The sequence below is a fragment of the Nicotiana sylvestris genome, chromosome 7 (assembly GCF_000393655.2).
Source record: "Nicotiana sylvestris chromosome 7, ASM39365v2, whole genome shotgun sequence".
Taxonomy (NCBI): Eukaryota; Viridiplantae; Streptophyta; class Magnoliopsida; order Solanales; family Solanaceae; genus Nicotiana; species Nicotiana sylvestris.
This window is the reverse complement of record NC_091063.1, coordinates 86,741,855-86,813,943: the sequence shown is the minus strand read 5'-3', so window position 1 is coordinate 86,813,943 and position 72,089 is coordinate 86,741,855. Positions and strand designations below refer to the sequence as shown.

Below are 72,089 nucleotides of genomic sequence, written 5' to 3'. Positions count from 1 at the left end.
GTAGCATTATAGGTTTGGGAATTAGGATTTTGAATTTAATTACTTGTTACCTTGTAATAGTTTTCACAATTCTAAGGTTCAAGGAAAATTTTAATACATTATTGTTTTTAAACTTAATATATTAATATATTTTTTACATGTAAATTTATTCGGTACGGTTCAGTATTTTTGATAAAATAAAAACTACCCTGGTTATCGGTACGATTATAGATTTATATAAAAATTTACGGTTTTATTAAAAAAACTTAAAAGTCAATTTAGTACGGTACGGTTCGGTCGGACTAGTCGACTTTTAAGTCCGTTGACACCCTTATTTAAATGAAACAAACTTAAAATAGAATGCCTAAGTGAAAAGTATGGTTGTCCAACAGAACGGGACAATATTTAGCAGGGACGGTGGCGGGACGGGTTAAACGGTACGGGATAAACGGGACGAAACTGTAGGCCCATCCCATCCCGCTAACAAACGGGATGGGATGGGATGGGACGGGACGGAACAGGACGGTTTTGCAGACCTTAAGTGGGTCGTTTTAAAAAAAATAATTATTTGAGCATTAAGTTTGGCAATGGCTAGTTTTATGATAATGACTAAGTTTTTAAAGTTTGCAACGACTAGTTTTTGACTTATTTAATAAACTTAAAAGTTAAAACTTAATAAATTATAAGGAAATTAGGAAACTAAGTAAAGAATTATAAAATATTAAAACAAAAAACTTATAAAAAAATGTTCTAGTAATTATAATAGAGCTATAATTTATTTAATATAATTTTAAGCCATTAAGTAACTAAGTAAGAGTGTAAGACAATTGATAAAAAAAATCAACGCTTAGAGCCTTTTACTTTATTAATAGAACTTTAAAATCTCACATACAAATATAATTCTTTTGAAAAACATCTAATCTACGCAGCCACCTTATAGGAAGGGTTCTGTTTGAACTAGGCCTCTTAGTAGCCAATTACAAATTATCATACTAATATTTATAAGCTCATATATAACTTCATTGTAACTTATCTATAATTTCTCTCGGACATTGTTCTGGAATTGGCAATGTTGATTGATATTCCATGTCACGACCCTAAAACTGACCCAGTCGTGATGACGCCTAACGTGAAACTAGGTCAGCCGACACAAACCCCAACACCAACCATAAATTTATAATAAGTCATTTTTAAGCCATTAATTAACTAAAATCCCATAATATAAGTTAAATAAGCAATGCGAAAATATAATACAAGCCCGACATCGAGGTGTCACCAGTCATGAGCAACTACAAACTCGTCTAGGAACAAGAAAGGACGACATAGTCCAAAAATAAACTACTCAGACAATCTAAATGAGATAGGAAGGAGAAGCACCAGGCTGCGAACACCAAGAAGCTACCTAGTCAACTCCGGAGACCTGCTGGAAGACTGATCAACACTCGCTATCGCGTCCTGAGACTCCCAGATCTGCACATAAGAAGCATGGAGTAATGTGAGTATGCCACCTCAGTAAGTAATAAAAGTAAAAGCAGTTGAGTAGTAAGAAAACGGGTAATTTCATGTCATAGCACTACAACAACACAGTATATGTCCAGAACAATCCAGTAAAGCAATAAAACTCGTAAAAACAACTTAGTTCAGTAAAACCTTTTTAAAACATCTTTCAATAGTTTCAAACGGGGTGATGAAAATAATGAGTAAAAGGATAGAAACGTAAATAGCCCCTCGGGCAAAAGATGTACCACAACCGCCCCCAGACAAAATATCAACAGAACTGGCCCATCGGGCTACCTCACAATCACTCCTAATCAGCCCCTCGGGCAATAACATGAAACAACAACAACCCATCGGGCAATATCACATCTCTCACATTGGGTACTCGCGCTCACTAGGGTATTCAGACTCCGGAGGGGTCCTACAGCCCAAGTGCTATCACAAGCCATCTCTTGGCATAACAAATCAGGTCCTCGGCCTCTCATATATCACAATCAGTACACATGTTGTGGCGTGCAGCTTGATCCCATGATATCCTCACGATACAGGCCCTCGGCCTCACTCAGTCAGAAATATCTCAAGCCCCTCGGGTAATAGTAAAACATGATGCTCAACCCAAAATATCATTTAAAATATCAAAACGGAGTAAATACGGCTGAGTTATGAAAACAGTAGAATACAGCATGACTGAGTACAAATATGAAGTTAAAACAGTGAGGAATAGTAGTAAAAAGGCCCCTAAGAGTCCAAAATAGTTGGCGCGAGTCCCCAATATGGCATTCAGCCCAAAACATGGTAATACTTTCCAAAACACAATGATATCAAACAGTTTTCAATCAAATACGCAACTGAACTACCATACGGGACGGACTAAGTCACAATCCCCAACGGTGCATGACCCCACGCTCGTCATCTAGCATGTGTGTCACCTCAAAGTAGCATAACGATGTGAAATCTCGGGTTTCATACCCTCAGGACAATATTTACAATCATTACTTACCTCAATCCGGTCCAAACTCTAGCCCGCGATGCCTTTGCCTCTCGACTCGCCCTCTGAATGCTCCAAATCTAACCAAAATCAGTACCATACCATTAATACGTGCTAAAGGAACAAAGCCCAAGCAAAAATAACCAATTTACATCAAAAATTCCGAAACTATCCAAACCCGACCCCCGGGCCCACGTCTCGGATTCTGATAAAAATCGCAAAACTAGAATCCCTACACTCTCACGAGTTCACACATACCAAATACATTAAAATCCAACCACAAACGATCCCTAAAATCCCTAAATCAAACTCTCCAATTTCAAACCCTAAACCCCCAATTTTTAACCACTAATTTCCATAAACTCCATGTCTAATAAGTAAAATATCACCATAAAAACGAGTTTTAGTTCCCAGAATCTTACATCCATGAAATTCCCTTGAATTCCCTCTTCAAATTGCTCCAACAAGCTCCAACCTGAATGAGAAATGGATGAAATAAGCCAAGAATTCGCGAAGTCATCTATTTATATGTTCTGCCCAGCGATACCGCACCTGCGGCTTTTTTACCGCATTAGCGGTTCTTCATTAAATCCCCCAGGGGCGCATCTGCGTCCAGAAACCGCACATGCGGTCCCGCAGATGCGCCCAACGCACCGCATCTACGGCCAAGATCCAACTTACCCAAATCTGCTTCTGCGACCTCTTCTACGCATTTGCGGCGTTGCACCTGTGGTCCGAATCCTCAGGTGCGGAAATGACAGAAGCAGAAAATTTGCAGCACAACTCCAAAAACCCAAACTCTCTGTCAATCATCCAAATCCGTCTCGAGGCCCTCAGGACCTCAACCAAAATTACGAATAAGTCACATACCACTATTCAAACTTGTACCAACCCTCAGAACACTCAAAACAACGCCGAAACACCAAATCACTCTCGGATTCAAGCCTAAGGATACCGAAACTTCCGAATCCTGCAAACAATCAAAAAGTCTATCAAACCTCGTCCGAATGACCTAAAATTTTGCAAACACATCCCAAATGACACAACGGACCTATTCCAATTTTCGTAACTCTATTACGACCCTTATATCAAAATTTTCACTACCAACCAGAAAACACCAAAATTCTAATTTCGCCAATTCAATCCTAAATCTACTCTGAACCTCCTAAATACATTCCGATCATGCTCCTAAGTCCCAAATCACCATCCAAACCTTAGGAATTCACATCCGGGACCTTTTTCACATAAGTCAACATCCGTTTGACTTTTCCAACTTAAGCTTACTCAAAAGAGACTAAGTGTCTCATTCCTTTCCAAAACCACTCCGAACCTGAACCAACCAACCCGATACCACATAATACAACTGAACAAGACATAAAAAAGCAGAAATGGGGAAATGGAGTGGTAACTCATGAAACGACCGGCCGGGTCGTTACATCCTCCCCTTCTTAAATAAATGTTCGTCCTCAAACGAGTCAAGAAACATACCTGAAGCCTCAAATAAGTGAGGATATCTACTCCGCATCTCCCGCTCGGTCTCCCAGGTAACCTCTTCCACGGGCCGACCTCTCCACTGCACTTTCACTGAAGTTATATCCTTTGATCTCAAATTTCGAACCTGACGCCCCAAAATAGCCACTAGCTCCACATCATAAGTCAAATCACTGTCTAATTGAACCATGCTGAAATCCAAAATATGAGACGGATCGCCAATACACTCTGAAGCATAGAAACATGAAATACCGGATGCACACTCGATAAGCTAGGTGGCAAAGCAAGCTCATAAGCCACCTCCCCAATCCTCCGAAGCACCTCAAAAGGCCCAATGAACCAAGGACTCAATTTACCCTTCTTCCTAAATCTCATAACACCCTTCGTGGGTGAAACCTTCAGTAGAACCTTCTCCACAACCATGTAGGACACATCACGAACCTTCCTATCAGTATAACTCTTTTGTCTCGACTGCACTGTACAAAGCCGCTCCTGGATCACCTTCACCTTGTCCAAAGCATCCTGCACCAAGTCTGTACCCAAAAGCCTAGCCTCACCCGTCTTAAACCAACCAACTGGAGATCTACACCGTCTCCCATACAAAGCCTTATATGGATCCATCTGAATACTCGACTGATAACTATTGTTATAAGCAAACTCCGCGAGTGGTAGAAACTGATCCCATGAACCGCCGAAATCTATGACACAAGCACGCAACATGTCCTCCAATATCTGAATAGTGCGCTCGGACTGCCCTCCCTTTGAGGGTGAAAAGTTGTGCTCAACTCAACCTAAGTACCCAACTCTCTCTGCACGGATCTCCAAAACTGTGAAGTAAATTGAGTACCTCTATCTGAAATAATGGAAACTGGGACACCATGCAAGAGAACAATCTCTCGGATATAGATCTCTGCCAACCGCTCTGAAGAATATGTAGTACACATAGGAATGAAGTGCGCGGACTTGGTCAGCCGATCCACAATCACCCAAATAGCATCGAACTTCTTTAAAGTCCGTGGGAATCCAACTACAAAATCCATGGTGATACGCTCCCACTTCCACTCTAGAATATCCATCTGCTGAAGCAAGACACCCGGTCTCTGATGCTCATATTTCACATGCTGACAATTGAGACACCAAGCTACAAATCCCACAATATCCTTCTTCATTCTCCTCCACCAATAATGATGTCTTAGATCCTGATACATCTTCGCGGCACCCGGATGGATAGAATACCGCGAGCTATGGGCCTCCTCCAGAATAAACTCCCAAAGCCCGTCTACATTGGGCATGCATATCCGGCCCTGCATCTTCAACACCCCATTATCACCAATGGTCACATATCTGGCATCCCCGTGCTGAACTCTGTCCTTAAGGACAAGCAAATGAGAATAATCATACTGGTTCTCTCTGATGCGATCAAACAAGGAAGACCGAGAAACCACACAAGCTAAGACCGACTGGGCTCTGAAATATCCAACCTCACAAACCGATTGGCCAAGGACTGAACGTCAACTACAAGAGGTCTCTCCCCAACAGGAATAAATGCAAGAATGTCCATACTCACCGCCTTCTTACTCAAGGCATCAGCCACTACATTGGCCTTTCCCAGATGGTACAAGATAGTAATATCATAATCCTTTAGTAGCTCCAACCATCTCCACTGCCTCAAATTGTGATCCTTCTACTTGAACAAGTGCTGGAGGCTACAATGATCAGTAAACACCTCACAAGACACACCATAAAGATAATGCCTCCAAATCTTCAATGCGTGAACAGTGGCAGCCAACTCTAGATCGTGAACAGGGTAGTTCTTCTCATGGGGCTTCAACTGACAAGAAGCATAAGCAATCACTCTACCCTCCCTCATCCACATACACCCAATACCCACTCTCGAAGCATCATAATACACTGTATATGAACCGGAAGCTGATGGAAAGACTAACACTAGAGCTGTGGTCAAGACAATCTTGAGCTTCTGAAAGCTCGCCTCACACTCATCCGGCCACCTGAATGGAGCACCCTTTTGGGTCAATTTGGTCAAGGATGATGCTATAGATGAAAATCCCTGAACGAACAGATGGTAATAACCCGCCAATCCCAGAAAGCTGCGAATCTCTGTGGCTAAGGATGGTTTGGGCCAACTCTAAACCGCCTCTATCTTCTTCGGATCAACTTGAATACCCTCACTGGACACCACGTGCCCCAAGAAAGCCACTGAACTGAGCCAAAACTCACATTTGGAGAACTTTGCATAAAGCTTCTCCTCTCTCAATCTCTGCAACACCACTCTTAAATGCTCCGCGTACTCCTCCTGACTACGCGAGTACACCAAAATATCATCAATGAAAACAATCATAAATGAGTTGAGGTAAGGCAGAAACACGATGTTCATCAAATGCATGAACGTTGCTGGGGCATTGGTCAGCCCAAAAGACATCACAAGGAACTCTTAATGACCATATCGGGTCCTGAAAGCTGTCTTATGAATATCCGAGTCCCTGATCTTCAACTGGTGATAACCTAAACGAAGACCAATCTTGGAGAACACCCTCGCTCCCTAAAGCTGGTCAAATAAATCATCGATACGAGGCAAAGGATACTTCTTCTTGATTGTAACTTTGTTCAACTACCTATAATCAATGCACATCCTCATCGTGCCATCCTTCTTCTTCACGAATAGAACAAGCGCACCCCAAGGCGACACACGAGGCCGAATAAACCCCTTATCAAGGAGTTCTTGAAGCTGCTCCTTCAACTCCGCTGGTGCCATACGATACAGTGGAATAGAAATGGACTGAGTGTCCAACACCATATCAATACCAAAATCAATATCCTTGTCCAGTGGCATGCCCGACAGGTCTGCAGGAAACACATCTGGAAAGTCCCTCACTACTGGAACCGAATCAATGGTAGGAGCCTCTGTACTGAAAGAAAACCTTTCCCAACCATCTGCTGGGCCTTCAGAAATAAAATCAGCCTAATGGGAACAAAATTAGTCGAACCTCGCCACTCAATCCGTGGCACATCCGGCATAACCAACGTCACTATTTTAACATGACGGTTCAAAATAGCACGACACGGAGATAGCTAATCCATTCCTAATATCACGTCAAAGTCCACCATACAAAGCAACAAAAGGTCCACTCGGGTCTCCAAACCCCCAATAGTCACCATGATCGATATACACGGCCCACAACAATGGTATCGCCTACCGGAGTAGATACACGAATAGATGAAACAATAGACTCATGGGGCGTATCCAAATAACGAGCAAAATATGATGACACATATGAAAAAGTGGAACCAGGATCAAATAACATAGAGGAATCTCTGTGGAAGACTAAGACAATACCTGTAATCACAGCATCTAAAGCAATAGCATCGAGTCTAGATAGGAGTGCATAAAAATGGGCCTAACCACCACCTGATCGATCTCCCCCTCTAGGGCAACCCCTAACTGACTGTCCTTCACTCCTAGCTAGCTGGGTGGGTAGTGAAGTAACTGGTTCTGAAGTCGATGGTTGACTTCTCTAATGAGATAAACCCCCAAGATAACGAGGACATTGCCTCCACACGTGCCCCAACTCTCCACACTCATAACAACCCCCTGGTGCTGGAGACGGGGATTGAAGGGAACCCCTAGCACCAAGATGACTAGCAGAAGAACCTAAAATAGAAGAGCCCTAAACTAATGGAGCACGGGACGAACTCTGGACTGGAAAGGCACCGAGTGATGAATGGCCCTGATGAGAACTGTGAGAACCATGGCCCGATGATGCCCCACGGTAACCTAAGCAGGCTGACTAAGCATACCTGAATGGACGACCTCTGTCGTGATAAAACTAACCCCCATGTGAAGTACCATTAAATCCACCCTAACCACGAGGCCTCTTAGCCTCCCTCTACATCCTCTCCTGACCATGAACCGTCTCAATCTGTCGAGCTATGTCAACAACCTCATCAAAGGTAGCACCAGATACTCTCTCTAGTCATAAGCAACCGAAACTGAATACCAAGGCCATCTATAAACCTCCCGATCTTCTCTCGATCTGTGGGAACCAACCAGACCGCATGACGAGCCAACTCGGAGAACCACATCTCATACTGTGTAAAAGATCTATCTCCTTGACGAAGCTACTCGAACTACCTGCGCAACTCCTCTCGGCGAGACTCAGGTACAAATTTCTCTAGAAAGAGAATGGAGAACTGCTGCAAAGAAAGCGGCGTTGCGCCAACCGGCCTACGCATCTCGTAAGCCTCCCACCAACTAAGTGCAACCCCTAAGAACTAGAAAGTAGTGAATGAGACTCGACTGGTCTCCAAAATACCCGTAGTCCGAAGCATCCTCTAACACTTGTCCAAGAAACCCTGGGCATCCTCACCCTCTGCATCACTGAAAGTCAGAGGCTGAAGTCTACCAAACCTCTCCAATCTGCATTGCTTGTCCTCTAGCATAACAGAAGCTACATAGTCTTGAGCAGCTGAAACCGGCTGGGCTGGAGGTGCCCGGGTGTATGAAGTCCCTGCACGACCTACTCAGGTGTGCGAGCGACGGGAGTCTGAGTGCCTCCTCCGGCCTGAGAAGTAGCTGCATCTATAGTAACTGAGACCGCTTGAGCTAGGCCAGTGCACACTGATAGAATCTGGGTCAGGGCCTCCTCAAGGCCTGGAATCACAATAGGCACAGCCGGTGCCTGAGCTAGTGCTGCTGGAGCATCCACAACTGGAACCTGATTATGAGTTGGGTGGCTAGTGGATATGCAGGTGCTACCCAAGTTGCTGTGCGAGCTATACCCCTACCCCTATCACGGCCTCGATCGCGTCCTCGACCTCTAGTGGCCCCAGCTGGTGGTACTGGTGGCGTCCATCCTAACCAGTAGCACGTGTCCTCACCATCTGTGAGAGAATAGAATAATAGAATTTTAGTACCAGAATCAACAGATTCGCACGACAAGAATTCAAAAATATGAAGTTTATCCTAAAGGTTCTGCAGCTTCCCGAGGATAAGTATAAATGTCTCCGTAGCGATCCGCGAGACTCTACTAAACCTGCTCATGACTCATGAGACCTATGTAACCTAGGCTCTAATACCAACTTGTTACAACCCTAAAACTGACACGGTCGTGATGGCACCTAACGTGAAACTAAGCCAGCCGACACAAACCCCAACACCAACCAGAAATTTATAATAAGCCATTTTTAAGCCATTAATTAACTAAAATCCCATAATATAAGTTAAATAAGCAATGCGAAAATATAACACAAGCCCGACATCGGGGTGTCACCAGTCAAAAGCAAATACAAACTCGTCTAGGAATAAGAAAGGACGGCATAGTCCAAAAATAAACTACTAAGACAATCTAAATGAGATAGGAAGGAGAAGAACTGGGCTGCGAATGCCAACCAACTACCTAGTCAACTCCGGAGACCTATTGGAAGACTGATCAGTACTCGCTATCGCGTCCTAAGACTCCTGGATCTGCACACAAGGTGCAGGGAGTAATGTGAGTACGCCAACTCGGTAAGTAATAGAAGTAAAGGCAATTGAGCAGTAAGAAAACAGGTAATTTCACGTCATAGCACTACAACAACACAATATATGTCCAGAACAATCCCGTAAAACAATAAAACTCGTAAAAATAACTCGGTTTAGTAAAACCTTTTAAAGACATCTTTCAATAGTTTCAAACGGGTGATGAAAACAGTGAGTAAAAGGATAGAAACGTAAGTAGCCCCTCGGGCAAAAGATGTACCACAACCGCCCCTCGGGCTACCTCACAATCACTCGTAATCAGCCCCAGGGGCAATAACATGAAATAACAATAGCCCATCGAATATCACATCTCTCACACTAGGTACCCGCGCTCACTAGGGGTGCTCAGACTCCAGAGGGGCTCCTACAGCCCAAGCGCTATCACAAGCCATCTCGTGGCGTAACAAATCAAGCCCTAGGCCTCTCATATATCACAATCAGTACACATGCTGCGGCGACCAGTCCGATCCCATGATATCCTCACGATACAGGCCCTCGCCCTCACTTAGTCAGAAATCTCTCAAGCCCCTCGGGCAACAATAAAACATGATGCTCAGCCCAAAATATCATTTAAAATATCAAAACGGAATAAATACGGTTGAGTTATGAAAACAGTATAATACAACATGACTGAGTATAAATATGAAGTTAAAATAGTGAGGAATAGTAGTAAAAAAGCCCCTAAGGGCCCAAAACAGTTGGCACGAGGCCCAAATATGGCACTTAGCCCAAACACATGGTAATACTTTCCAAAACACAATGATATCAAATAGTTTTCAATCAAATACGCAACTTAACTGTCGTACGGGACGGACTAAGTCACAATCCCCAACGGTGCACGACCCAACTCTAGTCATCTAGCGTGTGCGTCACCTCAAAGTAGCACAAGGATGTGAAATTTAGGGTTTCATACCCTCATGATAACATTTACAATCATTACTTACCTCAATCCGGTCCAAACTCTATCCAGCTATGCCTTTGCCTCTCGACTCGGCCTCTAAATGCTCCAAACCTAACCAAAATCAGTACCATACCATTAATACGCGCTAAAGGAACAAAGCCCAAGCAAAAATAACCAATTTACATCAAAATCCTGAAATTAGCCAAACTCGACCCCCGGGCCCATATCTCGAATTTTGATAAAAATTACAAAACTAGAATCTTTACACTCTCACGAGTTCACACATACCAAATACATCAAAATCCGACTACAAACGACCCCTCAAATCCCTAAATCAAAGTCTCCAATTTCATACCCTAAATCCCCAATTTTTAACCACTAATTTCCATAAACTCCATGTCTAATCAGTAAAATATCACAATAGAAACGAGTTTTAGTTCCAAGAATCTTACCTTCACGAAATTCCCTCGTCAAATTGCTCTCACAAGCTCCAACCCGAATGAGCAATGGATGAAATAAGCCAAGAATTCACAAAGGCATCTATTTATATGTTCTGCCCAGCGATACCACACCTGCGGTCAAGGCAATCGATGCGGTTCTTCATTAAATCCCCCAAGGCCGCATCTGCATCCAAGAACCGCACCTGCGGTCCCGCAGATGCGCCCAACGCACCGCACCTGCGGCTAAGCTCCAACTGACCCAAATCCACTTCTGTGACCTCTTCTATGCATCTGCGGTCCCTAATCCGTTGGTACGGAATGACAGAAGCAGAAAATCTGCAGCATAACTCCAAAAACCCAAACTCTCCGTCAACTATCCAAATCTGTCCCGAGGCCCTCGGGACCTCAACCAAAATTACGAATAAGTCAAATACCACTATTCAAACTTATACCAACCCTCAGAACACTCAAAACAACGCCGAAACACCAAATCACTCTCGGATTCAAGCCTAAGGATTCCGAAACTTCCGAATCCTGCAAACGATCAAAAGTCTATCAAACCTCGTCTCAATGACCTAAAATTTTGCACACACATTCCAAATGACACAATGAACCTACTCCAATTTCCAGAATTCCATTCTGACCCTTGTATCAAAATTTCTACTACCAACCGGAAAATGCCAAAATTCCAATTTCGCCAATTCAAGCCTAAATCTACTCCGGACCTCCAAAATACATTCTGATCATGCTCCAAAGTAAATCACCTAACGAAGCTATCCGAACCTTCAGAATTCACATCCGAGACCTTTTTCACATAAGTCAACATCCGATTGACTTTTCCAACTTAAGCTTACTCAAAAGAGATTAAGTGTCTCATTCCTTTCCAAAACCACTCCAAACCTGAACCAACCAACCCAATACCATATAATACAGCTGAACAAGACATAAAGAAGCAGAAATGGGGGAAATGGAGCGGTAACTCATGAAACGACCGGTCAGATCATTACATTTCATGAGTTCTATGCTGTCATCGCTCCCAGTGCTAAGTATCTCATTGTATTCTTCTTCTTCCCTAGTGGTTAATTTTTCAAAACCAAGATTTCTTCTTTCTGAATTAATCAAATCTCTGAATAATATGGAAATCTCTTGGCTATCCTCCGCTAATAAATGTATATGATCTCCTGTAGACAATAAATTGCGTCAAGAAAATTAAATCAAGACCGAAAAATATTGCAACAATCGTAGTATTTTATTTCAAACAATATGAGTGTTACAATCTCTATGAATCCTCCGATTCTTCTTTCCAACAGTAAATAAAAGAGCTTTTGAGCTTAATCTTGATTTTTTTTACTGTAATCCAAGTGCTTGAGGTCTGATCTTGATCGTGACATCTTTTTAATCCAAGGGTTTGCGGCTTATTCTTGAATCTTCGTCTTGATATTTTTAATCCTTAGAACACTTGAATGCTTGCAGTTTTAAGAGAAATCTGCAGCGTTTGATCCACGAGCTCTCTCTTGCTTGTTGTTATAACTTTTAGTGTCTTTTTTGAGTTATGAAGACCTCTATTTATAGTTATGGGAGAGAAGAGTTATATAAGAACAAACTCTTTCCAACCAATCAAATTGAAGAGTGACAAGGCCGCAATTTAATGTGGCTTGGCATGCCTTGCATGGCATGATCCCATTGGCTCTTCTGTTTGACTTGGTGCGCCACATCATTTGACATGTGGCATCAAACTGGACCTCTAGAAAGATGACATCTTGGGCTTAATGAAGTGGTTTCATCACTTTTGCCCAACTAAATGGGCTAGCCCAATGGATTAAGACTTATTTATTTAATCCATATATGTTAGACTTATATAATTAATTCAATTATATTAGCTCATAATATTTATTTGGACCAAAATATATTTAATTTAAGATCAAATCCAAATTTCTTATGAATTTAAATCTAATAATATTTTCATTGCCTACATCTCCGATTTGAAATCTTGTCGGGCTAAAAGCACTATCTGATGATGGTTGAATAGCCAGGATATCTCGGGCCATTATTGAAAGTGTTGGAAAAGTCTTGCCACGCTCCCTCCACCATGCTAAAAGTTGTTCGTTGCCTTCTTTGTCTTTAATACTTTCCAATCCTTGATTAAGATAATAATCAAGTTCATCATCAATAGAGGAATCAAAACATGTTATATCATCCATATCTTCCCATAGAACTTCTACTCTAGACTTAGAAGTAGAAGGAGCAATTTCACCATTTGTTGTTTCCATAGATTTATATTTATCAAACGTTGATCTAGCATAAGAATATATGTTAGTTTGGCAGTCTTCGAGAGATGGTTGTTCATTTTATTGAATTGCTAAATTCTCATAAATTTTACGAACAAGTCCCCTTGCACCTCTTAATGTTAAAGATGGGTTAAGTAGAGTAAAAATTAAATATACTTGGGAAATAGGGAAAAAATACTTTTTAAATTTTGCAATCATTTCATTAATGGTCGGTGCATAAGTTGAATTTGTTTTATACTTATCAAATACAACAGAAATTTCACAAATATACTATAATATTTATGTAACAGCAAGATAATATATACCAGAAAATTATTTTGTAGCATAATTATTTTTTTCTAAAAATTTAGTAAGCTCTTTCACATATGGTACGTTGATTGACTTTATCATGTTTAAAAAATTTCCATACAAGTGATATTTTGGTTCGTTCACCCTTAGGCTTACCCCTTACAGGGGGTACGGGGATAAAGCTCCAGAGCGAGATTGACTCTAGGTTGGAGCTTGTGTTGCGGGACTAGTGGGTGTTTCATCTAATTCTTCTTCCTCATTTTATTCTTCCTCGTTTTCTTCTTTCTTATTTTCTTCTGTTTGGGTCATCACTTGTTTTAAAATAAAATTCTATGTTCTAAGGTCTTAAAAATCTCTTTTAGTATTACCTCGATTTGCGTAGCAGTCCGAGCACGTAGCCAGAAAGCCTAGATGTGAAAATCTGTGAAAAATGATAAATTTTGACTGTAAAATGAGCTAATTTGACTTCAGTCAATATTTTGGGTAAACGGACCCGGACCCGGACCCGTGATTTGACGATCTCGGAAGGTTTATAGAAAAATATGGGACTTGGGCGTATGCCCGGAATCAAATTCCGAGGTCCCAAGCCCGAGAAATGAATTTCTAAAGAAAATTATTTTATGAAATTATTTAAAGGAAATTGAGATGAATTTTCATTAGAACATGTTGGTATTGGGACCGTATTTTGGTTCCGGCAGCCGATACAAGTCTTATATATGATTTAAGATAATTGTGTGAAGTTTGGTAAGAAACGGTGTCCATTTGACGTGATTCGGACCATAATTGGAAATTTTGATGTTTAAGAAGTTTTGATATATTTTCATTGATATTGAGGTCGATGTTTTTGATGTTATTTTGGTGATATGAGTACACGAATAAGTCCGTGGGATATTTTTGAGGTTTTGTGTATATTTTATTTGGAGCCCCGAGGGCTCGGGTGAGTTTTGGATAGGCCACGGAGTGCATTTGGAACTTAGAGAAATTGCAGTATTTTAGCTGGTGTGCCCAGGCCTGCAGGCTTCGCATGGCTCGCAAATACGAAACCAGCCCATACCTGCCTTGGCTCGCAAATGCAAAATTCTCTTCGCAAATGCGAAGATTTGCCAATGGGTCAGTAATCGCAAATGCGTCCTATGTATCGCAGATGCGACACTATTTTCGCAAATGCGAAAGTTTAGCATTTCTGAAGGGTTCGCAAATGCGAACCCTGTTTCGTAATTCCCAAGTTAGCAGAGGAGCGAACCCCTGTTCGCATTTCCCATACCTGCGACCTGCAACTTTTATACTTAACCGAAATTAAACCCATTTTTCATATTCTCTCAAAACATAAACACTCTAGGACGATTTTTCAAAGGCTTCTTCTTCTCCAAATCAATTGTAAGTCATTTTTAACTAGTTTTCTTTGATCATTATCATCTTTTAACATGATTTCAACTCAAAATCAATGATTTTCATGGGGGAAATTGGGTATTTTGGGTAGAACCTAGGTTTTTCAAAAATTGGGGATTTGGACCTCGATTTGAGGTCTGATTTCAAAACAAATCATATATTTGGGTTCGTGGGAGAATGAGTAATCGGGTTTTGACCATGTGGGCCCGGGGACATTTTTTGACTTTTTGGGTAAAACTTTAGTTAACTCATTTTCATGCATTAGGGTTGATTCATTTAGCGTTTATTGATGTAATTAAGTAACTTGTGACTAGATACGAGCGAATTGGTGGTGGAATCAAGGGGTAAAACTATAATTAAACTTGAGTTGTGTTCGAGACATTGAGGTAAGTGACTTGTCTAACCTTGTGTGGGGGACCTTCCCCTTATGATTGATATATTTGGTAATTGAAATGCCTTGTACGTGAGGTAACGAGTGTATACTTGTACAAATTGTTGGAAATCCGGTTTTCTTTAAGTATTTATTAGTATGTTCCTTCTCCTGCTTTTATTACTTGTACTATTAAGCCGTTGTTAGCTTAGGAAAGCATGTCTAAGTGATTTAATTGCTTTAATTGTTCAATCTGTTTACCTGAACTCTGTGCAGCATGCTAGGCTAGAATTATTTGTTGCCTTAACATGAAATTTCTCTTCTCTGAATATTTTCTTGCTGCTACTGTGTATTTACATTGGGATTACGGATGTGGGATTCCGGTAGCTCCCCCTTGTCTGTTTACTTTGGGACTGCGGGTTAGATTCCCGATAGATCCCCCAGCACATTTACTTTGGGACTGCGGGTTAGATTCCCGATAGATCCCCCTGCACATTTACCTTGGGACTGCGGGTTAGATTCCCGATAGATCCCCCTGCACAGTTATATGGGACTGCGGGAATGCACCCAATAGATTCCCCCCAGTACTGGGTATTTACACTTGGGACTACGGATCGGGATTTTCGGTAGATCCCCGCGCATTGATAGTTAGACTACGGGACGGTATCCCGGGAGATCCTTCGGACATATATATGATGGACTACGGGACGGTATCCCGGGAGATCCACTGGACAGTTGTATGATGGACTACGAGACGGTATCCCGGGAGATCCACTGGACAGTTGTAATTGGGGCTACAGGACGGTATTCTGGAAGGTGCCCCGGTTGTTATCTCTGTGTTGAGCTGTATCTTTTACCTTGGCTTGTTTTGTCTCTGTTCTAGTTGTTGTTGTTCTGTCAATTCTATGCTAATTCTTACTGTTGCACTTATTTATACTATTTTATTCCACACTGTTAACCCTTATATTGTATTTAACCTCAGTAGGGCCCTGACCTTCCTCGTCACTACCCAACCGAGGTTAGGCTTGGCACTTACTGAGTACCGCTGTGGTGTACTCATGCCTCTTATGCGCATGTTTTTCATGTGTAGATCCAGGTACTTCTACTCAGGCCTACCATCCTTGAGGGAGACGACTACTTAGAGACTTCGAGGTACATCTGCCGTGTCTGCAGATCGAGGAGTCCCTTTCTATTCCTGCCGTTTAGTATTTAACCCTTCTGTACTTTCTGTTCTTATTAGACAAATTCCGGAGTTAGAGCTATGTAGTATTTCTTTTTTTTTCTTAGCTTGTGATTCGTGGGTTTCCGAGTCTTGGATTTGGATATTGGTTTGAGATTTATATATGGTGTATGTCGAGCGGCTCATTTCCACACTGTTATTGCTTTATTTCTGTTTTTAAAATTGTTTTACTTCCGCAAGTTGGTTATCTTCTGCGAATTTAGGCTTACCTAGTCATAGAGACTAGGTGCTGTCACGATGGTTCACGGAGGGCGAAACCGAGGTCGTGACATCTTCGTCCTCAATAAAAATATCATTGCCAAATTGTCTTTGTAAAGTTTCATGATTTAGTTGTTATCTGAAATTAATATTATAACATGGGGGGGGGGAGGTTGGAAAAATGAAGTTTCATCAACATGAGTCATTTCATCTATATGTTTTTTTAATTCTAGGAGAAGGATTAGGACTAGGACTAGGATTACTACTACTATCACCTTTACTACTTTTTTTACTACTTTTTTTAAATAGGCCAAATACATTTTTAGGTGCCATAATTTAAATACGATATTAAATTAAAAAAAGTTAACACAAAAAATTAAACACACAAATGAAATACGAAAATAGAAAACGTAAAGTAAACACAAAAATTAAGCATTAAAATGATACGCAAAAATTATATATTAAAATTAGGAGATGGAACGAGTGCACCGTGATTAAATATTTAATCTTGAAGAAATTACCCAAAAAATTGCTCCAAATACTTGACGAATTAATTTGAAGCTTGAAAGTTGCTCCAAAAATTTGCCCAAATACTTGAAACTTAGTTGATTACTTGATTGTGAGAAAACTGAGAGAATAATATAGATAGAATGTAAGAGATTTGAGAGAGAATGATTGATTTTTGTGGGAAAAAAATGAAGAAGGATGGGGTATTTAGAGTAAAAAATAGGGCCAAAGTGTAATTTAATAAACTTAGGGATTATATTAAAAAAAATTGGAGGTGGGTTAGGGGTTTTTTTGGGGGGGGGGGGGGGGCAAATATAGCCATTTTGGCCGTTGGGAATGGCTATATTCGCAATGGAGGCCGTTGCCCAACGTCTATATTTCAAAAAAAAAAAAAAACGCGGGACAGACGAGACAAGCGAGACGGGACAGAATGGGATGGGATAAACGGGACAAAATTGTCATCACGTCCCATTCCATGTACCGTTTAACATGAGCCCTTTCCGTTTAGAATTAAGTGGGCCGGGACGGGATACGGGACGGGACGAGACCACCCGTCCCATTGGACAGCCATAGTGAAAAGTATAGACAACTTTAAAGGGCTGCATATGTATCCTGTCCTGTTGGAAAGCCATAATGAAAAGTAGGGATGTACAAACCGAACCGGAAAACCGCACCAAACCGAAAAGTCAAACCAAACCGATTAAAAAACCCGACTAGGTTTGGTTTGATTTGGTTTGGTATTGAGTAAAAAATCCCGAACCAAACCGACATATAAATATGTAATTTTTATATATACTTTTAAGATTTTATATAGAATTTTCTTTAAAATTTGTCTAGAAATATTTGGGATTCTCTTGCGGGATATAATATTTAATAGTATACTAAGTGCTACATATTTATTAACTTTAAATAATGGGTTGTATGATCACTTTCTCATCAAGTATTACTGAAATGCGTCAATCTCTTTGTTCTTTCATATTCATATCATATGTTAACATCTATTAAATTGTTATATCTTTCGGATGTGAAGTGATCATTATTATTTAGGTATCATATTGATTTTTATGTTTAATTACTAAATTCGGTTAACCTTGAAAGTGTGCATCAACGAAACATTATTGTCTGAGACTAAAAAAATAACTATTATATGTTACTAAGAAAATTCTCTCGTAAGAATATTTTAATAGATAATATATTTGTCAAATTTTTTATATTTTTACTAAACATATATTTACTTATCAAAAGTTTTACAAAGTAAGATTGAAATAATATTTAAGTAACAAAAAAATCCGAAAAACCTGAAAAATCTGATAAAACCGAACCAATCCAAACCGATATAGTTGGTTTGATTTGGTTTTAATCCCTAATGAAAAATATAGACAACTTTAAGGAGTTGCATATGTATTTTGCCTTTTTTAAAAGAAGAAAATAGAGTTAAGAGAAAGGATTTGTTTGGCACAAAAGTTACTGTAGAAGAAAAAGCTCATGCGATAAAAATAAAAATAAAAATTGGGGCTCCTTGAAACGACTGTCAATGCCTAAAACTCTACGAACTTGAACATGGCAATTTCTTTCATAGTTAAAGCTTCAATCCAGCTTCATTGTCGAGCCATTTTCATCCCCTGGTCAGTAGTTCTCCTCACTTTGGGTTTTGTCCTGAAGAAATTTTATCATTCTTACCCTATTTAAGTTCTTTACTAGCAGCTGCAACCATGTTTTCTAGAGTTCTGACTATTGAATGTTCATACATATTACTGCATTTGTTGATGTATAGTAAGTATCTTGGTAAGCTGACAACTTTTTTTGAAGTGCTTCTGTGAATCTGCAACGTGGGTTGTTTAAGCAAAGGTTTGATTTTTAAGGCAAAAAATGACCATAGAAAAGATTACCCAGTTCATTTTCCAAATTACGGAAATGGGTTTTATTTTTAGGGAAAATATGACCAAAGAAAAGATAACAGCAGTTCATTGTCCCAAATTATTGAAATGGGTATTTGTGTTAAGTGGGGTTTTTAAGCAAAGCTTTGATCTTTAAGACAAACATGAACATAGAAAATGTACTTGTGTTAAGTGGATTGTTTAAGCAAAGGTTTGATTTTTAGTATAAATATGACCACAGAAAGAGATTACAGCAGTTCATTATTCAAATTCTTGAAATAGGTACTTGTGTAAGTGGATTTGTGAAGAAAAGGTTTGAGTTTTAGACCAAATGTGACCATCAAAATATTATGATAGTTCACTCTCCAAATTTTTTGAAATAGGTTCTTTGTGTTTGGTGGGTTAACCAAAGGTTTGATTTTTAGACCAAATATGACCACATAAAAGGATAGAGCCGTTTGTTGTCCCAATTCATTAAATGGGTACTTCTGTGACTTGAGTTTCTTAAGCAAACGTTTGATATTTCGGACGGACATGACTGTAGAAAAGATTAGTGCTGTTCATTCTTCTAATTCTCCAAATCGGTACTTATCTTACATGGCTCTGTTAAGCAAAGGTTAATTTTTAGGCAAACATAGCCATGGAAAAATTAAAGCAGTTTATACTCAAAATTCTCGAATATGGTAGTTGTGTCGCATGGTTTAGTCAAGCACACTTTTGATTTTTAGGGCAAATATGGGCATAGAAAATATTACAGCAGTTCATTCTCTAATTTATCAAAACGGGCATATAACTATGGTATGTAATATATGTATTTTTCCGTATATGTTACTCTCGAGAAACGGTTTGATTTAATATGATATGATTATTAGGGTGCATAAATACAGTGCCATAAGCTGCTCCAGAGGCAGAGATTATAGCACATTTCCAGTCCGGCACATTCCCAAGAAATCTAAAGAATGCCAAGAGTTGGAAGCTGCTTCACCAAGGAAGCGCTTTTTGGACATAGAAAAGCAGAGTAACGTGGATAGGAATGTTCAGGAAACTGGATTTTCTGTTGGTGGAAGGTTGAAGAATGGAGGCATATCTTTTGATTCCAAGTCTCAAAATCATAAACAAAGGCTTCTGACCAGCATAGACAATGAGGTTGAATGGGGTATGATTGGATTTATCCACAGCTCTGTTGTTCTTACCTGTAGTGAAACTCGTATTATAATGCAGCATTCAAACTATGGAAAATGAGAAAATAAGAAGTTATTATGGAATTTCAGGGAAGGAAGATGAAGTTAACGCAGATTTTAGGCTTGGGCGTGCCGAAACTGATAAAGCTAGAGTAGATGCAGAAAGGATAGCAGTTCAATTACTTGCTTCAAGGTTAGAATATTAAATGTCTTATATCTCTCTATCTGGTCGTTATTTATTTGCTATCAACTATTATTTGCTACTGCGCTGATCTGACTTCCAACCTGATATTTTCAACTGGTGTTGAAGACTCTAAGGTGCATATTAGATGGATAAACATTAATTTCCTTCATTATATGTGTGCATAGAGCTGTATGAGTGTGGCTTTCAGGGAGAGAATGATGTGCCAATGATGAAACTGTTAGTCCTTTGTTGATGCACATGAATTCTCTTTCCAGTCAGTGAAGCTAAGAAAAGAAGCCCTTAGATTGGTGCAAATGGAGCTTCTTCTGATGCATGCTTTTTTAAACTGTGCAGAGCACTCACGGCTGTGGAACTGAAGAAGAAACTCCTGGGAAGAAAGTTTACAATCAGTGTTGTTAATGCTGTAATAACAGATTTCCATACCAGGTAAATCGAACTGCCATCAAGATATTCTCCATCAAAGTAGTCAACCTGGTCTTTCGTAACACACAGATGTTATTTCAAATCACAGTCATATTTTGGCTATTGATGTACAGTTGTCACTTGTTCACCAACATTGTTCTATTTTTATCTAGACGTTAAGAGTTACACTTAGACTTGCTAAAAGGAAAATTAGTAGAAGAAGAAGATAGTGCGATAGGTTTTGTGTCACTTCTGAGTTGGTAATTCTTGGCTCAATTTCAATTTCGCCATAATGACCTCATTCTTATTTGTTCTGTGTGTTTCTCTAGGGGTTTAATCAATGATAGTCTGTATGCTGAAATGTTTTCTCGGTCCAGATGGTCTTCCTCAAGTTGGGGTCCAAGACGAATCAAGCAAGTAAATTTTCCTCTTTGTCAACTACTTCACTGAAGGAGATTTTGAGCTTACTTTTTTATGCTTCTGTATAGAGTGAATTGGTTGTACGGTTCCAAAATAATGGGTTTCTCACCTACCTTTTATTTTTTCATTTTGACTTGGTCTTATTTGGGCTAGCATTGGAGAGCAGTTAGTAAATATCTTCCTGAATTTTCCTTGGGTAATCTGGAATTTTTCTTTTTCCATCCACTTAGGAGGACACAGGAGCATATATGTTTCTTATTACATCCAAACTTGAGTACTTAACAAAAAGAAATGAATAATTTTAACATTGCAAGTATAGTGCTATGGAGGTACAGTCTGCTATTTAGTTATCATGTTCCAACCATGCGGTCCATTAGTTCTTTTGAGTAGTTACGCCCTTTTCTTCTCACCTCCATTTTATTATACAGAGGGGTTGCTTTGGTTTTGTTCTGCTTTTGTCATAACCCGATTGAACGTCCTTATCATTTTACGGATTAGGCCTTGATCAAGAAGGGTGTAAGCGAAACAGATGCAAACAAGGCCGTAAAATTGGTTTTCAAGAATGACGAAGCTGGTGAAGAGGAAGACTCAGGAGAATCAAGAGTTACTATGTCGAGACCTTCCCTGGATCAATTGTTTGTCCAGGCATCTAAGCAGTGGCTTAAAGGGCAGGGTGTGCCTAGAGAAAAACGTAAAGCAAGGATTGTTCGTTGGCTTCAGTACCGTGGCTTTGATTGGAGTGTGGTTAGTTTCATACTTAAGAAGTTAGAGTCCAGCTATCCTGAGTAGAACCCCATTACACAGCGAAAGGGATTATGATGGTTTTGTTTGCTGATGCCATTGCCGGATGTAGGCAAAAGCACTGCTTCCTACTGTAAAATGGCTCTTAGTGGAAGTACAACAAAATGGATCAGTTATTCACTCTATTGTTGCCATCTCAAAAATAGTTTGAAGTGTTAAGATCAACATAGAAGGCGGGTTGTGTGAGCGATATATTCATCTTGTTATGACAGGAATGAGCAGTTTCACTGGAAGTAATTGTACCTTGTGCCACATTAACCAGATTGTAAATAAGAATGCTTCAATTTTCAACTATATGTTTTCTGCTTATTCATGTTAATAGAAAATGTTTGGAACTGTAGACCTCCTTGGACCCAGGGAATGATGAGTCACTAATAGTTTCCTTTTTGTAGGCATCTCTTGATTTGAGTTATTCTACCCATTCTCGCCTGTTTGGTTGTGGTAGTCTTTGGTCATTATTTTTCTCTTACCACCAAGAGTTGGCGGTCGGATGGATAGATCCTTCCTGGCTACACCCTTAACTAGAAGCAGGTTCGAGTTCGGGAAATGAAAAAATCCTGGTAAGGAGTGCTTTTCCGTTTAATAGGTCTTATATGGCACGAATTTGGATTAATTGGGCTAGTGGGTTCTGGATAGAGACCTTTACACAAATAGTGGGTCGTATTTAATGATTATTTTTCTAGTCGGTATACATAGATTATATACTTATTATACATAATTATACATCCACATACTATTTTTAGTTCGCTGACTATCTAGGTTAATTCTTCTTTCGGGATATGGAATATTCTTACAGAAAAGAAACTATTTTTCTCCTGGATGAATATGTAATACTCGCCCATCTTGCTATGTATAAATTTTACTTATTAAACTGTTTTCAAAGAAATGGTATCATGGTACTACATAAACCCACATTATGGGGGTAAATTCCAACGTGAAATCGAAGTTAAGTGACATTGATCCCGTACGAGCAAGCATACTAATTGCTTAAAAGCTTCTCTCAGAAATCACATGAGCATGTGATGGGGCCAACTCATTGTTGGCAGCTGGACTATTTCTTGCGAGACACTTGGGAATCTTATTTCTGTTCAATAAATTCAACGTACATAAGTCCAAGAACCTCCCTCCAATGATTGCTTCACTTTCCATATGTCTATACAGTTTCTTAACCCTCACACAAGTTATAATTGAAGTATTTATGGTACTCATTCCCATAGAGAAAGAATATTAGGTGATTTTTTTTTTTCATCTGTTTTAGTTTTGATAGACAGAATTATACTTATGTTGGTGAGAGGTAACATGTAGGTCCCGATGGAATAGAAAAAGGAAAAGAAAAGAAAGATTGATAGACTATAGAGTACCAATGTAGGTCCCGATGGAATAGAAAAAGGAAAAGAAAAGAAAGATTGATAGACTATAGAGTACCAATTGGTATGTAAAAAACCAATTTCAGATAATGATGAGCACTGATATTTCACTCTATAATACTAATGCTAAACTGAAAACACCCTTACTAGGAGTACATGATTGAGGAATGGAAATGATTATAATTAAAATCTATAACCTGCTCTAAGTCATACTGCTATAAAACATGGCATATTCACAAGTTTGTTCACTATGCTGAAGCCTTATTTGGAGATAGAGTTATCAGAAAACACAAAAGAGCAGCTACAGGATAATTGGGAATCCGCATTCTTGGTTCCAGGTGATTTTGGAAGAGCTGTTACACTTGCATTTTTCTTCAACAGGTCAGATTCAGACACTACAGGATCAACGTTTCGAATTTCCTTGAGCATGGCTACAACATCTCTCATCATTGGACGATCATCAGCTTTCGTGCTCACGCACAGAAATGAAACAGCTAAAGTTTGCAGCATTTCATGCATCTCAGGGTCAGCCCTTCCCCTAAGCTTTGGATCAAGAATGTCATTTGGATCACGCTTGCTTTGTAAGTGCTCGCGCACCCATTGAACTAAGTGTGCACCCCCAGGCAATGTTGGGTCCAATGGATGCCTTCCTGTTAGTACCTCCAAGAGAACCACACCAAAACTATACACATCACTCTTTTCTGTGATCCGTTGCATCGAAGCATGTTCTGTGGGTACATAACAAGGCAATGTCTTTGTCAATTCAAGAAAAGTTGATCTGCAATCAATCAAGCTGAGATAATAAATATAGTATAAATAATTACCTGGAGCCATATAGCCATAAGAACCAGCAAGATGAGGCCTTTGGCTTTGCTTCAACAAGTCTGCATCGACATCAGTGTTGACAATCCTTGCCAACCCAAAGTCGGCTAAATAAGGCTCCATTCTAGGGCCTAACAATACATTCATTGCTTTGACATCTCCATGCATTATAGGAGGTACACAATCATGATGCAAGTATGCAAGTGCATGAGCTACTCCAATGACCACATCAAATCTGGTCTCCCATTCTGCTGCTCCTTTGCCAACACCGTGGAGCAATGAGCTCAAACTCCCATTAGGTAGGTAGTCATAGAATAGTAGTTTCATGTTCTGGTTTGAAGCCCAACCAAGGAGGCGTACTATATTCTTGTGACGGATTGAACCTAGAGTACGAATTTCTGAACTAAACGCTCCTGATTCCTCTGATGACCACATTTTCTTGACTGCCAGAGTAACCCCATTTTCGGTCATTACCCTGTACACAACTCCAGAGCTTCCAGTGCCAATGACATTAGCTGATGTTAGATTATGAAAAATGTCATCTATTGAAAAGTCCAACTTCTGGTAAAGAGTCATTTCCCAAGTATCAACATCTGGAGATCTGTACTTGGCCGCTCGTGTCCTGATCAAGGTGTAAATGGCTAGAAGCACTAGCACAGCACTAATACTGACAAGGATCGACATAGCAAGTTTCATGGTTGATTTGGCACGTCGAGCGGGTCCCAGTTGAGTCACGTCCCCACCAGAGATATAAAGAGCTTGGTTTCCAGTAAGATCACTCAAAGGAAGCTTATGAAAGAATTGGGTATTGGGCAGTTTTCCGGAGAAGTCATTGAATGATACATTGAGCGAGACAAGGTTTTGAAGGTTTGTAAGAACATCTAAATTCCCGATGAGTTTGTTGTGGGAGAGATCAAGGTTTCCTAGTCTAGTAAAACCTGAAAACTCACTTGGAATCACGCCTGTAAATTGGTTACAACTAAGGTTGAGAGAGATTTCCAGGGATGGTATTTTACCCAACTCTTTAGGTATATCACCTGAGAAACCATTGTACCCAAGATCTAGCAGCTGAAGCTTACTACAAGAAATTATCTCTGCTGGAATTCTGCCAGAAAGTTGATTTTTCCCAAGATTCAGTTTTGTTAATTCAGCTAAAGAACCAACACTTGGACTTAACGAACCCGTAAGCCTGTTGTCAGAAATGTCCACAAACTGTAGGCTTTTAGGCAGGGTTTCTGGCAAGGGACCAGTGAATGCATTTGAATGGAGATCAAGAAACTCAAGATTTTGACAACCAGATAATGATGCAGGAATTCCTCCCATAAAATGATTGTGACTCATGTCAAGGAAATTCAAACTTCTTAAGTTTCCTATCTCCAATGGAACAGTACCCCCTAGCCTATTGTTGTTCACCCTGAATCTATACAAGTTTGTGCATTTACCAACATCAGGTGGTATAAAGCCAGACAAATCATTGGAAAGAAGCAGCAGTTTTGTCAGATTATTCAAAGCAAAGATTTCTTTTGGTATGGGACCAAAAAGATTGTTGTAAGAAAGGTCTAGAGCCTGAAGATTCTCACATTGAGATAAGGAAACAGGAATATTGCCTGTTAAATTATTTTTCCATGCAAAGAATAAAGTCAAGCTCTTTAAGTTTCCTATTTCATTAGGAATCTGGCCTGAAATATCATTGTTGTCAACTTCCAAATGAGACAGAGAAGTACAATTAGATATTTCAGGAGGTATAATACCTGATAACTGATTGACACTCAACTGCAACTCCTCAAGACCTAAAATGCCACCAAAACTAGTAGGAATGCTACCTGTTAAAAGATTCTCAGATAAATCAATAACTGTAAGAGCTTTGCAATTTCCAAGCTCATTAGGAATCACACCAACTATGCTATTTTGCCATAGCAATAAGCTCTGGAGCTTTTTAAGCTCCCCTATACTCCGCGGGATCGAACCTGAGATTGAATTTTGATACAAGTACAAGTTCTGGAGTTCACTGCAATTACCAATCTCTTCTGGAATTGGTCCAGACAAAAGAGCTGTGTAAATTGCAATGGTCTGAATCCTTTTCAGGTTGCCAATTGAAGGTGGCAAATTCCCTGAAATGCCTGTTTCAGCTAGGCCTAGAAAAACCAAGTTGCTGCAGTTTCCAATTTCCAAAGGGAGTTCACCCTTAAGATTTTGATTTCCACCAGCTCTGAATTCCTCAAGATTGCTCAACTTTCCAATACCCTTTGGAATCTCACCACTCAGTTGATTGTCATAAATCAAGAGATTCTTGAGACTGGACAAGTTGCCAATTTCAGAAGGAATATCACCTTCAAGATAATTTGAACTGAGAGACAAAATTTGCAGCTTGTTAAGCCTACAAATTTCTTGTGGAATGGTACCAGTGATTGAATTGTCACTAATATCAATGAGACTAAGTTCAAGATAGTCTCCAAACTCTTTTGGGATTGGACCACTGAGATTAGCAGATGAAAGAACAAGGGTGTTCAAGAATTTGAGGGGCTGAAAATTTGAAGGCAATGGTCCTTGTAAATTTACTGATTTGAGACTTATGCTCACAACTTGACCATTAGAGTTACAGTGTATGCCAAACCAATTGCAGGGACTTTTGTCTAAAGCATTCCATGATTTCAAAACATCATCAGAACTGTTTAATGTTTGTTTCCATGCAACAAGTGCCTGACTTTGTACATCAATAGAATAACAAGAAGAGAAGAAAAGAGAGTTTAAGGAGAGAAATAAGAAGATATTGGAAAAAAGAAGAAGAAAAGGATTTGTTGAAGGAGCAGGCATTGCTGCTGAGAGGGGAAGAAGAGAGAAAGTTGAGAGGACTTTGGGATTGTAGAGGGGGGAACCCCATGTTTTGTTTATAGAGGAAAAACAATAGAAGATCTGGATCCAAGAGCACTTTCAATTTTTCTATTATTATTATTGCACTTGGGATAGTTGCTGATGCATATGGCTTCCTTTGGCTTTATTAATTCATTATTAAAGTTCATATCAATACCATCTTTTCCTTTCTTCCTTTGGCTGCTATTTGTTTCTTTTGTTAATAATTCTCCGATAGTAGTTTTTTGGATTTTGCTTGTCACAAAATACATATATCACTAGTGGCAAAATGGTTAAAAGAAAACAGTTAACCATACATATTATCCACTAAAAATGGGTTGAATAATGAATTTTTAAAATAAACGGGTCAAATATGGATAAGAACCATATTATCTATTTAGAAAATGGCTAACCAATGGGTTGGGTCGGATAATTTATCCGTGTTTTCATTACCTGTTTTCGACCCGAACCATATCCGCCCCGCTCCGCCCGTTTGGACTCCTATATATGACTATCTTTTATCAGTGCAGGTCCCAAGGGAAACAAATGCTGTTTTTAAATAAGTAATTATCACATCCTTCTTTTTGTTGCATAATTAATGTCTGAAATAACTCTTTAGTGAGGCCAAGTTGCTGCAATCTTGTTATGTGTTAATTACTAGGTAGTACAATTCATTAAAATGGAGCAATATATAATCAACTGCCTGCATATTTTTCTTTTGTTTGGTTTTTTTGGGTGGGGGTCAGGGTAATAGGGTATCTATAGGTATTAAGAGGCTATGTTTGATTAGTTGGGGGGGTTATTCTGGTAAATATTTGTTGGTACCAGAAGTTGGAAGGAAGAGCATGTTCTTACAAATGGTTTAAATAAGAGAAGGTGCAGAAATGGTCCATCATATCATATGCAGTAGTACAATAGTATGAGTCAGCCACATGTTAGTTATAAGACTTATGGCTACTAATTTTCAGTGACTTGGTAATGAAGCAGAGGAGGGCAAGAACTGAGGGCAGAGCCAAGTCTTCTCTTTTTCTTTTTTTCTTTTTATTTTGGGGTAGCTTTAAAGTGACAGGCTAAAGGCTGGGCTAAGTTGGATTTCAGAAAAGGGTTAATTTGCTTCAGAAAGTTTGAAAAATAACTGTTGGAGGTGGATAGAGGTTTCGACATTTAAAAATCGACTAAACCGATCGAATGGTATCGTACCGAACCGATTTTTAGATTTTTTTTAATATAACTGTAGGTTTTTATATAAATCTATAATCGTACAGATAATTAGGATAGATTTTTATTTTATGAAAATAACAAAAAAATACCGAATCGTACCAAATAAATTTACATGAAAAAAATATATTTATATATTAAGTTTAAAATAATAAAATATTAAATTTTTCTTGAGCCTTGGAATTACGAAGAAGGTTACAAGGCAATAATTAATTAAACTTAAAATCCTAATTTCCAAAGCTATTATACTACTCTTATTGAAACTAAACTAGTTCTATCATATTCACTAGCAAGACAGAAGGTATTCTAAGTGTTAGTAGTTGAAGCACATAATATAAAGTTAAAAATTAAGGTAATGGTAAGACAATCGACTTTCATTCATAAGTGAGCGAAACTATCCCTTTTAATAAAAAATATTTTCTATTAATCAAACACTAGAAAATAACTTCTTCATGAAAATATTCTCTCAGAAAATGACTTCAGTTGTACCACTCACTCTTAAAAATACATTTAAAGGGCAAACCCGAAAATGAAGAATAAGATAGAATAAGTTATGCCTATTTATTCTAAGAATAAGAATAAGTTAAAAGAATTAATGTATCAAAATCTACTTCATATTTATGAGTTATGACTATTTAAAATTCAAACAAACATTAATCAATGCCTTTTCACAAAATAATTAAGCACGAGGGATCATCAAAAACTTCCGTTGCCAACCTTCTCACCCGAAATTAAATAAACACATAGATAGAGAAAAACAAAGAGACAAAGGAGAGTGTTAATTTAAAGCATAGGGATCTGGATCTGTAATTCTTAGGAAGTAGTAGAAGAATAAGTGCATGAATTAAATTTATATTTCTAAGACAATGATTATGCTTATAATATTAGTAGTATTAAGATGGAGATCTCTTCTAATTAAATTAGAGAGAGTTGAATCTGAGCCTGAGCTAGGGTGGTGCAGTAGTGAGGAGAACTTGCAGTTTTTAAAAACATATTAAGATTAATTACTTTTATTAAACTGCAAAAGTTTCAAGTCATGTTGTCGGGTGGGCTTGCTGTAAAGGATATTAGTCTTGTCATAAAATAATACTTAACAGAAAATTATTTTTTTTGTACCACAAATCAACCAAAAAAAACAAAAAAGCAATTGTAGATTAGATCTCAACTCTCGTGCTTTTCCATTTAGCATAATTCGATCACGGGCTCTTCACTTTAAAAATCAAGAAAAAAAGGAAAAAATTGTCATTCATTATTTCTTCATCAATTACTTCTTCCAGTCCACTTTAAATGATTTTTTGTGATTCATAATATTTGATTTTTTCAAATATCAAAAAGTAATTAACTTATTTTTTCCAAAGTTGTCATTGGATTAAAGAGCCTAATAGCAATTTGTTATATTTTCAATGAGTAAATTAAAGTTAATATGGTTAACTTCATTATTAATTAATGTTAAAAAGTAAATTTCTTATTAATATATATAAAAAAGCCAAAAAAATTACTTAAAGTGGAATTTAAATTACTTAGTAAATGTGTCTTTTCCTTGTAAGAAATTTGTTTCATACATTACATTACATTTAGCAATATGGCGCAGTCTATAATGACAATTAGGCTATTTTAAGTGGTCAATCACAAACAGTGTAATCGATGGTGTAGAATTTACTCCTAAATGTCTGTCTGGTCAATTATTCTGCACGCTTCTCGAGGAGAACCAACTAGCTCTAAATTCAAGTAGGATTTCACCCATAACTACAACTTATCCTTTGATCTTCAATAAAAGTCTACTCAAACTTCCACTTAATTTCACCTAAATTTCATCCTAGTCATGGATAAATCATACTATAGGTTCCGGTTCATAAACAGTAACAATTTATTAGTATACACTACTAGAAACCGACCGAAATCGGTTTTTCATACAAAATAAATTAAAATTAATATTTAAAAAAAGCAATTGAAATCGGTCGATTATTTCAGTCAGTCATTTTAAAATACCGACCGACTTCGGTCGATAATTTTATATTTTTAATAAAAGGTTATTTTCGCGCGAAAATGAAAAGAAAGAGTATAAACAAATTAAAAGAAAGTCTTAAACTAAAATGTACCAATGGTCTAGTGGTAGAATAGCATTCTGCAGGCTGCCACAATGCAGACCTTAGTTTGATTCCCAGATGGTGCATTTTTTAATTGCATAATTAAAAATACCAACCGTATTCGGTCGGTTTTTCGGCAATTTTTTCTTTTGGATCGTTTGTGAAAATTAATTGACCGATCAAATCGGTCGGTATTTTTTACCGACTAGCCTAATTTCGATGGATTAAAGTCGGTCGAAAATTGGTCGGTTTTTCAGTTTTTCGGCCGATTTCGATCGATTTTTGGCAGTTTTGTAGTAGTGATATGAAAGCTAGTTTTCGCTACGCTATCATTTCCTTAATCAATTAAACCACTGCCTATGAGTTACCGGTTTATCCCCATTGTCTCAATGTAACGTCTTAGCCTACTAGATTAATGAATGTTTAAATCATGAAACATTACTTCAAAAAGAAAATAAAGGGAGAAACATTAGCCAAATAAATGATGCCGCATAAAAAGAAGCGAAACTCCAAAATGGGGATGAAAAATTCTGTATACGAAACTGGATTCTCCACCACCCTTTCTTTTAAGCGTAAGTAACTTCAACTTTATCTCCTTTGAGCCTGAAAAGAGTAGGTATCTTTAACAAAGTACTTCTGGATTTTAATGTGGGAAAAAAGTCACGTTTGTTACTTAGCAAACTAGTGAATAGTCATTCTCTTTAAGTAGAAACATGATCTGACATTACTACTATTCAGTAAAAATATACTCTATGGTATCTGTCTATTCTCTATCTTTCCAGTTTCCATGAATTTATATGCTCCTCATTTTCTCTGTTCTAGCATTGCTGGTGAAATATTTTCTTGAGCTTCACATGGTAAAAAATAAGAGAGCATTAATTAATATTGAGAATTTGGTATGTAGTTAATCTACAATGCGAAGTTACTGTAAAAATTCTATACAATTTTGTGAAAAGTGTTGTTACTATACAATTGCATTTATTGTTTCTGGTTATTAGTTCCACCCTCAACTGTACTCGTACTTAACGCACTACATATACCAAGCCGATGTTTCATAACTATATGAAAGTTGGTTTAGACATGGATGGGACCTAACTGTCAATGAAATTAGTGAAATTTTTAAGAGATAAAGGTTTAAATTTCAATGGTAATTTTTATATCTAAATCTCGGTGGACGATTGAATTATCCAATACATATATTAGTGAGAAATAACAGTTATACAATGCATTCTAAATTCAAGTTGCTCAATTGAAGGATTTGATTTGAAGAAGAAGCTGCTTAGTTCCTTAGTTGCTTAAATTTTGAGTTATCATTTTTTAATTGTAACCTATTTAGAAATATAATCATAGATAAATAATTCTGGGAGTTTGTTTGATGTTCTAGGCTAGAGTTTATAGTCTAGGAGAGTAAGCTATAATTTGGTTGATTGTAGGGGTTAAGGTACTAAAGTTTATAGTTTTTTGGTTATTAAGTTATAACCGAAAAATTGCTTTTGTTATTTAGTGAAATCTAAAAAATCCTACATATATTTACTACCATGAACAAGGAGGTTTTTCACGTAAAAATTACTTGTATTTTTAAGTTTATGCACTTTACTTTGTGATTGGTACTGAAATCTGCAAGTTCTTTAACACACAAAAAATCGGGCAAGACACAATTCACCCTTTTCTTGTATTATGGACATTTATATATATAGTTACTACTTAATCATAATTAATTATATTCGATGATTTAAAACAATGAAATAACATGTCCTTTAATGTATAACGTTCAAATATCAGAGACAAGTTGTGTTATAGATGGACTTGTCATAGAGACGAAGCCAAAATTTTCATTTAAAAAATGAAGAAGTAAACCAACAAGAAAGTCAAAGGTAAATTCACCTAGCTATGGAGGGTAATTTTCTAGGAATGACTTCTTTAGTACATGTGGCTCCGTCATGGGCCACATGTCATAGCTTCTCTACCATTTACTCTGCATAATTACAGTATTAATTTGATATACTTTTATTTGTTTCTCCAAAACTAAAATAAGAAGAAGAAAAAAAAAACAAAAGAAACTTCACCTCATTCTCACACTGTAGACATGCTTTTGTTATTTGCAATTTGGTTATTCTTGGTCCGAATCAGATCAGGAGTTTCAATACATTATGTAAATAAGAGATGTCATCACGGGAGCGATGATGCAGATCTTATAGGAAAATGCATGGCACATTCCACGATCAATTAAAATATTGGGGAACTCAAATGTAAACTAAAAATTTGGGGTCACATGAGAACATGAGATGATTGGATTTTGTATTTAATCGAAATGTTAAAATCCCACATTAGCAATCATGGACAGATCAGATATTGGTTTTATCCTAAGGGGAATAAATTAAAACAAGAGCATATGAATTTGTGGATGTTCCAAAAGAATAAGATTCATTATCTATCGGTTGAAGTTATATATATCATTAGTGTAAGAAATTATTATACGCTCATATCATCTTTATCTGGTGTAGTAATTTTATTTTCAAAATTACAAACTTCATATTTTAAGATGACTTATTTGTAAATATGCTTCGAGTGACCTAATAATATAGATAAATTTTTATACTTATAGTGTATACAAACTTTTTTATATATCATCTACCACTACTAGCCAGTGTCACCAACTATATATGCGCCTTTCAAGAATTAACGTGCATGTACGTGCCCCATGTTCCTCCCACAACCTTTCCATCTCCATTTTTATTTCAATTTATCGCTGCTCTTGTCCATTCTTGTTCTGTTGGAAGTTAGCATATTTCTTTTTGTCTTTTGGGAATATGAGTTTTCAAATCATTTGTCTTCCACAGTTTCTAACTCGAATATATAACAATTCTAAACGTATTGTGCAACAAAAAAAGCAAAAAAAAAAAATCTCTGAAGAATGATGGTGTGTTTGAAATAATTATCATTATGCTAATTATGTTGTTTTAAGTAAAGCTGGGGATGGAGTCAATACTAGTATTACATTATCAAAATTCTACTCTTCGCTCAATTTATGAGACGATATTTGATTGGACGCAAAGTTGAAAGAAAGAAAAACTTTTGAAACTGTTTAACATATATGCCTTAAACATTTTTGTGGCTATAAATTATTTTACTAAGAGTAAAATGACAATTTAGAATTGAAGTACTTTAAATATGGAAAATATTATTATTTTGAAATAAGATTTAAAAAAAATAAATGTGTCACATAAAATAGGACAATAAAAGTATAATTTTAGCTAGTGTAATTAGTTCATATACTCCAATATTAGTGAACATACTTACTCAAAAGTCGTACACTTGTACTTGTGAGTTATAACAAGTTGTTCGATGAAAGGATACACAAATTTGATTCAAATATCTCCGCTATAAAAAAAGTGTTGGGAATAAACCCCGTAAAAATAATACTCACGGTATTAGTGATAAATGCGAACTACTAAGTTATGGTTAAATCAACAAGAATAAAAATGCAGTAAAAATGACACCAAGATTTTACGTGGAAACCCTTCTGAATAAGGGAAAAACCACGGCCAAGAAGAGCAACTGATATCACTATAGCAAGAAATTTTACACTGTGTAGTAACGAGTAAAAATATTCCTAAGACCACAACACCCTCAAAAGAAGTAAACACTCTTTTGCTTTTTTCACCCCACTACAATATCTCTCACACTCTATTTTTCTTCACACCCTTGACTACCCATAGGGTCCGAACATGTGTTTTCCCAGAAATATGGTTCAAAACATTATCGTCAACCCGCTGTCTAATAAAGCTGCAAACCTATCTGTGTAACAAATTTCATTCTTCATCTGATTTATTATCAGGCTTTATAGTGGTGAAGGCAGGTTGATGAAAATTCTTAACATAGAGCAAATCTTCCATTTTGCCCTTCCAAATGGCATAATTTGTACCATTCAAAGTAACCATTCTACTAGTGTTTGCTTCCATTATTTATCACAAATACAAATACGGTTTATTAGGAGACCAAAGTAATTCTTTTCTGATGTGGAAGTTCAAACTGTGCTGCAACACAGAGCATACTCAGACAGAACCTTGGCTCTGATACCACTTGTTGGGAATAAACCCCGTAAAAATAATATTCACGGTATTAGTGATAAACGCGGACTACTAAGTTATGGTTAAATCAGCAAGAGTAAAAATGCAGCAAAAATGACACCAAGATTTATGTGAAAACCCTTCTGAATAAGGAAAAAACCACGGCCAAGAAGAGCAACTGATATCACTATAGCGAAGAATTTTATACTGTGTAGTAACGAGTAAAAATACTCCTAAGATCACTACACCCTCAAAAGAAGTAAATACTCTTTTGCTTTTTCCACCTCACTGTAATATCTCTCACACTTTATTTTTCTTCACAAACTATTTTCTTATAGTTTATGGAATACCTTGCTCTCTCTCTCTTTTCTCTCTTTGTTGGTGTGTAGAAATGAGAGTTAAAGCTCCCATTTTATAGCCAAAACCTCACTCTCTAAAGCCTATAATATTTGACAATTTGCACATCTTTTTCACAATTTCAACAAGATTGGCTACCAAACCAAACCAAGTCAATAAAATTGACTACCAAATCATATGAATGAGATGGACACCATATCAAAAAGAATAAGAAAAATACAATGAAAGTGAAAAGTGGAAAGACACTTGTTTTTCTATATAAACATAGTGTGAAATAAGTTTATGCATACCTTTTTCTTCAATCTTTTTCATATTATAGATTGATGATGCATGGGCTTTCAGGTCTCATCCACTCGTGCGAGCTGAGTGAGATTATGATTTATGATATGACTATGAAAATGTGAATGAATTGATTTGATAGTAGGTGGACCATGCAATTATGCCGACTCTTGTAACCCACAAAATAATTAAACCATATCCTGCATTTTGGAACTAGTGTAAAATAGCTCACATAATGATAAACTAATGTCTAATTATATTTCAGTTGGAAAGCTAATTGTCCTACAATTTCAAAGATTTTAAGTTCCATCACCATACATGTTCTCTTAATCACATCTTGTCTCACCATTATTTGTTCCAATTTCTGCACTCAACAATTAATTGCTCGATATTCTAACTTTTTGTACCATAAATTTAGCGAAGTTGCAGATTTAAGTTGTCTCACATTCATTTTAGTTTCTGTGGCGTAATTTGACATGGAGTTTTAAAAAAGAAAAAAAGAATCTTTTGAAATTTATTATCTTAAACATATTATGAAATTTCTAAAGCATATCATTAGAGTAAAATAAATATATAAAGGGGTAATTTGTTTAAACGGATTAATAAAGTAATAGTGCCGCGGAATGAAAGTAATTGTACTCTGACCTCCGATCCATAATAAGTGATTTTTGGTCTCTTTATTTTGGTTCAAAATACGTGTCCTTTTATATAATCAAGAATGAATTAATTTTATTTTTCCAAAACTTACCCTTACTTAATGTATCAAGTTAACAATATGCAAATTTTAATTAAGGGTAATTTAGTTAAAAGATATTTTTTTCTTTAGAAATTAGTATTTTCTTAAGGAGTATGTCAAAGGTAAAAAAAATCACTTATTATGGATCGGAGGGAGTAATATTTAGCACTCAAATTGCTGAAAACAATTTTTTTTATTTATAAAAGAAGTTGGATTTCTGAACATACCCGTTGAGTTAATAAGCTACTAAATTTCTCGTTTATCTCTCTACTCTCTACCCTTAATCTTATGAGTGATTCAATCATTCAAGAAGTTTTATCTGTAACTAAGTGCATCCTAATTTTGTGTCCTCGAGAGGGCTTAGTTGATCCATGATTTATATTTCATCTTTTATTTTCTTTTTGTTTGTTTCGAGAAATCTATCGATGAGGTCCGATTCTTTCTTTTTCTCTTGATTCTTTTCCGATATTATTGAGGCTATATTATCCTTAAATTTGAGACTATTCATTTTCCGTTCAACGAGACAGGAAATATAGCTTTCTCCTCGTCAACCTAATTAAATAAAATAGTTTTAGTGAATTTGAGGTACATCACTACATGTTTTGATTGCATGTCGTCATCTTTGAGATTAAGAGCCCGTTTTGGACATAACAATTTTTTTTTTTCCCAAAAAGTTTTCACTTTTTTTTTAAATCAGCGTTTGTTCATATAATTTTTAATTTTCACTTGAAGATGCATTTTGGAAATTTTTGAAAATTTGAAAAACTCTAAAAAGCTGTTTTTCAAAATTTTCACTCAAATCACTCACAAAACTTCAAAAACAACCCAAAATTATATTTATGTCAAACACGACTCTAAATTTCAAATACCATTTTCACTTGAAAAAAAATTTCCCCCTATTTTTGAATTTTACAATTCTTATGTCCAAACGCCCACTAAGAATATCTAGTGGTGGCAAAATGAATAAAAAGTAGTTATCATTCCATATTATCTATTAAAAATAGTTGGATAATAAACTTTTTTAAAAACGGGTCAAAATATGGATAAAAGTCTTATTATCCACTTTAAAAATTGATAACCAATGGATAACTAATGGACTTAACTTTTACATTTGTAAAGACTCTTCCTCAAGCTTGGGAGACTAGAAATTTTTCCAAAAATGATCATATTCTAAAAGTCACGGGATTAACCTATTTTCCATCTGTATTAAATATAAGTCGGATCATTTTCGGCTCGCCCGTTTGCCATCCCTACTGAACATTCGTTGAATGAGCAACTGAATTTCAGCAATCTTTTGGCTTTATCTTTTGTTGCTATTAGTTAAATTGACACACTGAATGAACTTGACTCGTTATCTTTTGCACTTTGTTGATCGTGTTAGCTTTATTTCCATCACCACATTAACTGGCCCTCTCTTTTTCTCTATAATAATACGATTATTGTTAAAACAAAGATTAGGCTGGTCTAAGGTCCCTTTTAAATGTCAAATCATTGTCTCCTAATTACAACTTTGCTGTCGTTACCTTTCCTTGATTTCGGGCTTAGTTGACTAAAAATAAGAGACATAAATGGGTCTAAATGTGGAGTGTGACACCTTCCATATAGTTTATTAAACTCTTAATCTTTACCTAAAAACTAGGGCCAAAAACCTACCGGGCAATACTTTATTTTGATGATGATGAGTTAATTTATTAAACTCGTAATCTTTACTTAGAAACCTACCTGGTAATATTTTATCTTGATGATTATGAGTCAATGTTTGTGTGCCACAAAAAGAAAAGAAAAAAGAAGCCCATTAAGATAATAGCTTAAGACCTTTGAAGGGAGGCCACATTAAAGTAAAAATTATGTGAGGTAGCCACTTTTTAAAATTAATATGAAAAGACAGTGTTACCCTTTTTTTCCCAAACGGAAATACGTCATTTTCAGATTCTGTACAACAGAGCAGCAGCCGAAGTTCGTTGTATTTGCAGCTGCTTCAACTTCTATGAATATCTGTGCAAGCACTCGTTGTGTGTACTGAACTTCAATGGTGCGGAAGAGATCCCTTCAAAATACATTTTATAAAAAGATTACAAGCGATTATGTGCATCAGATCTTGAATCCAGTTATACTGAGTCTACTGAACACGTTCAATGGTTTAGCCAATTGTATAGAAGTGCATTACAAGTTATGGAGGAAGGGGTGATTTCCCTAGATCATTATAAAGTAGCTCTAAATGCATTTGAAGTGTCTCTGGCCAGAGTTCACCACATTGAAGAAAAACTAAATAAAAATTCTTTTGTAATTAACGTATCTACTTAATAAAAAAAATTGTAATTATTTTGTATTTAGTTCTTAAGTTAGAGTTACAAGCACAGAAATTAAGGATAAATAGTCCTGAACTTCGAGTTCCAAGTTCAAAAGTTAAGGACACTTGGTCCTGAACTTAGAATTGCAAGTTCAAAAGTTAAGGACACTTGGTCCTGAACTTAGACTAACAAGCTCAAAAGTTAAGTACAATAGGTCCTGACCTTCAGTTACAAGTTCAAAAGTTAAGGATAATAGGTCTTGAAGTCCTGAACTTAGACTAAGAAGCCCAAAAGTTAAGGACAATAGGTCCTGAACTTAGACTAACAAGCTCAAAAGTTAACGATACTTGGTCTTCAACTTACAGTTACAAGTTCAAAAGTTAAGGACACTTGGTCCTGAACTTAGATTAACAAGCTCAAAAGTTAAGGACAATAGGTCCTGAACTTAGATTTACAAGTTCAAAAGTTAAGGACAAGTAGTCCTTAACTTAGAGTTACAAGCATAGAAATTAAGGACAGGTGGTCCTGAAGTTCGAGTTCCAAGTTCAAAAGTTAAGGACATGTAGTCCTGAAATCCTGAACTTAGAGTTGCAAGTTCAAAAGTTAAGGACATGTAGTCCTAAAGTCCTGAACTTAGAGTTGCAAGTTCAAAAATTAAGGACACTTGGTCCTGAACTTTATGAGCAGAAGGGTGTCTTCGTCCGAGCAGGTAAAGTTTATTAAAGCAATGGCTAAAAACTAAAGACATTTTAAGCAGTGACTTAAAAGTAAATACATGTGTTATTAGTGGCTAACCGTGCATTTCCCCACATTAAACCAAGTGCAACTTAAAATGATTATGGACTCCTTTTGATCAAAGTTTCTAAATACAAATCTTATAGGGGAAGTTAAAAGCAAAAGTTCGTCCAATCCAACGCGGTCAAATATTCTTTCAAGAATTATCTTTCTTACTCTTTTTGATAATTATTACAATCACTCAACCATATTTTTATTTAAAGAATGAAACTGCTTTTTTTTTTAAATTTAGTTTCGTAGGCTAGAAACATAGATTTGGTCTTCATTTCACCTATTATTGACTACATTTCAATCGTATTTGAGCTTAAATGTGAAGATTTTGTATTATGACGTAGTTTGTGTGTTCAGAACTTGAATCTGGGCTAAAATAGAGTAGGGAGCTTCGAAGTCTGGTAGAAGCCCAATTAAATCATCCGAAGTTGGAGAACCGACAATGCATACGAAAGTTGAAAGAAAAACGAATGTCAGAGAAGACGCCCCAAGTTAGCACAATGTTTCATGAGAAGGTTGTAAAGTTCAAAGAACAAGATATTGGCGTATCTGACCGAAAAAAAACAAATTAGTGCAAATTTTTATTAGAGTCAAAAGATCATAGAGTAATCAGTTGGTGATAGTCTACTAGTGCGACGCTTAGTGCATCATATGATGTAACACAACAATTTATTCACTTCGGGTCAATAAGAACAATTTCGTCCAAGAGTATTTTATTTACAATACAAATACATCTAAAACATGTTCTTTGGGGGAATTTTTTTATCTTCGGAGGGTTGAGAGAGCATAGAGGCTTCAAGACTCAAGAATCCATTATCCTTCTGCCAGTTCAATACGCGAGTTTGAATTGTAATATTACATTAATATTTTCTTATTCTCTAACTTTATTTGTGGTACCTCTTCGGCAATGGCCCAGTTGGCTTGGAAGGCGGTCATCCATACAGATGACCTGAGATCGATCCCCCTTCAATGTCTTCTAGGTCGAGCATGTCGCACAGTGCTTGCCTTATTGCGGTTTACATCCTCTGTGTAGTTTGCAGACTATTACACAATGTGGGGTTTACCCAGTACAAACAGAGTGCTCACTCTATTACTGTTATTGAGTAGTTTTCCCTTAGAGTTTTGACAAATATGGTATATTAATTATCTATTTAGAGATTCGAATATTATTATTTGCTTGAATTAATTATTGGAGTTTTGATTATATTGTAGAATTACTCATTATCTTTCTTAATCGAAAGAGAAGTAATTTATTAAATATATTTGCATCGTATGCTAGTTTCAATTCGTGAATCTTCTAAGTAATCGCAAGAGCTTTAATTTTGAATTGTTAGTTGAACTAGAATATAGGAGAACATTCGTGAGAAGATAACCTTAAGACTAAAACCGTCAATAATTGGTAGCAATTGTTCACAAAGCTTTCTATTAGTTTATCTCTTGGAATTGAAGTTTATTCGAAGGAAAAATCCTGACCACGAGAATAATCTAATCAACTAGTGAATTCCCAAGAATCGGTAGTATTTTAGAAGTGAACTAAAACAAGAATTGAATCCCGAGATAGTAGTCTTGCACATGTCTCGTCAATTGACCTTATTTCTCCCATTGATAATTATTGTGTTGCTCAACTCTTGTCTTCCGGCGATCAATTTTTACTTACTTTTAATTTAGTTTGTTCATCATCGCAATTGACATTATTTAATTCAATCTATATGAATATGATACGTAAGTATATTATATTTGGCTAGTGAGCTTTAGTTTTTACCGTCCGCTAGCATACTGATTACGGGTTCAGCCGAACCTAATAATTTTGGTCTAAACCTTATATTGTATATATAATTTATTTTAAAAGTACAAATTATTAATTAAAACTCAGTACTTAAAAAGACTATAATTTTGAACCTATAAACTTCAAATCTTAGCTTCACCTCTTAATATTTATACACTTGCTTTGCGCTCGTCATTGCAATAACATAGATACTGTGAAATTCCTCGTACGGTAACTTTGTCATTAATCTAGGAGGTAAAGATTTACCTCCATCAAAAGGATAATTCATCTGGATCAGTATAAGAGTCCAATTAATTCCCTCTTTTCTTCATGAGCCGAGAGTACAAGAAACAACCTTTCTGTCTTTTTAAAGACAGGGGTTAAGCCTACGCACACTCTATCCTCTCCAGACCTCACTTTGAGTCTACACTGAATTTTTTTCTTTTTTGTTGTTGTTGTTGTTGTTTATACCTTGAACTAAGTGCACGAACCGTCATATCTTAGGTTAGTGACAACCCCAAAAGAGGGGCAAGTGCACAGATAGTCATTCACAGGGATGCTATTCAAATATTAGTCAGTACTAATTTCGTCATGAAATTTTAAACTAAAAATCTCAACTTCAGAACAATTAAGGATATTTTTGTTCTGAAAAATTGAATTGAAAAATTGAAATCAGAACGCACTAGTTAATTCCTAAATAACAACCATTTAAAGTGGGTAACTGGTGTCATTTCTACCATCCTGCTGTGTATTGAAACCCGTTTACTTACTATCTGGACCGGACAAGTTGCCCCCTAAAGCCCAAGTTATCATACCACTTCTAGTCTAGCCAAGAGAAGAGCACAACTTTGACTGTGAAGCACCTAACAAGACCAGCTGTATCAAGCAACTAAACTCTGGATTACTAAATTAAAAATTAACATGCTGGAACATGGCTTTCAACACAAAAGTAATAAATGATTATTTATTTGAATTAATCTTAGCTTTTTAACTGCATTTCTGTCTTACAAAATTACCGAACAAAATAATGAGCTAGAGGTGTCTTATTACCTAAACGTCATCAGAGTAAAGTTTTTACCGATAGAAACCAGAAACTGAAATGAAGACTTTTTCCTAGAGAACCTCATTTTTCCTTTGCTTTCATATACAAATCTATGTCCATGAATTTTACAACGTATATTCTACTAAAAACCCGAAAACTGACTCTCTACCTTCTCAAGGTAGGGGTAAGGTCTGCGTACACACTACCCCCAAACCCCACTGGTGGGATTACACTAGGTTTGTCGTTGTTTTCTTCTACTAAAAACCTTGTGAAGTCTATTTATACTTCAGCTACTTTTTCCAATTTTCTCCACTTCGACAAACTTCAAGAACAATACAGGATATATAAATTGTTGTCATAGAATACAATTGAGTAGTAAGCACGTGGCACAAATCTGATGAGGCTTCAAAGGAGAAACTGAACTTAATTTGTCAAAATTGTCCACCGTCGCTTCACAATATAGGTCTACAACTATAGAATGTATACTATTGAACAGTCGTATAGAAATATATAAAGCGTAAAATCTGCAGAAATTTTACACATGCTAAAGCATTTCACCTGCCAAAGCATTTCATTACTGAAGAAATCATAGAAGATGAGAGAAATTTCAAGCCAGCAGAGCCACCAGGAAAGTAAGAAATTGCATAATATGCTAATGCCAGAACCTAAAATGACAGGAAACTGTCAATGTCAAGATTCAATTCACGATAATTGCTGAGAGAGAGAGGAATAAATTATCATGACAACAACTAACTGCAAAAGGTGAAAAAAGAAAAAGAACTGACGAAACTAAAATAATAACACTGAAAGTGTAAATACCTGAAGCACAGAAAAGAGGACTGAAAGGATATAGCTATGGAGTGCCATGGAAACATAGAGTGTGCCCATCATGCTGCCTATGAATCCTAGTGTAAAAGGAAGCCTCTGGTACAGATGACGGGGAAGAGAAAATATCAGAGGACAATAACCATAGACAGAGAGCAACACGGACCAGCAGTAAGGGGAAAAAGAAAATACCTCCATTGAGAACATATGAGCAAACTGATTCTTTGGACCCCTAAGTGCAAAGAATGACCCAATAATAAAGGAACATCCAAGAGCAAAGCAAATGGCAAATTTCTGGGGCACCAATACTATCACTGGGAGGAACAAAGTAAATGCCATGAAAATGAAGAAGACTCCAGTCGCCATGAATAGGCCAAAATACATGAGGGCTTTTCCAGAAGGTATGTTGCTAGTGGCAGACTGAAAGTTCCCTGGAATGTCTCTCACTCCTTTGGAAACCCTGAATAAGGATCCACAAACCACTAGTCTCAGCAAAACATTGCTCAAATAACTCAAAATGTCAGCATTCAAAAAAGCAGGGAAGAAATACAAGTCATATGGCATTTCACTATAAAGCTTCTCTCCAGTCCATGATTTCGTTTGTCTGAAATAAGTAAAACTATAACACATGCTAAATATGGTATCACAATACACAATTAATGAAGAAACAAGATTGGAATTCTACCAAGCAACCATAACACACTCGTTCAAAATAAAGACACAACATTGGCACAAAACAAACAACAACAATTGTATTAATCCCTCCCTGTGGAGGGTAGTGTGTACGCAGACCTTACCCCTATCTTTGTGAAGTTATAGAGGTTGTTTCCAATAGACTCTCGGCTCAGGAGCATTGGCACAAAGTATGAATTATAGAAGAAATGGCTTTCACAGAAATCAGTCCATGACAAGAAGACTCCAAGCTTTAATGGAAGAGGATCCTTTCTTCTGTGATAAGTTCCGACCAGCTAACTACAATTTTATGCGATTCCAATACCTCATGTGCCATTGCACTTACTTACAGAAGAATTAAGTTTCACAACATGATAACAGATATGATAAATAGACACGACCAAAGACTCCAAGCTGCACTGAAAGAGGATTCTTTCTCCAGCGATAAGTACTAGCCAGCTAACTACAGATCTCTGTTGTTTCGAGGACCCTTACTGTTATCTCACTCTTGCCTTTCATTACTCTGCAATCTACAAATCAAGCCCTCTGTTTCATAAAGTTCTTTCGTTTTAAAAATCAGAATGTCTCATAAAGTTCATAACATGCACAGATTTATGATCTCCCAGAATAATGGCTCAGTCAACATGAAATATCAATCACATTAAAGTTCTTTTCTCTTTTTTTTTCTTTTTTTTTGGGGGGGGGGGGGAGGGGGTGAAGCTTCTTTTACCTCCTGAATACGATTGGCTCCCACTTTCTCTACTTATCCCTCGGCAGCAAAGTAGGGAAGCACTATCCTGGATGAAGGATCCCACCTATTTTAATCTGAATCAACACCTTTGACATATAATTTGTAGGTAAGGAGAATTTTCTAGAGGAAGGAACTACCCACACAATTATAATTTAGACATTTAAATTTGGTTACAGCGCTCCCCTCTATTTTTAGACAACTGTTTAGGTAAAGCTTTCTCAGAAAAAGCATATGACCATGCAGCTGGACTCATAGATGCTCTCTCAAGAATGTTTATTGCCAAGTTAAAGGATTGCTTGTTAATCCATGTCCTCCAGCAACTTTAGTCATATACATTTGATCCACTGACATGGTGAGCATTATGTTTTATCGTTACTAGCATATGATATCAGATCTGAAGGCAGATATGTCTCCTGCTATTTCAAGAATGTTTAGCTAAGTAGGAGGAATTTCCTGTTAGCCTGTTAATCTGTGTTCTATTGTAACTTTAATCAGATACTGCAATGCCATTGATGTGGCAAGAATTAGTATCTTGTGAAAAGGAGGTAGCATTTCAGCTAGGCCTTTAATGGTGATGTTTATGGGACGCACTGTTAAGTTATGCAACTGGTTGCTTGAAGCAAGGTTCTTTGAGAGCCCAGAATTTCCAACAGTACATCAAAATAAAATAAAATCTTAGCTTGCACAGCTTAATGCTTCTCTCATAGCTCTGTATCAGACTTTCACTCATCAGTGGAATCAGTGTCCGCACATAAGTTATAACATTGCAATACTTGTTAGTTAAGGGGTGTGTGTGTGTATAACACACTCTGGAGACTCAAGAAAAGTTTGTACCTTACGCGTGCAACTCACTATGTAGCAATGTTGGCAACACAAAACCTTGTTACACTGCTACTTTTGCCTTTCCTATAAGTTAGATCTTAAGTAATAGATATTATGTTAAGCATGATTCTTCTAGATCCTTTTCGGGGAAGCGAGCATCAAATATATTTCTGTAGCTACACACGCAGAGTCTTCTAATTTGTCCCGTCACACCGATAGATATAATGGACTTGCTCCTCTCCGCCCGCGGACTAAGTCACATTTGACTGAACCGCATAAAGTATCTCCTTGTTGTCTTTGTTATTCGTCATTATAAGGCTCATTTGTTAAATCCAGTACTATCTAGGACTCCCTATCATGGTTTGACTAGGTGGATATGCATATTTAGCAGAATAAAGCTCATGAGAGCAAAGAGGAGTTAGATAATGTTAAGAGTGTCCCACGTTAATTGAGGGAACGGGTTTATGGTCCTGGACAATCCTCAACTAATAAGCTAACTTTTAGAGTTGACTAGATCTAAGGTACATTTCTTAATCAATAAAGCATCTCAATAAGTTTGCCGCATCAACTACCAAATCCAAACTATTTCAGAAAATTCTCAACGTTTGATCAGCGAGAATTAAGGAAATACAGAACGTTTCAAGAGCCCTAATTGGATTAGTATAACTTACCAATTCCTTCAAAGGGCAAATTACAGAAGAAAAGGAAATTGCAGTGTGAGGAATGATTTATGAAAGAGGAGCTTACACGTTAAAAGTGCCAGAAACGGTGTCGTTAGCAGAACGAACGGCAGATTCGAGATCGAAGCTGCCGATGAACGCAGTGCTGGCGCTCTCTTCCGATGATTTAGCGGATGCGTACGAATTCCAATCAGCCAGCAAAGAAGGAGTTGAAGAAGAAGTTTGTTGTTGCTCAACATATCGATCATCCCCGCCGCCGCCGCCCGCTGAAAACCACTTCTGCATTGTGAATCTCTTTCCGACGAGTCCACTACTGCCTTAGGCTCACTTATCGCATGATCCGCCCCGCCGGAGACACAATTGCTTGCTACTTTCCCACCTACCGCCAACTCATGTTCCGGGTACTACAATGATTTATCGTTTCCACTTTCCACTTTCTCTTCTCTTTTTTTCCCAACTTTCAACCTTTGTCCTTAAGCAACAGATAGTATCTTGTTATCATCCTATGGAAATTGTTCCCCTTTTTCTACCTTAACTTTAAGGGGCCGTTTGGTAGGGTGTACAAGGGTAGTAGTGAATAGTGTATATTAATAATGTTTTGATTAATATTATTAAAATTATTTTTTGTTAGTTATTTGATTTGGTGTACTAAAAATAATACTATGCATTACATAATTTTTCTAAAAAGTTATTTATTTACAAAAATGTCCTCCGACAGTTTGAAAGACTTGGAAAAAAATTTGAAAGGGTAGTTTTGTCTTTATACATACTTATATGTATCTTAAAATTAAGGTTTGCTAATAACATGATTTGTTACGTAGAAGAATCTATATCTATATCTATACTATATTAAAAGTACGAAGACCCTTCATGAAATATCATTTGTCTTTTTTACCCTTCTAAAATAGAGTTCATGCTAGACAAAATAGTCATTTAGTTATTTTTCTAATATCTAGGAATATTCATTAATTTATTTTCCTAAAATATAGGAATAGTCATTTGATTTTTTCCTGATCATAAAGTCTTTCCTTTTTGAATTGTATAGGCAAACACTTACATAAAAAGAGCTATTATTCCACATTTTGGTTTCCATATCTCTTTCTTTGAATATAAGCAATTTCTATTTATTCATGCGCGGATTGACTTTTTAATCATGATATTAATTACTTTTTGAGTAGTGTTTAACTCTCTATTTCATGTTTAAGATTTGAAGGATTTCAAATTTGAGTTAATTTACAGACTTTGTAGAGGTTGTTTGGACCATTGCAATTCATCAAAAAAAAAAATTAGTTAGAAATTCAATCTATATCTAATTAGTTCACTATTATTTTTATTACGTTTGATAATTAACATTACTAATTTATTGCCAACTTAAATTGCTTGTTTTTAATATATTATCAACATTTAATTTTCCCCTAATAATAAGGAGTTTTAATATATTCTTATTTTATTTGTGTTGAATCTAAAGTATAGTACTTTTCTTATTGAATTTGTAAGTCCTATTTCACTTACAATTATTGTTTCAAGAGCTGCAAATCATTAAAAAGGGGGAGAAGAGAATAAGAGTATAATTGGGTGTAATTATACAGTTTGACATGTTTGTTTGGCCAAGTAATTACTTGATCGGCATGGAATTGGGGGTAATTGGAGGGGTGTAATTACACTCTCCAATTCTCAAGGGAGAAGTGAGAATTGGTGGTAATTACATCGTGTAATTACAAGGTTACTTTTTAGTTTTTGCCTTTTGTTTTTATTTTATTTTATTTTATTTTCTTTATAACTTTTTATTTCTATTATTTTACTTTTTTAATTTTATTTTTGCTTTTTGTTGTTTTTTGAAATTTTAAAATATATTTTTCTTTGTATATTATTTATCTTTTATTTCTCTACCTTTACTTCTTGTGATTCCGTATAATTGCTTATATTTTATTATTCTATTTTTTGAAACTACACCTCCTAATATTAGAGATAATAAGTCATTAACAAACTTGGCATATAATGAGTGATGCAATTAACGTGAAATTTCATTGTTGCATGTGACTATAAACTTGTTATGTTTCCTAATCTTAAGTTGTAGCGGAACTTACTATTATTATGTTGGAATTTGACATATGTTAAACTATTTTTTTTTTTTTGGATTTTAAAATTGTGTTATATTCATGGTTCCAATTTACTTGTTTTAGTAGTATTGTCTCACATTGCTTGTCGTTCTTTTTTAGTTAACGTGAAATTTCATTGTTGCATGTGGTTATAAACTTGTTATGTTTCCTAATCTTAAGTTGTAGTGGAACTTACCATTATTATGTTGGAATTTGACATATATTAAACTTTTTTTTTTTGGATTTTAAAATTGTGTTATATTCATGGTTCCAATTTACTTGTTTTAGTAGTATTGGCTCACATTGCTTGTTGTTCATTTTTTAGTTAGCATTGATATATTAGTTTTGTCAAACATGAATAATTTTATGACATTATATTTATAAATATTGATTTATTTTATCAAACATGAATTCCATGATGTTCTTACAAAACTATAAATTACGGATCGGGCTGCACGCCGCAGCAGTTACTATGATTTCTATTACTATGAGATATTAAAGAGCCTGAATGCTAAGAGTGAGTATTGAGTGACGAGAGTTGAGTCACGAGTGATTGAGAGGCTGCCCGAGAGGACATATTCTAAGTGATACCTTGCCCGAGGGGCCCAGTTATGATTTACCGATTTCACTATTCTTTTAAAATAAGCCTTTGTTGGAAAAATTGCTAAGTATATGATTTCAAGTGTTTAAATTGAAATTTGATGAATTTACGATGAAACTGGTTTAAATTGTGAAGTTGAACTGTTATCCTGTTGTTTCTTTAGTTATATGATTTTTAACTGCTCGTCACTGCTTTTAGACCTTATTTACTTTAGTTATTACTGAGTTGGCGTACTCAAGTTACTCCTTGCACCTTGTGTGCAGATCCAGGTGCCCGAGCGACAGAGTGAGGGTCCTCAACATTGTCAGAGTTTGCCGGAGACTACAAGGTAGCTGCATGGCGTCCGCAGCCCTGTTTTCTCCTCCCTATCTTGCTATTTTTCCGCATTTTCTAGACTTGTGATGTAGTAGATATTCAGACATGTACTAGAGGCTCTAGACTTGTGACACCAGATGTTTGGGGCTGTGTAGTTTCCTGTTATTTGACTTCCGCATATTTCCTGTTGCTTTAAAGGTTTATAATGAAATTGAGTATTTAAAACATGTGTTAGAAAATGGCTTATTGTTAAAGAAAAAAGGTTGTGATTCATTGATTGGTTGGCTTGCCTAGTAATGTGATAGGCGCCATCACGACTGGTATTTGGGGTCAAAGCTGTCTTGAGCTTCTGAAAGCTCTCCTCACATTCGATCCGACCAACCCGATACCACATAATACGGATTAACAAGGCATAAAGAAGCAGAAATAGGAAAAACGGAGCGGTAACTCATGAGACGACTGGCCGGGTCGTCACAGTAAACTTGTAATTACACTATAACAAACAAACATGTCGTCGTAATTACACAATTATGTAATTACTAGGCTGTATAATTACTACCCTAATAATTACACCAATTCTAATTACTTGATGACTTTCCAAACAGACCCTAAAGATGAATAGTAAACTCATATTTCACGTAGTTAAAAAGTCATAATATTTAATACTTTAAATTCTATTTTGACTTTACCACTTCAATTGCAATAAGACAATAAACACATCAAATTGAATACTAACTTAAATAGTTGAACTTACGCAAGTTGCCTTACATATATAAAACTAATTGAAATGATAGAATAACCATTAAATGATACTTAGCACTTATATGATTAAATAAGGAAACGTATATAAACGTTGTAGATATGTATACAAAGTAAAAATAGGAAAAGATCGCATATGTATAGGAAAATACCAAACTATCATTAGTTAAAAAACTTATTTTTTTTTTACTTTTCTTTTATGATAACTCAAACAAAATTTTCAGTTTAAAATTTATGTAATTTAAAAAAAAAATTATACTCATTAACACGAGATACATGCGCAACATGCGTACCCTAAAGGCTAATCTATATTTATATTAAAATTACGAAGGCCCTTAGCAAAATGTCGTTCGTCCTTTTTACCCCTTTAAAATAGAATTTATACTAGGCAAAATAATCATTTGATTATTTTCCTAATATGCTGGAATAGTCATTTAATTATTTTTCTTATATTTAAGAGTAGTCATTTAATTATTCTACTAATATTTAGAGCTATTTCTAACTCCTTCCAATTCTAGAATTCCTTCTTTTAAGTTTAGGTAAGAAACAGTATTTCGAACTCTGTTTGGGCATAGGAGTCTTTATAAGGAAAAGACACATTGAATCAAAGAAGTAAAAAACAGAGGAAGAGGTATTTAACCAATTTTTAATTATTTTTTCTGTAGAAAATCAATGAAATATTCTTTCTTTTTGGACCCTTATTAATATTTATTTATTAGCAAATTAAATGCAAGATACGCACAACTTAGTCTCCGAAGTAAGAAAAAAAGGCATCCCTCTTTTTTTTTTTTTTTTTTGTTGGAAAGATATCTTTCTAGCTCCTTTATTTAGGCACTGAATTTCAACTCTTTTTTAATAACCGTTTAATGAAATATGACTTTTTTCTTAGACGCTTATTATGGTTTTTTTATAAACAAATTGAAATGGAAGAACTATGCATAACTTACGTCTCTAATTTGTAATTTAATAAAAAAAAGTATCATCCTTTATTTAGGGGTTAGATTAGCTAAAGTTTTTTTGGCAACTAAATATTTTCTAATTATTTGATTTAGGTAAGAACTCCTAATTAAGAAATCTAAATTATAAATCGCTTGCTTAATATTTAAAATATTAAATTAACTAAGATTTTAAGGACAATTTTTTAAAGACACGTACTTATAGATTCTGTGTTTGCAAAAGCAACGCCGGCTGAAGGGTAAATTAAAGTTAAAATTTTTAAAAAAAATTACAAAAAGGAAAATAAAATTTTAAATTGTTACTGATATTGACCCTTGAGTTTGAATAATTCGAAGTGTGTAAAAATATCTTTAATTTTTTATTTAGTGGGTAAAAATTGAGATGTCTAGATGATAAAAATCTGATAAAATATTGACTTCCTTGATTAAAACATAATTGCTGCTCTGACATGATAGTTTAGGCTTATTTTTCAAATTATATAGCGCGAAAGGAAATATTACAAGTAGAAGATAAGACTCAAGTCGATATACTTAATAAGATAACAAGACTTGATGTTCTTTTTTTTTTTCAAATGCCTATATTCCTTATAGAATAAAGTATTACTATAACAATTGCATCCGAGGAAAGAAGTTTTGCCAAATTAAAAATGATAAAATATTGTATAGTATCAATAATGTCTCACGAGGAGCTAAATGGATCAAATTAGCAGTATTATCAGTTGAAAAAGAATTATTAGAATAACTCAATTATAAGAAAATTATTAATAATTTTGCATTTAAAAAGATTAGAAAAATACACTTCAATCAAATAAAATATATATAAATTTTTTTTAAAAAAGTAAGGCCTCTCATCAAAATTTTGCTTTAGGCCATCAATAGTATTGAGCCGCCCCTATTGCAAAGGTGAAGAAGTGTTTGATTAAAGGGTAAAACATACCATTGTATGTCGAGACAATCAAACATATTTTTACAAAAATTCTTTCTCTATTTTCTTCTTTATTATTACCAAAATAATTTAATCTTGTAGAATTAATTGATTTTAATTTCATGACGGGATATAAATATACAATCTAAGTAGGAAACTATAACTAGAGTTGATAATATTCGTTGACATGACACTCCTTTGATTTTCGTATTGTTAATTATAAATTTATAACATATCAACAATTTAAAACCAACTTTAATACAATTAAAGCATCTTAGTAAAAGTAAAAATAAAATAAAAATAATTTTTGTAAAAAATATGTTTGAAAAATTATCCAATAGTATGTCCATTACCCTTTAATTAAATACTTATTCTGTAAATTTATATACCAAAATGTTAAAATATATTCTAATAAATACTAAATTATCATTCACTATTGTGATATTCTTTAACTCAACATCAATATTAAAATACTTTCAAAATGATATTTAACAATTTCATGTTAGGTATACATAGTTGAATAACATTATTATAATTTTTTTTTAAAATTATACTTATTGATATAGGGTACACGCGCAAAACGCGTACCCTAAAACTAGTAGTACTAAATAGAGTATATGTACATAGGTTGAAAGACGCTACTAAATAAGGGATTAATAATGTTAAAGCTGATCCATGAATTATTTTTCCTAATAGATCCTACGAAACGATCCCTTAGGGTTAATTATACTAAATATGTTGTGATGTGATTTAGTTTCGAATATATCATTATATTTTTAAATTAAGCACCGTACATCTTTTGCTTACCGAAATAACCAATAAGTTTGATAGATTTTAGCTAAAAAGGTGTAAAATTTACATGTAATTTGAATTTGGACAAAGATAGAGTTTTCTTTTATTTAAGTTGTAGTTTAAGGATGGCTTAAACCACTTCGGACAAAAATAAAGAAAAAGGCAAAGGCTTAAAAATAATTATGACTTCCTATATAATTCAAATAAGGAAATAATATAATAACCAAAATCTTTGTTGATTTTAAATTTTTAGATATTAAAACATTAATTTAATTACGAATTTGTCCAATGCAAAAACTATTTTTAAAGGATAAAAAAAAAGGTGAATGACATTTCGTTTAGGAGATTCATGCTTTTAATATTCGGAAAAGGGCCAAAAATGTCCTTGAACTATTTGAAATAGCTCAAAAATATCCTCCATTTGTTTTTGGTGCCAAAAATATCCATACCCTTTATGTTTTGGACCACAAATGCCCCTAAACCGTTAGTCTTGCCATTAAAGCTGACATGACAGTCCAACTAGGTTAGATTTGCTTACATGGCCATCCACCTAAGCAATCCAGCATGGCAAAACTATTTTTTCGAAAAAATTATTTTTCCAGAATTTTTTATTAATAAAATCAACATTTATTCTGAAAAAAGTAAGAAATATTCGAAAAATTATTTATTTCGTATTGTTTTTTATTAAAATATAAAATCAGCACTTATTCTGAAAATAGTAAAAAAATTCTGGAAAAATTATTCTTGATTGGGATTTATGATTTGATTAAAAAACTCAATTGTTCTCTTTTGTAAATTTATGATTAGTTTGATCTAAATTTTTAGATACTTATCAGTTATAGCTTCACAAAAGGCACATTTCTACTGTAAGTGTCAATTGGTTCATCCGAAGTTCTTATAATTTTTGGAGTTTTCAAATTTTCAAAAATTCCGAAATTCAACTTCAAGTTAAATTTTAAATTTTCACGGTCGAACACTTACTCTGAAAAAAGCTAAAAAATTCTGGACAATATATTAAAGCATGCTCCAAAATAATTTATTTTGTATATTATATATAATATTTTAAGAAATAAATAATTTTTCCGAATTTTTTTACTATTTTCGGAATAAGTGTTGATCTTGTATTTTAATAAAAAAAATCCGAAATAAATAATTTTTACGAATATTTTTTACTTTTTTCGGAATAAATGTTGAGTTTGTATTTTAATAAAACATTTCGGAAAAATAATTTTTTCGAAAAAATAATTTTGTCATGCTGGATTGCTTAGGTGGATGGCCATGTAAGCAAATCTAACCTAGTTGGACTATCATGTCAGCTTCAATGGCAAGACTAACGGTTTAGGGGCATTTGTGGTCCAAAACATAGACGACAGGGATATTTTTGGCACCAAAAACAAACGGAAGATATTTTTGAGCTATTTCGAATAGTTCAAGGACATTTTTGGCCCTTTTCCATTTTAATATTACAACTCTCTATGTACGTGCGTTGCTCATGTACCTTGTCTCAATAAGTAATTATTTTTTAAAAATCACATAAAATATTATTTTAGAATTACATTTGAGTTATAAAATAAGAGTGCAAGCTCTAGAAATTAATAAATGTTAGATGCAATATATCTAAATGAATAAAAAAAAGAAATTTTTCTTATAGAAGCCCTCAATCATCATTTGATATATATACCTTAATATTTTTTCCCTATTATTATAATTTTATTAATTTAATTTTACAAGTTATCATGCTTCATTTGTTGTTTCAGCAAGAACAATTAGTCCATGAAGATTTAAGAGTTTCAGCAGTAATCGATATGATGTGAAGAGGAAGAGATGGTAAAACAACTTTGATGAGCACAATTTTTCCTCCAAAAGATAAAGACTTAGTGGGCCAATTAGTGACCTTATTAAACACCTTGACAACTAATTCATTAAAATATATGATTTTCTTTGTGCAAGTATAGATAAGGCATCCAAGGTATTTGAAAGGCAGATGTTATTGTTCAAAACCAGTTATTTATTTCACTTCCTAGATGAAGGTATTAGTAGCATTTCTATGCACAATAAAACCTGCAAATTTTCTCTTGTTTACTAGTTGCTCAGAGACATTTTTATAGACTCCGAGATTATGCACCATCATGGCCACTAATAGCTTGTTTGACCAAGCTTCTTTTTGGTTTTTGGGCCAAAAGCACTTTTGGCCAAAAATTGAGGTGTTTGGCCAAGCTTTTGGAAGGAAAAAAAGTGCTTTTGAGGAGAAGTAGAAGTAGTTTTGGAGAAACACAAAAAAGTAGTTTCTCTCCAAAAACACTTTTTTGAGAAACACTTTTGAGAAAAATACATTTAGAAGTAGTTTTTCAAAACTTGGCCTAACACTAAGAGCCCGTTTGGCTTAGCTGATTTAAGTTGCTGATAAGCATTAGGTGCTGAAAAGCACTTTTAAGTGCTGAAGCTGATTTAAAAAATAAGTAGTTACGTGTTTGGATAAAAGTGCTGAAATTAATAATAAGCAGCTAAAGAATTGGGTATACGAAGAGTTTTGTTTAAAAAGAATTATTTTAGGGATAGAATAATAAATATTTTGGTCAAACCTAAAGTGCTTATAAGCTGAAATTTGATAAGTTGGGGGAGACCAACTTATGGCTTTTGGCTTATTTTTAACTTATAAGCACTTTTACTTTTATCAAATGCGTAGATAAGTCAAAAAATGCTTATAAGCCAGTTTGACCAGCTTATAAGCTTAGCCAAACACCCTCTAATTGCTGCTCAGAAGTGCTTTTCAAACTAATTAGCCAAACACAAACTGCTTCTCACCAAAGTACTTTCGAGAAAAGCACTTTTAAAAAAAAAGCACTTCTCAAAATAAGCTGATTTTTGCAGCTTGGTCAAACAGGCTATAAAGTGGGTTCACTAGAGGTGAAGAGAGTAGTATTGTCGGCATAACCTTTTCGATTAGTAGAGAAAGGAACAAAAATATCACCTATCAACTGATTCGTCAATCTGGAAAGCAATTCAACCCAATAATAGATAAAGAATCCACATACTTCAGTCTCAGGTATATTTGAAAAAAATCATGTCTGGCTCTGTTGATATTGATGGAATAGCAATCGTTAGAAACGACCTCCATATTATGTCAATCCAAACCTCTGAGAATTTTATGTGCCTACAAACTTGATATAAGAATACCCACAAAATATTGCCATATGCTTTAGCTATATCAAATTTTAATGTTATATTAGCATGAGGGTCTTCATTACTTATATTGTTACCGTCTCCCGAGTTAACGTAATATTTTCAGTAATAGATCTTCCTTTTATAAAATCAGTATGATTCTGAGAGATGATCTTGCTCAATATAGTAGTAAGTCTATTTTAATAAGCTTTAATAAAATCTTGTAGGAAATTTTACTTAGACTGATTAGTTAAAGTTCAGAGAAATCATGAGGTGATTTGACTTTAGGAAGAAGAATGAGGCACGAGTGAGATATGAATCTTGGAATAATACCTCCATTAAAGAATTCTAGTACCATATTGTGTAGATGTTAAGCAATTATATCCCAACAATAATAACAAAACATTCCCAACATGCCATCCAGGCTCGGTGAACTATCAGAGCTCATAGCAAAAATAGTTTTCTTAAGCTCCCCTATAGTAGGAACCTCACAGAGTATGTCATTGTCCTCCATAGTAATGTGTTTTGGAAGACATAAAAAACTTGAGAAGTCCCTATTATGATAAACATTAGCGAACATCTTCTCAAAAAATTGATTGCTTCTTAGCCAATGTTATCACTTCCTTCAACTCAATAGCTATCCTCATTTTTAAAAGTTAATCTCTGCCTTCTTGAAGATATGATTTGAGTGAAAAAATATGGTATTAAGGTTCTCTTTAGCATGGCACTTGATACATGATTTCTGTTTCCAAAATGTTTCCTCAATTTTATATTGTCTTGTAGCCTCATTGTACCAGACCATATTAGTCACTGAATTATCCTGAAGGCAAAGTTCCTCAAGCTCAGCCACTTTTTTCTCTTTATCCTTAATCGGCTCAAATATATCACCAAGGGTGTTCTTAATGTATTGGGAAAAAACTGAATTTACATTGTAGGTGACGTGGCATGACACGTGGACTGGTCAAACGGTCAAAACATAATAAATAGTCAAGAGGCACGGGCGACAACAGATAAGGGAAAAAGAAAGCAACATAAGTGTGGACCGTTACTAATCCAAGTCATTTAAAGATCGAAGATCGGAAGAAGTTGAATATACGAATCTGATGACGTAAAAAAGTCTAAATACAACATTAAATATCAAATACGTTAGAATATTTGAATTAAAAAGAAATGATTGTGTAACGTTTCTTTTAATGTCATTTATTGCTCATAATTGCCTCATTAAGACAAAGACATCACATCTTCTCCTAGAATTAACTATAAAAGGAGAAGAACTCACCATCTGTAAGGATACGAAATACTATTGGGATCTTACTGAAATACAAAATTATTTACTGCTTACCATCATTCTCAAAAACATTTTATTTTCGTCTCCTGATTATCAGTAACCCCAATTTCTTTTTTAGCTTTGACCAAAGACTCAGATTTTTGGTTAATCAAATTGGTTCCGTTACCGGGAATCTAATAATCTTTTCTTTTAAGCTATATCTTGTCCATTATTATCACCATGTCAAACAACAACACTGACAATAACAGTAATAACACATTGGAAAACCATGAAAATCAAATCCATCAAAATCAAGGTGACGTGGTTCCCTCCCCTCCAGATTCACCACGTCAATCTCGTGAAGGCATTCCTATTACTGAATCCCGTACTGATCAACAAGAACAATCTGAACACTTTGAAGGAGGTACAAATGAAGCTTTACAAAAGCTAATTGATGCACAGGTCGGCAAAGCTCTTCAGGCTCTAGTTAGTCGATTGTCTGCTGCACCACCCACACCGACTCCTAATAATAATACATTGGAGAATCCCCGTTCTGGTCTTGTTAATTCTGGAAATGGAGGAACCACCAGTGAACCACAGGAAGGGGGACCAGGTAATTCAAATAATTCATATTTTCAAAATTTAGTACTAACCTTGCAGAAACAGATTAAGGAACAAAATGAGCGTATTGAGCAAATCCCTGGAGTTCCGCCTGTAATAAAAGGAGTAGACATGGACAAATAGTCACAACAACCTTGGAAGCCAAGTTCTGCTCCCCTTCCAATTCCGAAAAAGTTCAAAATGCCTGACATCCCGAAATATGATAGTACTACAGACCCACGTGACCACGTGACTACATTTACAACAGGCGTGAAATGAAACGACTTGACCAAACAAGAAATTGAATCGGTACTGGTCAAGAAATTTGGAGAAACACTCACCAAGGGTGTATTAACCTGGTATTCTCTTTTATCTGAAAATTCTATAAATTCTTTTGCTGAGCTTGCAGATTCTTTTATTAAAGCACATTCGGGAGCACAAAAGGTTGAGAAAAGAATGGAAGATATTTTCAAAATCAAACAAGGGGATTCAGAGTTGCTTAGAGATTTTGTTGATAGATTCCAGCGTGAAAGAATGACTCTACCCCGTATGCCTGACAACTGGGCTGCAATAGCCTTTGCAAGTAATTTAAATGACAAAAGTTCTGAAGCCACGAGACGACTCAAAGAAAGCCTTCGAGAATTTCCTGCAACCACGTGAAATGATGTTTACAAGAGGTATAGTACGAAGCTGCGAATTCAAGAAGATATCGTACCTAAGTTTCATCATGAAGAAAGGGGTGGTCCCAGAAGATCAGAAACCGAAAAAAGATCAGGTAAAAACAGGTACGATCCATATATGGGACATGCAGGAAAAGACCCACGGTCAAAACAAGATAGCCAACAATATGATCAAAAATCGAGGAACAGGGACTCTGGTTCTTCTTCGAAATTCAGGAATGATCAGAACAGACAAGAGTCACGCGATGATAACAGAAGTTTAAAGGTACGATTCGACGGATATAATTTTAATGTCTCTACCTCCGAGCTCGTGGCTGTTTTGAGAAGCATGGGAGATAAGGTACGGTGGCCAAAAGAGATGCGGTCAAATCCAAATAGACGCAATCCAGATCATTGGTGCGAATTCCACAATGATCACGGGCACAAAACTTCAGAATGTAGATTCTTGCAGAGTGAAGTGGATCATCTATTGAAGCAAGGGTACCTCACTGAGTTATTTAGTGAAAAAGGAAAACAAGCCTATATGAAAAATAGGCAAGAGCCACCAAAGCCTCCTTCACCCAAGAGAACAGTGAATGTGATAAGTGGGGGAGAAGATATTCACGACATAACCTACACAGCCTCCAACAAGGTTTCTAAGGTAACAATTACACACGGGAAACAGGTGCGGCAGGTTTTAGAAAATGAAAGTATTTCGTTCGATGACGCAGATACCGAAGGAGTGATAACTCCACATAATGACGCTCTGGTAATATCTTTACTTGTACATGATACTAATGTAAAACGAGTTTTGATTGATCCAGGGAGTTCCGTAAATATTATACTACTAAGGGTATTACGTGAAATGCAAGCTGAAGACAAAGTGATACCCAAGGCGCACACCTTGTCAGGCTTCGACAATTCAAGTGTGGTAACAAAAGGAGAGGTAATTCTAACAACTTTTGCTACGGGTGTTGTTAAAGAAACTAAATTTCAGGTAGTTGATATGGAAATGGCCTACAATATGATCATGGGGAGACCATGGATACATGATATGGATGCTGTCCCATCAACTCTACATCAAGTTATTAAATTCCCATTACCATGGGGAATTTGCCAAATTCGTGGGGATCATCAGACGGCTAGAAGTGTCAACGCTGTAACAGGTACGAGCACCGTAAATAAAGAAAAATAGCAATTACAGGAAACAGTTGAAGGTGTAAAAGATCAAACTTCAGCTGAACAAGAAAAGACAGATTTGGACTCGAGGCCTGATACAATTCAGGAACCTAAAGAAAATGAAAGCATCAAAACAACAATTGAAGAGCTCGAGGCAGTGATATTATTTGAGCAATGGCCTGAACGGAAGGTTTATGTCGAAGCCAATTTAAGCTCAGACATGCGATGTATGATAATTGAATTTTTAAAAGCTAACGTAGACTGCTTTGCTTGGTCCCACACTGATATGACAGGGATACCACCGGATGTGATGACTCACAAACTCAATGAGGACCCCTCTTTCACACCAATAAAGCAAAAGAAAAGAAAGCAAGGTGCTTTCAAGAACCAGGTGATTCAAGATGAGGTCCAAAAATTATTAAAAATCGGATCGATCCGCGAGGTAAAGTACCCTAATTGGCTAGCTAACACGATGGTCGTACCCAAGAAAAATGGTAAGTGGCGCGTTTGTGAGGATTATACCGATCTAAACAAAGCCTGTCCAAAAGATTCTTTTCCTTTACCGCATATACCAACTAATTGATGCAACCGCAGGTCATGAACTTTTAAGCTTTTTATATGCATATTCGGGATATAATCAAATTAAAATGGATCCTAGTGATGAAGAAAAAACTTCTTTCATCACAGACAGGGGGACTTACTTTTATAAAGTAATGCCCTTTGGTCTCAAAAATGCTGGGGCAACCTATCAAAAGTTGGTCACCAAAATGTTCCAAGAACATTTAGGGAAGACAATGGAAGTATATATAGACGATATGCTCGTCAAAACCCAGCAATATCATGATCACATTTCTCATCTATCTGTTACATTTGATATTTTGCAAAAATTTAATATGAAACTCAACCCAGAAAAATGTGCATTTGGAGTTGCATCAGGTAAGTTTTTGGGTTTTCTTGTTTCTAACCGTGGTATTGAGGTAAATCCTTCTCAGATCAAAGCAATAGAAGAAAATCCTTACTAATAAGAAGGAAGTCCAAAGATTAACGGGAAGAATTGCAGCTTTGGGGAGATTTATTTCCAAATCCTCAGAAAAGTGTTTCAAGTTTTTCTCTGCACTCAAAAAGCAAGATTATTTCAAATGGAATGAAGATTGTCAACAAGCCCTTAGAAATTTGAAAGATTATTTGTCAAAACCACCGTTATTGGCAAAACCAAAGGTGGGGGAAAAGATTCTCATCTATCTGGCTGTATCTGAAGTTACGGTCACTGCTGTTTTAGTCCGAGAGGACCAAGGTAAACAATCTCCTATTTATTATGTAAGTAAGTCCTTATTAGATGCTGAGACACGATACCCACAGCTATAAAAGTTAGCATTAGCTTTGATCTTGACATCTAGAAAATTAAGACCTTATTTTCAATGTCATCCCATTATTGTAGTTATTGCTTTTCCGCTTCGAAATATTTTGCATAAACACGAACTGTCAGGAAGATTAGCAAAATGGGCTATAGAACTAAGTGAATACGAAATCATTTATCAACCCAGGATCGCTATAAAATCTCAAGTACTAGCTGATTTCGTGGCCGATTTTAGTCAGGGGATGCATTTAGAAGCAGAAAAAGAATTACTAGTTTTTAATGGTGCAAACCCGGGGACTTGGGTTTTATTCACTGATGGTTCATCTAATGTAAAAGGGGCAGGCCTAGGGATAGTCCTCGTACCACCTACGGGTGAGACTATTAGACATGCTATAAAATGTCACTCTATAACTAACAATGAAGCAGAGTATGAGGCTGTAATTGCAGGTCTAGAATTGGCACGAGAACTCGGAATAACACAGATTATAATCAAAAGTGATTCTCAACTCGTGGTCAATCAAATGCTGGGGACTTATATAGCCAGGGAGACGCAAATGCAGGAATACCTCGCAAAGGTACGGGAGTTAATAAAGCAATTCCAAACTTGGAAAGTAGTGCAGATCCCAAGAGATGAGAATGAAGAGGCAGATGCTTTAGCTAATCTCGCATCTGCAGCAGACGTAGCAAACGATACAAATGCTTCAGTCATACATTTATTTCATTCCGTTCTCGAACCTGATAAAAATGAGGTAAATTTTAATCATTTAACATGGGATTGGAGAAATGAAATTGTTGCCTTTTTACAGCACAGTACCGTGCCTAATGACAAAGAAAGGCTCACGCGCTTCGCAAAAAAGCTGCTCGATATTGTTTATATCAAGGAAATCTTTATCGAAAGATGTTCAGTGGACTACTAGCAAGGTGTCTCGGACCCTCTCAAACAGAATATGTGATGAGAGAAGTGCACGAAGGACATTGTGGAAATCACGCAGGGGGAGGTCACTGGTAAGAACATTAATTCGCGCAGGATATTATTGGCCTAAGATGGAAGAAGAGGCAAACAGTTTCGTGTCCAAATGCGATAAATGTCAAAGATACGACAATAATATGCACAGACCAGCTGAGTTACTACACCCTGTTATAGCCCCGTGGCCCTTTATGAAATGGGGAATGGATAGGTCCATTTCCACAAGCAAAAGGTCAGGTAAAGTTTCTACTTGTACTCACAGATTATTTCACTAAATGGGTAGAAGTAGGAGCGTTTAAACAGGTACGAGAGAAGGAAGTTAAAGACTTCATATGGCAAAATATAATATGCCGCTTTGGAGCACCAAAGGAGATCGTGTGTGACAATGGAACACAATTCATAGGAGCTTAAATCACAGAATTTCTTCGAAGTTGGCAGATTAAAAGGATAACGTCTACGCCATACCATCCAGTGGGTAATGGACAAGCGGAATCCACTAACAAAGTCATTATCAACAACTTGAAGAAGAGGTTACAGGATTCAAAAGGTAATTGGCCTGAGGTGTTACCTGGAGTATTATGGGCTTATCGTACAACGACAAAAACAAGCACTGGAGAAACACCATTTTCAATGGTTTATGGTGCGGAAGCCTTAATTCCAGTTGAAATAGGTGAACCAAGCACACGGTACGATCGGGCAACGGAGGAATCTAATGATGAAGAGATGCGGGTCAACCTTGATTTGCTTGAAGGAAGAAGAGAAGCTGCATTGATAAGAATGGCAGCACAAAAGCAAGTAATTGAACGATATTACAATAGGAAAGCACGCCTAAGATTTTTCAAAATTGGGGACTTCGTACTTAAAAAGGTGTTCCAATCTGCAAAGGCTGCTAATTCAGGAAAGCTAAGTCCAACGTGGGAAGGACCATACAAAGTTCGTGACATTGCGGGAAAAGGAGCATACGAGTTGGAGAAAATGGACGGCAAAGTTTTACCCTCACATTGGAATGCCGTCCATTTAAAGAGGTATTACTTCTGAGAAAGTACCTGTGGTCAGGTATCACCATGTTAAAATTTCTCTCTTGAATTATTAATGTTTTACTAACGATTTTAGATGCTAGGCAAAAAATCCTAACTCGTGCCAAATGATGAGTCACAACCTGCAAGGCAAAATGGAGTATTCTTAATTTCCCAGCCCAGGGTTACAATTAATCGGATGGAAATACACACGAGTTAGGCAGTCTTCATCTATAATCGCACCTCCGAGTTCCGTATATTTTTCTGTTTCAGAAAAAGGGCCAAAGTAAAAGAAATAAACAAGTGCTCGAGGCTTCATACTTCACCGCTCAAACACTTGAGGGACTACATATTATACACAGATATGTGTAGAAAAACAGATACGAATATCGAACAAAAGTTGGCCACAAAGAGACAAGTGTTGAGAAAAAGTTACGAAGTCTTCAGCATTCATGAGAACAACAGAGTCATCTCTCAAACTCATAAACAAAGTCACCTCTCAAACCCTTCTTAATATATAAAGATAGGGTCATGACTATGTACTGAAACAGGTTATGAAGAAAAACCTTGTTTATTCTATGTTATGTACAAATCTGTTACAAGAAAAACAGTTACGAGAAAGTTGTAGATGTATTGTAATACATGTAATAGTCAAACACTTGTTAAAGTTCATGAATAAAAACTTGCCAAAGTTGTTTCATACAAAACATGTGTATTCCTATTTCTTTCATCGTATTATAACACCATTATGAAGTTGAGACGTCTTCTTCATTAAGTGTCGATAAAATAAAAGGGCCCTCTTTTATAAGCCTCATGTTGATAATCCATGAGAAGAATCATAAAGCATTTTAAAAGGATAAAAATGCTAAGCTATTCTATAAGTCCTAGATAAATAGGCAAAAATAATATAAAGCTTGATTCATCGCTAGAATCAAGCTATTCTATAAGTACCAATAAAAATTTCTTAATATAAAAGACTAAGTACACATCCTTCACTAGAATCTGCGAAGCGTGGTAGACCACATCCTTAAAGCTTGATTCATCAACCCAAAAATTAAACAAATCTAAAATTTTAGTAAACATGTGTCATTGGATGTGACATATATTAATAGAGGAGCATGGTCTGACCCTGTTCTCACTAAGTATATGACACTAGTATCTGAAAATCTCTATAACCATATTTGATTAATCAAGACGCTATCCAATCTCTTCCATATTCCTTCCTCAGGAACTCTACGAGTGCACCATGTGAACATTGAGCATGCGTAGCCCAAGTCATGTAGTTCACAATCCACTGTGCATTCAATAAAAGGCAAACTTTTTTCCATTGTATGAGGTCTTCCACCTCACTTTTCAGGATCAATGATAGAATAAAAATCACTAATCACAATTTAGTTTTCCTTATGCATAAATGACAGTTATCTTAGATCATCCCATAATGGTTCCTTGAGATGTACTTTACATTTTGCATACACAATTGTGATGACAGTAATGTTATCCCCTTGTTTGATAGTGCATATGAGTTATTGTTCATTAAGCGGTCAAATATATCATCAGTAAAAATCCAAATCTCGGTGTTGCAATTAGCATAGGCAAACTAATAATTCAACCCTCTTCTATATCTGTCAACTTTGGTCTTTTTGCAAAAAAGGTTCTTGGATGGCCATGTACTCAATCTTGTATTATTGTCTCTTCAATTGTTTAAATCTCTCCAGGGAGCTCTTAATATCCCTAATATTCAAACATGGGAGCTTAATCATGGAAGACAAATTTAGATTTGTTTTTGTTTTGTGAAGTTCTCACATCTGTGTTGCTTCTGCCACCTTTACTTTTGAAACTGTCTCTGCCTTTTATAGCATTTAAAGTGCCTCTGGGAGAGAGATTAGCTTTTTCAGTGTTATCACCGAACGTTTGAGATATGTTTGGATCAATAGTGTATTTACCGGTGAAAGTTTTCACCAACTTATCCGTTGTTTCGTCACTTCCAAAAGGTCTTTCTTATAGGCTCTCATAACCATCCTCATAATTGCTGGAACCTCCTTCTAATCTTGACCTTTCACCTTTCTCAGATTCAGTCCCAATATTGTATTCATTGTTAGGGGTCTCCCGCTCTCCATAAGAGGAGCTTGAATCACTAATATTAGGTTCTCTATCGGCAACTATTAGAATAACTGATCTAATAACTTGTTGAGCTGAAGTGTTATTTACTTGCTGTTTTTTGTTGAGTAAGTTGGATTTACAAGTTTTTGCTACCACCTCTTCATAATTTGAAATTACTTCTAGGTTGTCAAAGTCCTTCCGTCAAATAGGGTTGCACATATATCGGGTAAAATCGATAGTCCGAACCGAAAAAAGTTTATCGGGTTATCGGTATCAGATTGATAGTTCGATAACAGTTTAGTTTTTTTTACTATTGGGTTATCAGTTCGAGCGTTAGTTTGCAAAATTTTATTAATGGGTTAACCGATAACCTAGTAAAATTTAATAAAATTACGATTTTACGCTTAAGTATATAAATACATCTAGGGCTTCAGCCTTCAACACATTCTTGTTTTCTCCGAACTTTTCTAAGCTGCAAGTCTTCACTCTTCATTCTATCAATGGTAGCAGTGAGATATACTATTGAAATTTAATTTTTGAGCTTCTTGAATGATTTGAGGTAGGATATAACCTCCTTAACATTCACTATTCTTCCTTTACTCACTGGCCAGATTAGCTAGATACCGTTTGGGACGTCCAGACTTCAATGAATTGTTCTTTTCTTTTTTGCTTAACTGCAAGTCAATTTTATGTAAAACTATTCCTTACTTGATTACTTCCTTTTCTTTGTTTGTAATACGAAAAATTGAGGGAACTTGTAAATGGTCAAGTAAGCAACTTGCAATGCGTAAAATAAAAATATGTATTTTACAAGAAAAATAGAATGGCGAAATGGCTATGATTGGAATCTGATTATGCAAACTTCAGTAATTGAAGTTTAGTCCATGTGCATTAACATTATGTTTCTTATTATTTTATTTAACGGAACCGATAAAGGTCGATAATCGATTAACCGATAATCATATATCGGTTCGGTTATCGGTTTAGCATATTTATAAATCGATAACAGATATCTTATCGGTTCGGTTATCTATTTAACATATTTATAAATCGATAACCGATATACTAAATCGATAATATTTACAACTGAACCGAACTGACCGATGTCCACCTCTACTGTCAAATAGCATTAAATTTGCATCCTTGAACACGTGACTTATAATTTATCAAATGAACAAATTTATTATTGTGTCGAGACAAAAAAAAAAGGAAGACTTAGAGAGCCTTTGGATTGGCTTATTTTAAGTGTTTATTGGCTTTTAGTATTTTTTTAGTTTTTGTGGTATTTGGCAATAATAAAAATGCTTAAAAGCACTTACTTTTGACATGAAAAGTATACAAATAAGTCAAAAGCCAAAAGTTGAATATTACCAACTTATGACTTTTGACTTTTAACTTATAAACTTGTCACGACCCAAAATTTCCTCTGAAGGAGTCGTGATGACACCTAGTCTCTGAACTAGGTAAGCCTAACATAAACTGAATTAACATTGATGCTTACTAACTTTAAATTAACCAACTCTGAATAAATCAAAATTTCCAAAACCGGTGGTACAAGTCACAAGCATATCTAAGAGTAATTTCACAAAATAATACATCACTGCCCCGAAACAAAGGAGCAAATGGAAGTAAATACAAATGAAGGTGATTCCGAGACCTGCGAACGCTATAGCAGGTTTACCTTGAATCTCCACCGCGATGACCTGCACAGCTACTATTAATCCACCTGGATCTGTACACAAAAATGTATAGAAGTGTAGTATGAGCCCACCATGGCGGTGCCCAGTAAGTATCAAGACTAACCTCTGTGGGATAGTGACGAGGAACAGTCAGGACACCTACTGGTCAAATGAAATGAACATGATATGATAATAAAACATCAAGATAAAGAGAACGAAGTGATATCAACCGCAGAGAGAAAATCCAAGTACAAACAGTATAATCAATAAAGGGAGAACACGAATTGTAACAAACGGAAACCAAGTAAATCAGATAACCCAAGCAATTCAACACTGACGTAATAGAGACGGAGACAAGTAAGAATGTATCCAATTAAAGAAAACAATGTCAACTCAATCAATCACATCATGTTTAATATACCATCCCGGCCATTTCAATCCTTGATTTCTCATATAATAACCTCAGACGGTTTAAGGGGATATAATTGAGAAACTAATTGAATTAAGAATGTAACAATCATTGAAGTTTGAAGTATTGGAACGTATAAATAAATATATATAAATACGGTGAGGTATTGAAAATATTGTGGGTTTTAACACAAAGGATCACAGCTATAAAGGAATTAAACAGTTTAAACATTTGAATTGATAACAACAAATAAACACAACAGCAGAAAGTGCACGACATCACCCTTCGTGCTTTTACTCTCGTTCTCACCATATGAATAAATATTCACTTTTATTCTTTCTTGTTGCGGCGTGCAACCCGATCCCAATCATATATTACTGTTGCGACGTGCAACCCGATCCAAAACATATAATATTGTTGCAGCGTGCAACCCGATCCAAATCATATAGTGATGTTACGGCGTGCAACCCAATCCATATAATATTATTGCGGCATGCAGCCCGATCCAAATCATATAATGATGTTGCGGCATGCAACCCGATCCATATAATATTGTTGCGGCGTGCAACCCGATCTATATAATATTGTTGCAGTGTGCAACTCGATCCCAATATACAAATCAGCACAAGAATCCCGGCAAGGGAATAATAAGGAAACAACAATATCCCGGCAAGGGAGTCAACAACAAGAATAAACATGTTCCAGCAAGGAAACTAACAGTAAGAATTAAATATGTTCCGGCAAGGGAATCAACTATAACCAAACTTGTACCAATAATTAACTTCACAATGAAACCTCAACTACACAACAAGACATAATAAGCACGTGATAACTACACCAGCAACCACAACAATTGGATATGTAAGCACGAAGTCATAGAGGAACTCACAACCCAGAAGTATCAAAACAATAAGGAAGACAATCACTTCAATTAAGGCAATTTAGGGTCAATGTAACACGTAAGAATTAGAGGAAAGCTAACAACGTCATATGGAGCATATAGAGGCAACTTAAGCAACTAGGAAACCCAATCATAACCGGATACTTTCCACATAAGAACCTAAGAACCCTAGAGGCAAATTTCCTATAAATAAGTCCGAGCACATACTCGTCACCTCGCATGCATGGACTACAATTAGCATAGAAGACTCAATTCCTAAGGGGAAGTCCCCCACACAAGGTTAGGCAAGATACTTACCTCAAAGACGACACCTCAGTACTCTAAAATGGACTTCTCGGGCGAAAAGACCTCCGGACAGCTCAAATCCAACTATAACAACTCCAAAACACACATAAATCAAATAAGGAACTATTCCGAATAATAAAGTTCCAATCTTTATAAAAATATAAAAGTCGACCCCCGGGACCACACCTCGGAACCCGTCAAATTTTACAAAATCTGTTCACCCATTCCAAAATGAGTTCAACCATATAAAATTTATCCAATTCCGATACCATTTGGTCCCTCAAATCGTGATTTTTTATTTTGAGATTTTTCTTCAAAAACCAACTCTTTCCCCAACCCAAAACACAATTTAAATGATAAAAATAAAACCAAATTCATGGATTATATTTAATTTTAGTTAAAGAATACTTACCCAATCGAATTTCGTCAAAAACCCACCAAATATCGCCAAGAACCGAGCTCTAGAAGTCAAAATATGATGAAAATGGTGTAACCCTCGATTTTAAAAAATATTCTGTCTGCCCAGGTGTTTGTTCATTGCGATCGTGGGAGAAGTGATGCGATCGCCTAGAAGAAAATAGCTACTGTCCCAAAATGTTCTATGCGATCACGGGCAAATCAATACAATCGCATAGAAGGAAAATGCTGCTATCCAAATTTGTGCTATGCTATCGCAGACAAATCAATGCAATCGCATAGAAGGAAAATGCCGCTGTCCAAATTTGTGCTACGCTATCACAGACAAATCAATGCAATCACATAGAAAGAAAATGTTGTTGTCCAAATTTGTGCTATGCTATCGCGGACAAATCAATGCGATCGCATAGAAGGAAAATGCTGCTGTCCAAATTTGTGCTATGCTATCGCAAACAAATCAATGCGATCGCATAGAAGGAAAATGCTGCTGTCCAAATTTGTGCTATGCTATCGCGGACAAATAAATGCGATCGCATAGAAGAAAATACCAGATAGCAGAACAACAGTTCAAACATAGGGTAAAATGACCCGTAGCCCATCCAAAACATATCCAAGACTCCCGGGATCCCATCTAATCATACAAACAAGTTATATAACCTAACACAGACTCGCTCGAGGTTTCAAATCACATAAAACAACACCAAAACAACAAATCAAACCAAAAATCAAACTTATGAATTTCCAAATCTTCGAATATCAAATCTCCTGCCGAAACCTATCAATTCAACTCGGAATAATGCCAAATTTTGCAGAGAAGTCCAAAATGACATAACGGAGCTGCTCCAACTCTCGGAATCGCATTCCGACCCTGATATCACAAAAGTCAACTATGGGTTAAACTTCTCCATTTTTCCAAACTTCAACTTTTTCAACTTTCGCCGAAATGCCTCAATCTACCCTACGGACCTCCAAATCCGAATCCGGACATGCGCCTAAGTCCAAAATCACCATACGAAGCTGTTGAGATCATCCACAACCCATTACGGGGCCGTTTACCCAAAAGTCCAATTCCGGTTAAATTCTCACTGTTTAAACTTCCAAAGCTAGTTTCCTTCTTCCAATTTGACCCTGAATCATCCGTTAACTGAATTCAACCATGCACGCAAGTCAATACACATATTATGAAGCTTCTCGAGACCTCAAACTATCGAACCGGGCCCAAGTGCTTAAAACGACCAGTCGGGTCGTTACATCCTCCTCCACTTAAACATACGTTCGTCCTCGAACGTGCCCGGAGTCGTTCCAAAACAATTAAACCACTGCATGAGCTCACCATTAATACACCCGGGGGTGTTTCCCCATCCAACCTATGAAGAGCTGACAACGCCACTTAACTGAAGGTCTCATCTCCTCCTTAGTCCATAACCTTAGAAAAGAACCCAAACCTCAATATCTGAAATTCATCATAGGACTCGAATTCCATATCATCACACTAAACACACCCAAACAAGCTGAATCGAGCCAAAAATTCCAGTCCTGAATACAATCACATGCTGCTCCACACAACTCAATGCCCGAAGTAATAACCTCTGACCACCATAGCTGTTTAAATAACACTCTGGATGCCAGCAACACACCTCACATTGAATATAACCTTATTCCGGACCTTCACATCACTGTCCATGATAAAGAAACATGCGGGAACTCATAGCCGCCTATGAAGTCAACAAGTCAAGAAACCCTCTCGCCCGCCAGGGCCATTATCCAAATCTTAGCAGAAATACCTACATACTTCCAAACACTCCTCACTTCCAATACCATAGTACCACTCTCAGGTCTAAGAACCACATCTCGGCCAATACAAGCAGCCCAACTGATGACTCATCACACAAACACACAAATTCTTACACTACACAGCTCGTACACTGAACTAGTAATAACTCAATTACGCAGCACAAAAAGAAAAAGCAAGGTATAAGAATTTTCTAACAAGAACCACATGTATAACAACAAAAGTATAGTGCTAATCAAATCGTCCCACAGAGGGAAACACAACATCAAATAATCACAAGGAAAGGGTATCCCACATAATATCCACTGCAGCGTGCAGCCCGCTCCCAAATGCTCACCGAGCTAAAAATGCTCTGGTTCACTGATCATATACATACTGATATCAAGTACAACAGTGTGAAAAAATAAATCTGTGGAAAAGATGAATAGAAGTAAATAAACATGAAAGGAGTAAGTACAACTAAGGTGCAATGAGCAAATTAATATCACAAGTGCTATCTCACCCGTATCGCCATAAGGCCTGAACAGAATTACAACGTGCGTGGGGAATAATCATAAAATCTCGCTGTGTGGCATAACATAAAAGAGTAGCACATAACATAGGCTAGGGGCACAAAAAATATCCATCCTGCCTGGTAACATGATCAAAATGACAACCTCATAGGAGCACACAAACTGAACCTGATACAAAACACATATTCTCGCTGGTCCTCCACATAGCTTACAATCGAATCCTGATCCTTCCCAATTAGATAAATATTCTTCGGAAGATCAACAACAACCTATCGATAATACATGCCATTAATTACCCTATTCTCAACATTTCTTCACAATCCACTAACAAAAAATAGCCCACATACGGGTACACCTAGTCCCAAAACCTCAGGAATACTAAAAATTCCATACCCGAACTCAACTATGTAGATCAAATGGCTGATACATCACTCACCTTCCATCATCCTGTCTAAGCACCCCTATAAGATTCCTGCCGCGCAACAAAACATGAACCTCAAAAGCCTCAGAACCCAGTAATCACAATGCTACCAGCCACGCACTGCAAACCAAAACTCAAGGCTCTTTCCAAAAATGCACACTCTTCACATATGGTAGCCAACGACGCCAACACTCTATTAACTTAGGATACCGATCTAGGAGAAACCTCAATGGACCACATATTCTTTATGCCCATAGTAGACACCAAACTCAAGCCGTATTCAAACCATCGAGATCCGCCCGCACGCAACTAAGCCATCAGAATTGCACCTCTCCAACTCAACCGAGTCGAACAAGCCGTCCAATCCAAGAGTGCTGCCACAAATGCCATAAGAGAATTCCTATTTCAAGGACCAATCACTTCATCGCTATGCTGACCCAACACCACAGAGCTGACTTATTTCTTCGGATAGTCGATATGCAATAATCCCAATCAAAGTCCCAAATACAGATAATCCCAATACGAACCACGTAACCAGAAGCTCATAAACCACTGCATTTCCTCTGAAGCACCTCGTCCTGCCGCAACCATGGCACCTACGCTGAATAGACCTTCTATGAATCTGAAGTTGTTCCTCCGACTCCTCTTGATGCTGAAATGTAGATCCATTATTGACGTAGAAATATGGCAAGCCCCAATATCATCTCATGCAAAATCTCGATCATTGGTCAAATGCAAAATTCAGGAATCTACCAATATTACATATATACATGTTTCCAGACTAAACTGATATAAGTCTGACTCTGTATTCTGAATGCCGCTATTGGACTCCTCCACTGGCGCAAAGCCATGGGAAACAGCGTCTGATAATCCACAAAACTACTCTTCACAGCTCGCACAACACAAATTACAAGGTACTCTAATATCGCCAACTACTCCCAATCAACACCCACCTCGTGGCCTTGCCAAAAATTGCGACGACTAGTCAACCAATTAAACCTTCCTAGCTCGCACTCATCAATCAGATGTCGGAAACCGCTGCGCCTCCATACGAACAACGGAATAGTCTCTCAATACCTCCGGTCTTCAGTCTGAACAACATGTTGAGACAATGTTTGACCATCCCTGACTCCTGCGTAGTCCGTTTGTAGCATCACGAACCACTGGCGTATGGAGAACGCTGAGAGCGTAATATTATACACTAGTAGATGTAAAGGAACATAAGTTATGTACTTTGAGCTAAATCAATATCGCACGATAAGGGATAAAAAAAATGGAATTTCCTAACAGTTCTGTAGCCTCTCGAAGATAAGTATAGACATCTCTGTACCGATATGAAAGACTCTATTAAACCTGCTTGTGACTCGTAGCACCCATGAACCTAGAGCTTTGATACTAACTTGTCACGACCCAAAAATTCCTCCGAAGGAGTCGTGATGGCACCTAGTCTCTAAACTAGGTAAGCCTAACATAAACTGAATTAACATTGATGCTTACTAAC

At 36.3% G+C, this 72,089-nt stretch overlaps 3 protein-coding genes across 3 annotated transcripts; 1 reads left to right on the top strand and 2 right to left on the bottom strand.

The window, feature by feature from the left end:
• Nucleotides 1-18,556: 18,556 nt before the first annotated feature.
• LOC104221958 (uncharacterized) lies at nt 18,557-22,338 on the top strand. Its single transcript, XM_009773113.2, has 6 exons — nt 18,557-18,737; nt 19,862-20,145; nt 20,261-20,363; nt 20,709-20,801; nt 21,107-21,194; nt 21,696-22,338. The coding sequence occupies exons 1-6, from the start codon at nt 18,673-18,675 to the stop codon at nt 21,984-21,986; spliced, it is 924 nt and encodes a 307-aa protein (XP_009771415.1). The 5' UTR covers nt 18,557-18,672; the 3' UTR covers nt 21,987-22,338.
• A 1,041-nt stretch (nt 22,339-23,379) lies between these two features.
• On the bottom strand, nt 23,380-27,110 carry LOC104221957 (leucine-rich repeat receptor-like serine/threonine-protein kinase RGI4). The gene is made up of 2 exons (XM_009773112.2): nt 24,190-27,110; nt 23,380-24,093 (listed from the first exon to the last, which is right to left on the bottom strand). The coding sequence occupies exons 1-2, from the start codon at nt 26,999-27,001 to the stop codon at nt 23,627-23,629; spliced, it is 3,279 nt and encodes a 1,092-aa protein (XP_009771414.1). The 5' UTR covers nt 27,002-27,110; the 3' UTR covers nt 23,380-23,626.
• A 14,956-nt stretch (nt 27,111-42,066) lies between these two features.
• On the bottom strand, nt 42,067-45,925 carry LOC104221956 (protein transport protein SFT2-like). Its single transcript, XM_009773111.2, has 4 exons — nt 45,486-45,925; nt 42,686-42,953; nt 42,488-42,592; nt 42,067-42,333 (listed from the first exon to the last, which is right to left on the bottom strand). The coding sequence occupies exons 1-4, from the start codon at nt 45,701-45,703 to the stop codon at nt 42,223-42,225; spliced, it is 702 nt and encodes a 233-aa protein (XP_009771413.1). The 5' UTR covers nt 45,704-45,925; the 3' UTR covers nt 42,067-42,222.
• Nucleotides 45,926-72,089: the final 26,164 nt, after the last annotated feature.

What these genes read in the sequence shown, in the direction of transcription:
- LOC104221958 (XM_009773113.2), top strand. Translation starts at nt 18,673, where the DNA reads ATGGCAATTTCTTTCATAGTTAAAGCTTCAATCCAGCTTCATTGTCGA. An exon ending in CGAGCCATTTTCATCCCCTG is followed by an intron (nt 18,738 to 19,861) that starts GTCAGTAGTTCT and finishes TATGATTATTAG; the next exon opens with GGTGCATAAATACAGTGCCA. An exon ending in GTTCAATTACTTGCTTCAAG is followed by an intron (nt 20,364 to 20,708) that starts GTTAGAATATTA and finishes TAAACTGTGCAG; the next exon opens with AGCACTCACGGCTGTGGAAC.
- LOC104221957 (XM_009773112.2), bottom strand. Translation starts at nt 27,001, where the DNA reads ATGCCTGCTCCTTCAACAAATCCTTTTCTTCTTCTTTTTTCCAATATC. An exon ending in TTATGGCTATATGGCTCCAG is followed by an intron (nt 24,094 to 24,189) that starts GTAATTATTTAT and finishes ATGTACCCACAG; the next exon opens with AACATGCTTCGATGCAACGG.
- LOC104221956 (XM_009773111.2), bottom strand. Translation starts at nt 45,703, where the DNA reads ATGCAGAAGTGGTTTTCAGCGGGCGGCGGCGGCGGGGATGATCGATAT. An exon ending in GTTTCTGGCACTTTTAACGT is followed by an intron (nt 42,954 to 45,485) that starts GTAAGCTCCTCT and finishes ATCCTTATTCAG; the next exon opens with GGTTTCCAAAGGAGTGAGAG. An exon ending in TCCTCTTTTCTGTGCTTCAG is followed by an intron (nt 42,334 to 42,487) that starts GTATTTACACTT and finishes CTGTCATTTTAG; the next exon opens with GTTCTGGCATTAGCATATTA.